The following is a 60,948-nucleotide window of genomic DNA, read 5'->3' as shown; positions in this document are numbered from 1 at the left end:
ACACTTGAGTCTCCAGGGAGAGACTGGGCTGAGGCTTGTTCCCTGCTTTCCTTGATCTGGTGTGGTTTGTTTTGTTCTTTTTAAAAGATTATGATGATGGGATGGCCCCGGCGGCATGCGAGCCAGACAGAGGCTGCCGCCGCCAAAGCAGTGCAGGGTCCCCGGGCGAGCGGCAGAGTCAGGCGGCTGGATGCGGTGGACGGCAGAGTAAATGGACATAAGGCTATATATAAAGCTAGACATTTATTACTTAAAAAGAAAGATATAGACAAACATAAAACAAAGACATGCACACACACACACACACACCAGAGAGAGAGAGAGAGAGAGAGAGAGAGAGAGAGAGAGAGAGAGAGAGAGAGATGGCAGCGAGGGGAGGGTCAAAAGTGGCTGGGATGGGCGTGGTTAGTTCTTAAAGTGATAGCAAAGAATAACATTCCCGGATCCTTTTTATAATAAAAAGTAGAAGGTTAGACATTACAGGTTGAAGGAATTGGGGCGGCGAATTCTCAAGACTGCTTCCAGCTGATTTGTGGGCGTCGTCTTTGGGGGGGTGAGGGAGATCCGAGAGAAGCTGGGTGTTGGTCACATCCTGGCATAATTGGTCTCTGCTCCTGACAGGACAGGTGTCTGTGGCATGGAAATGTCTGGTGTCTCTTGTACCTGGTTAAGGTGTTGGCAGAACAGAGGACAAAGTTAAATTGAGAAAAAAATTTTTAGGACCAGGGAATTGAGGGGTTTGTATCTGACCTGTTCACGTTGGGTTTTTTAATTCGGCTCCCTGGAACTCATAAGAAAAACAGAAGTTTTAGACATATACATTGTATTAAAAACAGAAATTATAATGAAAAATATTTTTATTTGGTTAGACAACCTGGCAAAACCTCTTAGCTATCAGACTGTCAGAGATCTTTGAGAAGGATAAGATTTTACTTGAGTTACTGATTAAACAATGACAGAGAACTTACTTGGTTGGTACCCAGAGTTACTCTTTGGTCCTCCCTGGTCGCTGAAGGTTGCATTTGACCTTTGTTGTTTAGTGTAGAGTCTGTCAGGCTTTTGAAGACCATGTGGACTAAGAAATCTTTAGGAAGACAGGTCTACCTTACCTGCGCAGCTAGACTGTCAATTCCAGTGATTATGTCCACATTTGGAGGTCTCCAGTTTAGGTGATAGGCAGTTTTTGCCCAATGGTCAGCGCTAGGCAGTCGAAGCAAACTGCAGATGGATGCTGGTCAGTGACGTGATCGTCTGTCTTTTGTCTTTTTGGAGGAAACAGAGTGCTTGCTAGGAGCCAACCTGTCTCTTTTGGTTATGAAAAGTTTTTTAAATAATTAAACATTTAAATATCGCATTCCCCAGATCTCTGAGCAGTTGGGGGCTGATTATTAGGTGTAGCTGCAGTATAGAATCTATCTGGAAGATTGGGTTTGAGTTTGACTGTAATAGGTAAGATCCACATTTGTAAAAAGACAGACAGAAAGAAAAAAAAACTGTTTGTAACATTAAGATTAAAAGTACATACCAGTTTATGATTTTGTAGTCTGAAACAAGATGAAATGAACAATCATTATACATAGAGAACAGGAATTAGGCAAAGTGTATGTTTCTGATGGGCCCTATCAGAAAGCACGTCACTATGCAAAACACCTGTAATTACAGCTAAGGAGAGATTTCAGTGAACACTGAGGAGGGGGAGGGGAAAGCGGGACATACATAACAGTGGGAGGGCCTGGTCGCGTGATCTGGCTCTCAGTGAATCTAGCGATAAAGTCACCTGACCCCAATGAACATGGTGTCTGCCATGTGTTGCAAGGGAAAAGTTACAGTTTGTTGTTGAGCTGCCATGCCGAACCATAAGCCGCAGAGGGGAGCAAAAGTCTGGAACCGAAAAAAAAAAAACTGCACCAGGTCACGGCTGGATGGAAAAGCCCACGGCTGTCTGCCATGGGCGATTGCTATCCAGAGTCTGAATCGTGAAAACCTGCGCAACGAACGAGTGCCCAGGACCACGTGAACAAGCGTCCTTGATTCACGGGTGGGGAGCTATGGGCCTAACTGGATAAACCAGAGGCCGGGACCGCTCCTGGAGCGGTGGTACGACGAGAGGAGAGAAAAAGTAAAGAAAAGAAGTGAAAATGAAAAAAGATAGAGAAACTGAGGCCCCGGTCCCCAGACGACGGTCGAATGCACAGCAGGGAATGCAGTGCTAACGCAGGCGGACCAACCCCCGGGGTCGTCCAAACACGATTCCAGCAAAGGAAAGCAACCTTCTGTAGCAGAACGAGGAGCGGCTCACCAAGTGAAGATGGTGTTGGTTGTAACAGGTGGGTCGGTGTTGAGACCTCGGTTTCGATTCAGTCCCGGAAGTTGGTGGTCAGGGTCCCGTGGAACTCTGGCCTTTGGCGGGTGAATCTCTCGAGTCCGCGGCACCAATTTTGTTCTTTTAAAAAGAATATGTTATGATGGCCCGGGCGGCCTGCAAGCCAGGCAGAAGCTGCCGCCGGAGCAGTACAGGTTCTCTGGGCGAGCTGCAGAGTCAGGCAGCTGGATACGGTGAACAGCAGAGTAAATGGACATAAGGCTATACATAAAGCTAGACATTTATTACTTAAAAAAGGGAGATATAGACAAACATAAAACAAAGACACACACACACAAGAGAGAGAGAGAGAGAGAGAGAGAGAGAGAGAGAGAGAGAGAGATGGCAGCGAGGGGAGGGTCAAAAGTGGCTGGGATGGGCGTGGTTAGTTCTTAAAGTGATAGCAAAGAATAACAGTTTGTGCTTCTATCCATCAAAGGTGAGCATAGGACGTAAGAGTGGTAGGAAGGCTTTAGGTCCCAATTACAGTGGTAAAACATTATAACCGAAAGCAACTTGGGGGAAGGGGGTTTGACGTGCTTGCTCCAGTCATGGTCCACCATTTAAGGAAAGTCAGGGCAACAGTTCTGGCAAGGGTAGGCAGGGAAACATGGAGGCAGGAACAGGAGCAGAGAGAAGCAATGATGTTTACTAGCTTGCTCCTCCTGCCTTCCTCGGTTTACTTTCTTTCGCAGCCCAGTGCCACCTGCCCATGGATGGACCTCCCACATCAATCATTAATCAAGAAAAAGCTCCACAGGCCAATCTGATGGAGGCAATTCCTCAGCTGAGATTCCTTCTTCCCAGATATGTTTTCAAGTTGACCAAAACCAACAAAGACACGGTCCCACTCAGAATATGAGTTCACGGAGTGGAGAGGACAGTTATTCTCCAGAAGAAGTCAGGGGTGACCTGGTTCAAAATCATGCCATGCATTTTTGAAAGAGTTAATAAATATGTTAATAAAATATGAATGCAATAATAGACAAGGCCAGAGCGGGACCAGCCCTAAAGCTCTAGAACTTTCTCATTCAAGAGTACTTTGTTAAAGAAGACTAAAACATCTATGGTCTGTTGCCTGGAGCCACCGAAAGCCTACGGCCACATTCTTTGGTAGCCATCAGTTGTTAACCATAAAACACTCGGTGATGCCTACTGGTGCCCAACTCTAATATTCACATAGTCCCTGGTACCAGAAGCCAACAGCCAAGGGGGAAGTGCCTGGCATGCAGCAAAAGCAAAACTCGTTGTAAGTTAGGTGCTATGGGGAATGAGGACGAGGGAATGCTGGGTAACAGTGAGCGTGACTGGGACCCAGGCTAGTCTCCATCCCGTGGGCCGAACACTTTGCAAAGCTTGACAGACAGGGAGGATTCGGAGGGATTCAGAGGAAGATGGCTACAAGAACAAAGAAAAGTGCCGTATTTAAAAGGCCTGGGCTGTCTATGGACTTCTGAGGGGTAAGAGAGGAGCTGGAGAGGAGGTGTCCAGCCACAGTGTCTGTAATCAAGCAGGACCCCCAGACGGGGTTAATAAGTATCTGAGTCTTCACTGGGACTCCGAGGAGAAAGGGGTCTACCAGAACTCCCAGTGATTTGAAGTGCTGAACAGGTCCAGAAGCTGGGACTGAAAGACCCGCCCGATATGGGGAGACTCTCACTCAAGTCTCGGGATAGCAGGACACCCCCCCCCCCCCCCGCCCCCAGTAACTCACGAGAGACCGTCCTTGCTGCAATCACACGAGGTTTAAACGGGAACCAGTGCACTGGGGCCGAGACTCATAATCCACTCAGGGGAAGAGTTCGACCCTGAGTAGCTGGGAGAAGGGGTTTTTAAGGGAAGAAACCACAGCCCAGTAATCAGAAAGGGGTAGGGAGATCCAGTGGCGATCACAAGGGGGCAACTCCCTGTTCCTCAGGGTTATTCAAGTTTATAATCAGCTAGTTCCTGAAACACAGCATCCCAAAAATACCAATGATAACCACAAGGCGGAAACTCCCCGTTTCTCAAGATTATTCTCAAGATTACAATCTAACTTTATCTTCAGCTAGTTCCTGAAACACTGAACCGGCTAATCCTAGATTTCTGATTCTTCCCTCCCTGCTTAGATTTTTGGCTCTATTTTTTCCTGCTAGGGGGATCTGGATTTATCCAGGTCTTTCAGGACTACAGTCCAGATATTCTGAAGTGCAGATGCTCTACCCCGTCCTGGGTTTCCCACACGAGTATCCTTGTGTTTTACTCACAAATCAGGCCTCTGGGGAGATAAGTTGTGGGACTCAGGCAGGCTTGTGTTCACTCTAAGATCAGATCACTGTCGTGGTTTGAATTGTGTTGCCTAAAATCTTTGTTGAGCCCAGGTGTGGCGGGGCATGCCCGTGATCCCAGTACTTAGACTGAGTTCAAAACCACAAAACCCACTGAATCTAATCTAATCTAATCTCTGGTCTCTGTGCAGGCGCTCTTGTTTGGAAGGAGTGCTGTGTGGGTGTGATGAAGTCAAAGTGCACCTGCTGTCCTTGTAAGGAGAGGAGAGCTGTAGCGGAGCTGCAGAGCTGTTGAATACCACAGGAAGATTGGAGACTGGATTAATCCAGTCTCTGAGGTAAATTCCTAGGACTGGTAGCCACCCAGGGAAAGGGAATGAGAAAAGGAACGGAGTCTAGCCTCTCCCTGGATTTCACACTTCTTTTTTTTTTTTTTAAATATTTATTTATTTATTATGTATACAACATTCAGTCTGCGTGTATGCCTGCAGGCCAGAAGAGGGCACCAGACCTCATTACAGATGGTTGTGAGCCACCATGTGGTTACTGGGAATTGAACTCAGGACCTCTGGAAGAGCAGGCAATGCTCCCAACCACTGAGCCATCTCTCCAGCCCCTGGATTTCACACTTCTGCTCTCAAGAAACTAAACTTTCACTGTGGAGGTCACCTAGTTTGTGGTACTTTACTCTGGCAACATGAGACACTTGGTCCTGAGGTGGGTTCCCTTGGGCTGCAGATGGAGCAGTGAAATGGTCCTGGTGTCCACCCCCCACCCCGCAGTTTCTCTGACTTGCTCAGATGTGCAGGGCCCTAGGGAGGCAGCCTGTATGACCACGATATAGTTTTCCCTGAAGTCCTACTCCCCAAATAGGAAGGCTAAGAATTCAACTCAGGAAGGAGGAAGGTAAATGGCATCAACAGTTCATGATGCTAAGAAACGCCCGGGCAGGCAGGGGCGCTCACACACACCGTGCAAATCCCAGTCCTTATATCTGTAGGCAGTGGTGTGGACCAGGCACCCTTAGGTCCTCTTCCTACCAGCCCACCTGCACACGGAGGCCAGGAAGCTGCGGTGCTCTGTGGTGGTGGAATGTGTGGGTGAGCTGGCATGCGGCCTTACTTACCCTAGCTTCTCGAGCAGCTGGGCTCACCAGCCTTGTGCCACCATCCCCAGCATGAGATTCCTCCCAAGATAGGGTTTCTCTGTGTAGAACAGGCTGTCCTGGAACTCACTCTGTAGACCAGGCTGTCCTGGAACTCACTCTGTAGACCAGGCTGGCCTCAAACTCACAGAGATCCTTCTGCCTCTGTCCCCTCGGTGCTGGGATTAAAGGGATGTGCTACATATATATATATATATATATATATATATATATATATATTTATTATGTATACAGTATTATTCTGCATGTATGCCTGCAGGCCAGAAGAGGGCACCAGACATCATTACAGATAGTTGTGAGCCACCATGTGGTTGCTGGGAATTGAACTCAGGACCTTTGGAAGAGCAAGCAGTGCTCTTAACCACTGAGCCATGTGACAGGGTTGGGGGAATGTGGTCAGTACGTAAAATGAATAAAAAAATTAATAAGAAATATATATGGGGCTGGAGAGATGGCTCAGCGGCTCCATTATTTAGTACAGAGACTAGCATGTCACTCAAGATCAGCAAATATTGCTAAAACTAACAAGGGACAATCCACCCCGCAGCAGACAGCCGAGCAGTCCTCCTCAGCGTCGGTAGTGTTCAGCAAACGCTCAGGAATGTCCGCAGGGATGCTGAATAGAACTGAAGACAGTGACACTGGCCTGTTCCCTCCAGCCTACAGAGTTCACTCTGCCCTACAAGCCGTTCTCTCTCACAGCCATCAGCAGCTTCCCAACTGAAGAGCCTCAAGTATTGTTGGGGGCTCAAGAGGAGCAGAGTGGGAGTAGGCTTTGTCTTTCTCTGAGACAAGGTGTCACTGTGTGCAACCCTGGCTGACCAGGAGCTCAGTATTTAGACTAGGCTGGGCTGGAACTCAGAGATCCATCTGCCTGGGTGCTGGGATTAAAGGCATGTGCCACCACGCCTGACCTGTTTCTTGGTTTTGACCAATCGACTAGGTCATATAATCATTTTTTTCTACTGTGCATGTTCCTTCCCATAATGCATCTGATTTTAACCATATGCATGCCAATTATGCATATGCATAAGATGATAAGTAGGAGATTAGCCCTAACAGTTCACTTGAAGGATGAAGTTTGCCTTACTGTGCAAGCACCTGTTACAGAGTTTGTGACCCCTGGGAAAAGATCATAAACTCAATCCAGTTAAAGATTTACTGATCAACTGCTTGCAGGACAAAAAATATCTCTGAGCCAAATTTGAGATTGCTTTAAGAGAGGGATGAGGAAAGGGCTTTTAAAGGGGAAAACCACAAGAAGACCTGCAGTATCTATGCAAGTAAGCAAAAACTGGTCTGTTCTGCCAAGTTAAGCAACCCAACACCATAGGCACACACTTGGAAGGACCTTCAAGGCAATCTTTGCAGTTGTGGTATAGAAGGGTCTTCTTTCCATGTGTTGCTTTCATTGGTTAAATAAAGAAACTGCCTTGGCCTTTTGATAGGACAGCAGCTTAGATAGGCAGAGTAGACAGAACAGAATGCTGGGAAGAAGGGAAGCAAGGCAGACGCCATGGCTCTCCTCTCTGAGATGGACGTAGGTTAGACTCATACTGGTAAGCCACAGTCACATGGTGATATATAGATTATTAGAAATGGGTTAATTAAGATATGAGAGTTAGCCAAGAAGAGGCTAGATATAATGGGTCAGGTAGTGTTTAAATTTGTGTGTTGTTATTTCGGGGTATACGCTAGCTAGCTAGGCAGCCAGGAGCCGGGCAGCGGGAAGCAGCCCACTGCCCCTATTTACAATGCAGTTATCTTGGCCCGAGACCCTGTTCCCCAGGACCCCCAGGCTCCAGCTCATCGGCAACCGCTTCTGTAGTACTTTCCTTTGTTCTTAAAGACTGGGTCTTCAACTAGGTATGGTGGCCATTGCCTTTAATCTCAGCATTTGGGAGGCAAAGGCAGGCAGTTCTCTGAGTTCGAGATCAGTATGGTCTACAGAGTGAGCTCTAGGACAGCCAGGGCTATAAAGAGAAACCCTGTCTTGAAAAACAAACAAAGCCTGGGTCTTACTATGTAGTCCTAGATATTCTGGAATTTGATATGTAGAACAAATTGGCCTTGAATTGAGAGAGTCCCCTGCTTCTGCCTCCTGACTGCTGAGATTAAAAGTGTACATCACCATGCCCAGTCAAGTTTCCTTGCTTTTTCCACAACAAGGTCTCATATAACTATGTTGATCTTTGATACACTTTATAGCTGAAGTTGGCCTTGAACTCCTGGTCTTCTTGCCTCTAGGATTGCAGATGTATGCCGTCATGCCTTGTATATTTTTCCTTTTTGATCAAAATCTTTCCCCAAAAGTATTACTAATCCTATTACTTATAGTTAAGCGAATTGTATGTGTGTGTGTGGGGGGGGTTGTCTTGTTTTTTGTTTCTGTTGTTTTGGTTTTTTGGTTTGTTTGTTTATGAGCCATCCCCATAATGCATCTGACAGGGCATTATGTGTAGTCCTGTGTCTATACATGATGTAGACAGTGTCTCACTGTAGTGCTGGCTGTTCTGGAACTCACTGTAGGACCAGGCTGATCTTGAACTCAGGGACACCTGTGTCTATACCTTCTGAGTGCTGGGAATAAAGGTGTACACCATCAGTTTCAAGACCCTTTTTTATTGTTTTTATTGAGCTATATATTTTCTCTGCTCCCCTCTCTTCCTCTCCCCTCCCCTCCTACCCTCTCCCATGGTCCCCATGCTCCCAATTTACTCAGGAGATCTTGCCTTTTTCTACTTCCCATGTATGTCTCTCTTAGGGTCCTCATTGTTGTCTAGGTTCTCTGGGATTGTGAATTGTAGGCTGGTTTTTTCTTTGCTTCATGTCTAAAAGCCACTTATGAGTGAGTACATATGATATTTGTCTTTCTGGGTCAGGGTTACCTCACTCAATATGATGTTTTCTAGATCCATCCACTTGCCCACAAATTTTGAGATGTCATTATTTTTTTTTTCTGTTGTGAAGTACTCCATTGTGTAAATTGTCACATTTTCCTTATCCATTCTTCAGTCGAGGGGCATTTAGGTTGTTTTCAGGTTCTGGCTATGACAAGCAATGCTGCTATGAACATAGTTGAGCACACGTCCTTGTGGTATGATTGAGCATTCTTTGGGTATATACCTAAAAATGATATTGCTGGTTTCAAGACCCTTTTTGAAAGAATATTTTGCATGAGTATGGGTGTTTTGTCTGCATGTATACCCATGCACCACTAATGTTCCTGGTGTCTACAGAAGCCAGAGAGAGCCTCAGAGCCCCTGGACCTGGAGATTGGAATCATAAGCAAGGCACGAGCAGCCATGCGGGTGCTGGGAATCAAAGCCAGGTCCACCTGGAAGTTTTTAACCACTGAGCCATCTCTCCAGCCCATTGTAACTCTCTTAGCCATTTCTGAGCAACAAGGTTGAGAAGAAATGGCCCTCAGTCTATGACTGCCTAAAGCTTCTTATTAGTTCAGTCTCACTGCTCCATAGGTGCCGACTTCAAAAGCACCAGGCTCACATGATTTAGATCATTTTATTTCTATAGAAATTCGACAGATAACAGGTACCCATCTTCAAAGGAACAGTACAGGAACATTGTAACAGCATATGGACAATCCTGGTTTGTATAACAGTTTCCAATTATATACTCAGGCCTAAAATTAACCAACTAAATGAATCGGATGACGACTGGGGTGAGATGCGTTAAGGTAAGTCGAGGATGAAGAGCTATAATGGAATAAAAGGTATAGTACAGCTTTCTTCTGAAACACACGTTTCTGCTAGAATCACCCCAAGTGTCCACCTCAGCTTTGCCAGCTTTCATAGCTTTTGAGGCAAGGTCTTACTTTGTAGCTCCAGATGGCCTGGAACTCAGTAGGTAGAGCAGGCTGGCCTCGAACTCACAGAACTCTGCCTGCCTCTGCCTCTGGAGTGCTGGGATTAAAGGTGTGCGCCACCACACCCAGTGCCTTCACAACACTTATCTATTCAGGAGTGAATAGATTTGGTAATTATCTAAGGCATGCCAGGTGGTTTTGTTCAGGAACAAAAAGTCCCAGTCTTGTGTATTTTGTCCTGGAGGAAGATAATTAAATGATTGTAGGCCAGACAAAGAGCTATGAATAAACAGTCCAAAGAAGGAAGGGCCAGTGTAAATGGTAACGTCAAGTCAAGCAGAGTCCTTCACACTGTAAACCTGAGTCAGGAGTTTCAGGCCAGCCTGGGCTACTGCAATGTAAGACATGGACTTAGCATATCTAAGTAACAAAAGAGCAGAAGGGGGAGATAGTAGTTATCTTTGTGATTCTCTGCAGAGCCCCTACAGAAGCCATCTGATGGAGGGATTTATCTTAGGTCTCAGTGTAAGAACACATGTCCATCATGGGGAGGGAAGCCTGGGTTGGCCTTGTCTGTGCAGGACTGGATAGATCTAGAAGCAAAGAGGGAAAGGCTTTTCTTTCATCACCAGCTCCACAGCTTCAGACACGGGACCTGTTCTCTCCACAGCTTTCCCAAACCCAGCATCTTCAGGCAGCAAACTTCAGGCTAGTCACAGTCCAGCACTGGACTAGATTGTCGTTTCTGCCACCCTGGGCACTTTCACTTCTGGTTTTCAAACATTCAGTTCCTGTCACATAAGACCTTTTTGTTTTCTGAGGTGATCAAACTACATAGTCCAGGCTGGCTTCAGGACTTTTTGAAGACAGCGTTTCAAGTAGTGAGTCTGGCCCTGGATTCCCTATGAAACTTGAACTGATCATTCAGCCTCCACATGCCGACTGCTGGGATTACGGGTGTTCACCATAGCTGCCAGTTTATATGGTACTGGGGATCAAATCCACAGCTTCGTGAATTCTAGGCAAACATTCTACCAGGCTCTAGTCCCAGCTCCCATAGTATTTTCCTAAGACACTTGTTCATGCTTTGAGATTATGCAACCAGATGCAGGCCCTTTGTGAGGGAGGACCTGGGCAGTAGTACAAGCCTTAGCCACGGCGTCCTCACCCTGATGGTGTTTGGGAAGTGATCGCTTCCCTGAGGAAGGCACTGCAGAACAGGCCTAGTTTCAAAGTCCTTGTCCTCCTAGTGTGACAGAGCATCTGGGGACTTGGGGTCTACGGAGGCATTTGCTCACCAAGGAGTACTTTCCGTGCTATGGGAGGGTTTTGTGGTTTGCTTTTTGAGAAGGGCTTCTCTGTGTAACGCCTTAGCTGTTCTGGAGCTTGATTCGTAAACCAGGTTGGCCTCAAACCCAGAGCTCTGCCTGCCTCTGCTTCTCACCTGCTACTACAGGACCTTTACAATAACGGCACTGGGGTTGCTATGAGGGTCCATGCTGAGTGTGGGATGTGTGTGTTATGTAAAGGGTTCAAAAGGGTACAGGAGAGCCTGACACTTGGCTCAAATTGAAAATACAGCTACAGCTGGGATGTACTTAGCTTGCATTGGTAAATCTTAAGGACAGGGCTATAGCTTTTTTTTTTTTAAAGAGAAGTAGAAAATAAAGGTTGTCTTATAATCATGGGATTAATGAAAGCTAATATATAAATATGGAGAGGCCACCTTATGGAAAGCACTCACCACCCATTCCACAGCTTTTATATTTTATATTTACGTGCACATATCTATGTGAGCATGTGCTTCAGGTATATGTGTGTCCACTGAGGCCAGAGTTGCAGGCAGTTGTACTTCCTATGGCCCAGATACGGTGCCCTTCAGGCCAATCAGCCACCCCACTCAAGCCTGCCTCCATGGTGCTTTGCACTATTTTTTCTTTCAGAACTTCAACATGGACACACAGCTGAAAATAACCCAAATCTGGAGCTAAATAATATTACTGCAAGATAAATAAGCAAACTTTGGCAGGATCAACAGGACAAGGAGGAGAGTTTACCGTTCTTCCTAAATATCTTTATTTACAGGTTTTAAGCGAGTATGTGAAATCTACCCCCAGATGTAGACAAAGCCCAGAGGGACAGGGAGCAGCGTAGGTCTGTTGGAGACGGTGACACCAAGTTCCAGCCCCTCCAGAAAGAGCCCTTGGGAACATGCATGCAATTATTCTAAAACATGGGGCCACTGGCAAGAGACATGGGGTATCTGCCAACTCTGTCTTTGAACTCCTAAAGGATATTTTGTTTCTTTAAACAGGGATACACTTAGCCAAACATGACCTTGAACTTCTGACCCTCCAGCACTAACAGGAATGCTAGATTACAGGTGCATGCCCTCACAGCCAGTTTAGCTTGACGTGGGGACTGAACCACTGTTCCATCCCTGCCAGCCAGATGAACACTGATAAGTCACAGTCCCTGCCCTGCCCTCTGGAACTCTTGGAAACTAGTTTTGAGTACAGTTGCTCAGATGGAAGCAGAGCAACTCAACTTTTCAAAATTGTAGCAATCCTAACTGGCCAGCCACCGCTGATGGTGGTGATACCAGGGAGCCTCCGCTGCTGCTGGCAGATACACTCACACTTCATTCTTCCTTCACCTCTGTTTCTGCAACATTTTGGGGGCAGGAACCTTCCATGAAGCAAGAAACTCAGGGGCACTAGGCACCTGCAGTCCATGGGAGAAAACCTTCCCCTGGGAAGCCTACAGATGGCAGGTACCACACATCTGGTCCAAGAAGAGTCCCTTAGGAGAGGCAGCTTGGGTTCAAGGGGACCCAGAAACCCTATGTGGCCTCATTAGGGACTCTCTGGGTGCTACCCTGCATTCTCCATCTTTACGGACAGACAGCTATGCAGAGACCCCACCAGACCTTCCTGACCATGGTCGCTGAGCTGCTGTCTGCCATAGGCCTTATGGTCCTGACTGGCCTTAGTGTCCTTGGATCTGGGGGAGATAGAAGGGTCACTGGAAAGCTTTCCCCTAGCTGCACCCTTAAGAAGACCTGTGGGTGACTCAAAGCTTGGTGAGCTCTTCTCACCAGCCATGGAAGCAGAGGAGGCTGAGCGGGCATGACTGCCCTGGTGGCGCACCAGCCAGGAGCGACAGGTGAAGCTCTTGCCACACTGGCCGCAGGTAAAGTGCTTCTCCTGAGAGTGGCTGCGCAGGTGCCGTAGGAAACTAGGCTTGTGCGTGAAGCAGGAGCCACACTGGGTGCACTGGAAAGCATGCTCACCAGAGTGCACACTCTGGTGCACTGTCAAATTGGCCAGGCGTGTGAAACGCTTGTCACACTGGGTGCATGGAAATGGTTTCTCACCTGTGTGTGTGCGCCGATGTTCCACCAGTGTGGACAGGCGCCCAAAACGACGGCCACACTGTGCACACGGGAAGGGCCGCTCTCCCGTGTGGGTGCGCTGGTGCTCCAGTAGTGTGGACAGGCGGCCAAAACGCTTCTCACACTCAGCGCATTTGTAAGGCTTCTCCCCAGTGTGTGTGCGGTAGTGCGTGGTAAGCGTTGACTGGTGGACGAAGCTCTTGCCACACTGGACACAGGTGTAGGCACGCTGGGCTGCGGGTGCACGATGGTTCCTGGTGAGCGTGACCCGCTGTGTGGCACTCTGGGGGCACTGGAGACTGGCAAAGGGCTGAGATCCATGGTGTGGGAGCTCATGCTGAGTGCTGAGCTCTTTGACAATGAAGTTCTGGCCGTTCTCAGTGCCCTCAGTAGCTGGCACAGGCTGACTCTGAGAGCCTCGGGGGAGGGAGGCCACCTCTCTCTCTCTGGAAACAGGGAGCAGATCTCCACAGGTAGCCCTCTCAAAGTCCTCCTTGCTGAGTCTCCCTTCAGTTGCCCACGCTGGGTCTGGTAGCACAGACTCTCCTTCCAGGTTCCTTTTCTTGTTACCTAGCCAGGTTTCTGGTGGGAAGAGACAGAGGTGAGTCATTCCTGCCAGGCTCTGGAGCTGGGCCACCGGATCCCCCTGTTCTTTGGTATGGAAGGCCTGAGGCTCACAGGACCCTGTCACTGAAGGCCCTCTCTCTCTGGTCCTAACCTACGTATCTCCCACTTGCCTTCTGCCAGAGGCCCACTGTACCATCTGCATGCCATCCAAATGCCCTTTCGGCTAAGCTGTGTACCTCTGCTTAATGCCTCTTCTCATCGATACTCCAACAGCCTCCCAAGAGCAGCTCCCCAATAGCCCTGATCTGTGCCACCAACCAAGAATGAGAAAGCTCGCCTACCACACCCTGATTCTGATTCTGGTGCACAGACACAACAGGACAACACAGGATACTTGCTCATTGCCACTTCTAGACATGAATACATAAAGCCCCCCTGGAGGTGTTCACAGACCCAGATATACAGCCCATCCCCGGGCTTCACCTGAGCACAGATAGGCACTGGTCTCTCGCAGGCTCTTTTCATAGGCCTCTTCCTCTTGCTTGATCCAGGGAAGAGCACTTGGGGATGGCTCCAGCTGGCCTGGTTCTAAGGAAAAGAACCCCAAAGGCATCAGGTGTCACGGCCTCTTTCCTGTGGTAGTTTCTGTTTAGGACTCTAGTGACCACAAGGAACTCCCAAAAGAATCACAGAGCCCAGGAAAGGCAGAATAAATAAGTACTGGGATTTCTGGTAAGACTAAAATATGGTACGGTAGGGAGTTGGGGGAGCAGAGGTACAAGGCTTCTGAATGACCATGGGCAGCCTTTCATCACAGCCACCGTCTTCCTGTAGGAAAGAATGGCCAGAGCCTGGCTAGGCCACAGATGCCTCCAGAATGCAGACCATACTTTGAGAACACTTTAAGCAGATAAACAACAGGATTAAATAAAGGCTCAGACTTTTCCAGTTACATCATCTCTGATAATTTACCTAACCTCTCTGAAGCTTACTTCATTTACGTATACGAAAAGACAAAGTCTACAAGAGATTTAAATGGATCAATATTTGTAGTCTATATTTATAGTCTCTAAGTATGAACTTTGTTAAATTGGAAATAAATGCATTGTACTAAGAGAAAAGAGCAATTCTTTCCCTCCTGCTAGGTTGTTTGTTTTTTTTTTTCCAAAACAGGGTTTCTCTGTGGCTCTGGCTAGCCTGGAACTTGTTTTATAGACCAGGTTGGGAAGAAAGGTGGGGTGTGCACCACCACACCCGGTTCCTACTAGCTTTTTTTTTGAGACAGGGGTCTCACTATGTAGACCAGGCTGGTCTCTAACTCACAGAGTTCCCCCTGCTTCTGCCTCCTGAGTGCTGGAATGTGGGTTTTATCAGTCTGTCTGGCAGCCTAAGTAACACAATACCCTAGGGTAGGTGTCCTTCAAGGGCCAAGTGACCTCATCAGTCTGTTCCAGTCTCTAAGATCCATATCCACAGCACAGCACATCATGCATGCCCTCCCCCAATAAATAAATGTTAGGAAACTTAAAAGAGGAAATCATTTCAAGCCACAACTATCTAGCTACCAATCACATACTTCAATATTGTTCTAAGTTTGGAGCCGGAAATACAGGGTCAGTTTTCCATTGTTCAGGTGGCACCCATGGTCCAATCATACTGAGAAGATGCTCCCCAACCACAAGTACCCACCTCCCCTACACAGGGTGCTTCCATAATTTTAACCTAACAGATGGAACATTCCGTTTTTAACAGGAAGCACTTCGAACTTTGGAAAACAAAGCCAACAGTAATATACCACCTGGGTAAAGCACTTGCTACCAAGTCTGATGACCTGAGTTTAATTCTTGGAGCCCACATATTAGAAGGAGAAAAGTGATTCCCACAAGTTATCTTCTAACTCACACACACATTGTGAGGTCTCTGAGTATGTGCACCAATAATAAGAACAGCAGCTATGCTGGGAGGGCCTTAGGATGGGGAAGGTAGACAATAAAGAGAGGCTTTTTTAAAACTATTGTACATATGTACATATGTATCTGTGCACATAGTGCAGTGTGCCCAGAGGAGAGAAGGTGCCATCCCCTGGAGCTCACAGATGCCTATATGGGTACAGGGTATATGGGGATAGGGTATATGGGTACAGGGTATATGGGGATAGGGTATATGGGTACAGGGTATATGGGTACAGGGTATATGGGTACAGGGTATATGGGGACAGGGTATATGGGGATAGGGTATATGGGGACAGGGTATATGGGGATAGGGTATATGGGGACAGGGTATATGGGGACAGGGTATATGGGGACAGGGTATATGGGTACAGGGTATATGGGGATAGGGTATATGGGGACAGGGTATATGGGGACAGGGTATATGGGGACAGGGTATATGGGGACAGGGTATATGGGGATAGGGTATATGGGTATAGGTGCTGGAATCATACTCAGAGCCTTTAGATAGCAGCATGTGCTCTTAGCTTCAGAGCACTCTCCAGTCCATGAGAGGCCTTTTAAACTGAGCCTGGTGGTGCACAACTGTAATCCCAGGACTTAGAAGGCAGAGGCAGAATGACAGATACAAGCTCAAGGCTGGTCTATGTAAGTTCTAGGCCAGCCAGATCTAATAGCAAGACCATATCCAGAGACAGAATGTTTGACCTCTGCACTACTGAGCAAAAACATATTCATCTAAGAATGCACTTGCATAATCTAAAGGCTAGAGGCTCACCAACCCCTGCCCAGGTGACCTTCTAACCAGGTTCTAAAACTCCAAGGTGTCCAAATCACTTAAACATGTTGAAACTGTAATGCCCATGCTTACTGACTGAAGATCCTCAAATTAAGCTTTCCTCAGAAATTTGGCAGGAAGAGCTGCCTCTGGAAACTTCTAGAAAATAAAGTGATCTTACACCAAACGACAGTGGAGAAGCTATCAGAGGATGGAGTGACTGCTAAGACAGCAAGGACTATCCAAGGCTAAGCAGTCCTAAGTCCCCTGAGGACACCCATTCACAGCAAAGTTCTGGGCACCTCCGAGGACATACCAGCCAACACACCTTTCATGGGTCCTCAGTGACCCAACAAGTGACCCACCTACTCAGCAAGCCCTTCCTGGCCTTTTACACTCCATTCTCAAGTGCTATTGGCTGATTTCTGTATTCTGGCACTGTACCCTCTCTGTGGTATCCCCACCCCTGCAGGGATCCCCAAAACACTTTAAACCTCAGTGCAACTTGCCAACCAATCAGTGTGTTCTTTCTTAATTTACCTGCCCAGAGAGCGCCCTTCAAATGAGGGCTTTTCTCCTCAAATATAGTAAAAATCTAAAAACAAGGAAAGGGGCTTGAGAGAGGATAATTACAGCAGACCTGGGTTTGGTTCCCAGCACCTACATGGGGACACGCACCACAGACTCTTAACTCCATTTCTAGGGGATCTAACATCACATGTGTACAGTGCCCCCACAGGCACATGCAGACAAGTATGCATGCGCACCCCCCCCACACACACACACCTCCAACATGGAATGGTACCTTTGTTCTGAGCAAACAGGGAATCTATCCCCTTTCAGCAGGAGTGGTCTCTTCTTCTATTGTTTCTTTCATTTGAACTAAGGATTTTTTCACCTTTCAAAAAGCCAGGGTGGTTCACACCTAAAATTCCAGTACTCCAGAGGCTGAGGTAGGAGGCCCAAATTCAAGGTCAGCCAGAGTCACCCAGTAACTTCCAGGCCAGTCTGGGTTAGAGTAAGAGCCTATCAGATAGGAAAAAAGGCTGGAGGTATAACTAACGCAGTGGGAGGGGGCTTCCCATAGCATTCACAAGGTCCCGTCTCCAGCAGCAGGAAAGCAAAGGAAAGCAAAGAGCTTTGTGACCTGCACTCCGCCTCAGTGCTGTTACCGCGGAGAGTGAAAAGTGAGCTCTCACTCTCACTGTTCCTCACCTAGAGAGCCCCAGGCACCGGGCAGAAAGGAAACAGCAAACTAAGACTGGCTCCTTTCCTAAAGAGAACACACCCTGGGGGAAGCAGGGTAAAGACCACAAACGGTATCAGAAGTCTGATGGAGGTGATAAACTCTCTGCCTCACTCTTAACCCTTTCCCACAGCTCCGGGACTGACAGCAAAATTCAGTGGTGGAGTAAGAATAGGTATAGTTACAAACTAGAGCGACAGACAAAGCAGGGGAGGCCTCCACTCCACAAAAACGAATGGGGAGGAACTGGACAGTGAGGAGCAGATTCTAATCTGTGTGTCTCCACTGATGTCTTGGATAAGCAATTTAACCTTTCTGCAATGCTCCAAGATGGTGCAAGAGCTGGGAATGTAGCTACAAAATTCCATATCTAATCAAGTATCACATAAAAACACACTTCAGAAGGTGAGGCTAGAGGACCTAGTGTTTACTGCTAGCCCTCAATTATCACACCTGAGATATCTTTACAAAGCATGCCCACAGGGCTGGAGAGATGGCCCAGTGGTTAGGAGCACTGAATGCTCTTCCGGAGGACTCAGGTTCAATTCTGAGCACATACATGGCAGTTCAGAACCATCTACAGCTTCAGTTCCAGGTAATCTGGCGTCTGCAGACACCAGGCATGCCTAAGACACACACATGCAGGCAAAACCACCCATACATACAAAATAGAAACAGGTCTACACTTAATTCTAAAGATGGGAATTAAAGATATCTTCTAAAGCCTCTAAGACCAATCTGCTCTGGCTCTCAGATCCAATGATCTCAACACATCGAGGAAAAGAATGAAACACATTGGAAGCCCTGGGGACGTCTCTTACCCAGGGTGCCCAGCACCTCACGGCTCTCTTTTGCTGTGTCCTTGCAGAGCTGTTTCTGCCAGTCTTCCGGGCCGACTTCCTGTTGCTCGGGGAAACACTCAGCCACCTCTTCAGTAGTTATAGAAACCTAGAGGAATACAAATCCCCACACCTTTCAGAGAACAGCCAGAAACAGCTCCAAAATTATGGGAACCGCTGACCAGATGCTAGCCTCTGCCCACATTTCCGCAGAAAAGTGTTCTCCCAGCTCCTGTGCACACCTGCATCTTTGGCTGGAAGCTGAGTGGAGACGCTAATTCTTAGATTTCCTCACTCTCGAAAGTCATCCTGGGGCCTTCCCTTCTAGCCCACCTCCGTTCCTCTGTGTCAGCTGCCTATACGGAACACTTTCTACCAGAGGACCTGCCCCCCAGTGGCCACACCAGGCTGAGATGCAGATCAGTGCCTCATCCAGCCCTCATCAGAGAAGCTTCTTCCTGTAATAGGTGAGAACTATCAAAGACCCACAACTGGACAACATGCAGAGGGAGAAACTTGGGAGCATTCAGTCCTAAATGGAGTATTTTCATCAGCCCTCCCTTCAGCACTAAGGGATCTATGTGGAAAAGGAGGAAGAAAGATTGTGGGAGCCTGAGGACAACTCCAGGGCAAGTGTCCTCCAGACACAGCCAGGCCGATGTCCATGTGAACTCGCAGAGATGGATCAAGTCCCACCCTAAACTAAGAAGCTATCTACAGTTAATAGCTGATGGCAAAGGAATGAGCAGTTTTTCCGTGGCGTCTCACTGGGTATATTTAACCACACTTCATGGCAGGTCCCACGTCCAGTAAGTAGTTGGGTAACATAAAACAAATTAAATGGTATTTTTATTGACTTTGCTTCATTTTGCTTTGTTTAGACATGCTTTTGTCTTATTAGTCTTTTTTTGTATACTTTGGTATCTGTCTTTTTTTATTTGTGTGTGTGTGTGTTTTCGAGACAGGGTTTCTCTGCGTAGTTTTGGAACCTGGCCTGGAACTCACTCTACAGACAAGACTGGCCTCAAACTCACAGAAATTTGCCTGCCTCTGCCTCCCAAGTGCTGGGATTAAAGGTGTGCACCACCACTGCCCAGCTATTTTAGTGTGGGTTTTTTTTTTTTGTTCTTTAAAAAAGAGAGAGAAAAGAATGTAAATTTGGGTGGGTAAGGAGATAGGAAGGCTCTGGGAGGAATTAGGGGGAGGGGAAAACATGATCAAAATATATTGTATGAAAACAATTTTCTTTTATTTTTTTTTATTTTTCTCCTTCTGAGACAAGGTTTCTCTGTGTAGCCCTGGCTGTCCTGGCACTCTGCAGACCAGCCTTGTCTTGAACTCCAAGATCCACCTGCCTCTGTCTCTGAGTGTTGGGATTAAAGGTGTGCACCACCAATTGAAAACAATTCTTTTCAATTAAAAAAAAAAAAAGGTGAGGGGAATCATTCTGGAATAAGACAACTGCTGCTGTCCAAACATGTCCTTCCCAACAACTCACTCTACTGCCTAAGCAGACAACTTGCCAATGTCACACTCTCCTGACATTTTAAGAAGCTCTTAAGGTTCACTGTAGTTGACTGGAGGCATCCCTTCACTCTATGAATACCTTGGGGGCTTCATCCTTGTTGCTAGCGGGCAGCCTCAGGACCCAGGAGTTCCGGGTTTGCATCTGGTTCTCCAGGTTCTCCAGCCGCCGCTGCAGCAGCCCGTACTCCTGCAGCAGGGTCCCCAGCACGGCCCACTTGCCCTCCACTTGGCTGCTGAGCTCCATGGCTGTCTTCTCGAAGTCAGCCAGCCTCTTCTCAGCTGACCCTGTCCGTACTTCCAGGCTTTGAAGATGGACAGCCTGGGACTCGGTTTTCTTCTCCACTGCCTGAACAGCAGCCAGGATGGCTAAAAGGGAGATCTCCGCAGAATGGATCTGGGCCTGTTGTTGGAGGTCAGTTCCCACATGCCAGTCCTGTGACCAGAGACAAGGAGATGGGTTGGCTTCCAGAAGAAGGCCAAGAATTGTTCTCAATACAGTAAGATCAGGATCATCTGGAATGGGTTCAGACTCTGGTCAAAGACAAGACACTAGACCCCACAGACCCTTCATGGGAAGAATATTGAATCTAGATTCACTGCAATGGAAAATTAAATAGTGAGCATTCAAATGTATACCAGATTTAATCTTGTTCTGTTGCAGAGTGTTTATTTAACTATGCAAAGATGTACTAAATTTGTTTTACAATAAAAAGATGTTTTATGTTGTCAAATATTTAACTATGTAATGATGTGTTGCTTGCCTGCTTAAGGCACCTGATTGGTCAATAGCAAGGGAGGAGGTATAGGCGGGGCTTCTGGGCAGGGAGAGTAAGTAGGAGGAATTTTGGCTCAGGGGCCAGCCAGACACAGAGGAAGCAGGAAAGTAGGACAGACAGAATGAAAGAAAGATAAAAAGCCCCGAGGCAAAAAGTAGATAAACAGAAACAGGTTAAATTAAGTTAAAAGAGCTAGTGGGATAAGTCTAAACTAAGGCCAAGCATTCATAATTAAGAAGTCTCTGTGTCTTTATTTGGGAGCTGGTTGGCAGCCCAAAGAAAACCCCAACCCTACTACTCTACTTCTACTAACCACCTTTTCGTCTTCTGGAGACACAGCCCAAAACAAGACCACAAAACCTGCATACCCAATGGCAATCTCAGCTCCTCCTCTCCCCACACAGGGTTTCTCAGTATGTCCCTGGCTGTCCTGGAACTCACTCAATAGACCAGGCTGGTCTTGAACTCAGAGATCCGCCTGCCTCTGCCTCCTGAGAGCTGGGATTAAAGGCGTGCACAACCATCACCCAGTACCCTCACCTTCTCTCACAGCAGCTCCCCCCAAAGTGAGGCCCTGCAGTTCTGACCGTGGTGATTCTAATGTTGTGTGAACCCCTGACCTGCCCGAGATACTAGGTGTCTTAGTTAGGGTTTCTGCTGTAGCGATGAAACACCACGGCCAAAAGCAACTCGACCAGAAAATGGGTTCCTTTGCTTCCACTTCCACATCACTGCACATCACTGAAGTCAGGGCAGGGACCTGGAGGCAGGAGTTAGAGCAGAGGTCATCGAGAAGTGTTGTTTAGTGGCTTGTTCCTCATGTTTTTCTCAGCCTAGTTTCTTATAGAACTCAGGACCACCACCCCAGATGTGGCTCACCCACAATAGGCTGGGCCTTTCCACACCACACACTAGCTAAGGAAATGTCCTTCAGGCTTGTCTACAGCCCAATCTTTTGGAGATATTTTCTCAGTTGAGGTTCCCCCCCTCAGACAACTTCAGCTGAGAGTTTGTGTTAAGTTGGACACAAAGCCTCTGTGACTGAGGTACCTCATCAACCAGCCCCTAACAGTCACCACACTGGAAGGCTTGATCTTAGCTGCTAGTAAGGAGGGGCCAGAGAAAGCTGAAAGCCAGCATCTTAGTCAAAAGAAAATAACCCCAAGAATACCCTGTCTAAAGGAGCTAGACAATGCATCAGGTATAACTAATAATAAGACAAAGAGCCAGGAGTTCCTCTGTGGGGCTAGAAGATAAATCCCGGAACAGGCCTCTTCCAGAACTGAATTCTGTGCAGTTTGGGGCTAAGATACACCATTCCTAAGGCTCTGTATTCTCAATTACAAGGACATCATGACTTTCTCTCTCTTAGGTGGTGAAGAATGAAATAAGCTACAGGTATGAAACAGCTCTCAGGTTGCACGGCATTACCTTATACTGTATTACTAATAAACACAAAGGTTCCAGACCACTGACCAGAATTTTTATATATTATAAACCAAAGACTGAAATTTATTAATTTTGTGACACTAAACTCTCTCCAAGACATCTTCCATAAAAAGCCACAGCAAAGTGCCCCACACAGTTGGATACTTGTCGCTGACGCCTATCCTTTCCTCCCTTCTTTTACAGCACCATGGTGCCATCCTGGGGTCTGACCACTGGCCCATAACAAGCTATGACTGGAAGGAGTCTTCACAGATAAGGGTCAAATATCTTCGTTTCTCTGAAGTTACTGCAAAGCTATAGCTAGCAGATGACCTACCTTCAGAGACAGTATCTCAGCAGTTCATCCGCACGAGTTGGAAGCCAATAGGTCAAGCCTGAGCTTAAAACACACCTAACCAACATCTTCTATAACAATGACTCCCCCACCCCAAATGCAGTAGCAAAGTCTTCCTGTGGATTATTGGGAAATAGCAGGCGAGGGTGTATGCATCCACCCTGAATGGAATCGAATTCAGGCCTGAACCCCCGTAAGCAGTACAAGATTATGGCTCCCAGGACCAAAAGGGCTAGCTGGAGGGGCCTTAGCTCAGGAATAGATCTGAGGTGGCCAATAATTGCGAGAGGAGGTGGAGAGATCCCGGAAAAGGAGTTCTGTGGAATTAAACCGTCCACAGCCGGTGCATCGGGCCCAGACATTTCCTGGTTAAGCTCAATTGGCTTATATTATGAATGATCAAAACTCGGACAAGAGACAAGGGCTTTATCCTGTGGGCATAGGAGTCCTAGTCTTCCTCCCCGAGACCCTACCGAGCTCAACCCAATTTCAGGAGGTGATAATATGTGCTCCAGGCAAATTCAGAGACCGTTTCGTATCCCTCCCCCCCAAATAGTCTGTGCGGGCCGCCCTTACCGGAGCAGCGGCCGCCTCGGTCATGGTTGCGCGCGACCCTGCCTCGTCTCAGAGTTGCCGCTGCGATCTTCCGTATCGACGGTCCTTTTGGCCCACACGCTACAGACTCGTCCGGCCGTCCGGGGCAAATAGCCTCGGGACGGAATATACAGAGTCGTGAGCCAGCGGTGTCTCAGCTGCTCCTCCACTGCTCCTGCGGCTGGATCGCAGGCCCCACCCTCCACAAGCAGGCTCCCCATTGGCTAGCCAAGGAGGTCCCGCCTCCTGGCTGCAAAGAGCCCAGACTCCATTGAGGAACCGAATGTGCGGGACGCGTTGTCTCCACCCCGCAGGTGTGAGCACCAGGTGTCCTTTCTCCTATGAACTCCACCTGCGTGGAGTCAAGCGAACCATTGCGGTCATCAGCTCAGACTACCCAGTACAAACTAGGCCATAAGCACGTAGTTACTTATTCAAACGTGTTTATAGTGCACCAATTAGACTAAGATTGCCACCATCATAGTTCTTAGAGCTATATGGGCCAACCATTTCTTTGTTTTAAAAAGTGAGAAAGCCAGAAGACTCTGGGATCAAATATAAACTCTTTCGCTGGGCTCCTTCAACAAGCAACCTTCGTTCAGTTCTTTTTTAACTCAAACACTCTTTAACGTGTACTAAAGAATTCCAGGGCCAAGGCAGGAAGCATGATTGGGCATAATGGCGCAGGCAAGTAAATCCTTCTGCATTCTGGAGGTAGAGGCAGGAAAATCACTCATGCCCAAGGTCAACCAAGGTTACACAGCACCCACTTTCCCCACCCCTAGCATTTGATTTGTACTTTAAACATAGAATATTTGTTTCCGGGGAGCATTTAGCATTAGAAAAGAGGCCCAGGAACCTCAGCCAGGCACCTCCAGAACAGCAGGGATGAGCTCTTGAAGCTGAGGATTATGCTTAGTACAGATATACTGTATACAACCTGTCTGAGCGCTTACTGACAGCTGTTGTCTTGCCTACTTATCCCTGGCCCAGGAATGATGGCAGTGCTACCCTCTGCCTCATCTGTTCAGGGCTTCTGAGAGGCAAGGGTCTGAATGACATCAGAAAATAGCACAGCCAGATGATGGTACCTAGACCTCCTGATTATGCCCAGGTGTTTGAGTGCCAAACAAGAGAGCAAACTACCAGGAGAGCTGGGACCTAGCAGGGTGTGTGGCAGCACCCGACATGGCATGGAAAAGAGGAAAATGAACCTGCCACCCTCAAGATGCTGCGATCTGAGACTGTCACCTCAAACCCCTGGGCTTCAGCTGGTGCTTTTGAAGGGCCCCTCAAGTACCAGCTTGGCTGGAAAGTCTTTCTTTCTAGAAACTGAAGGAACTGACACTTGGAAAAAGAAAGAGGTTCTTCCTGAAGGAGGCTGTCTGGGGAAAAGGGGCACAAGATCAACAAAGAAGAGAAAGGAGACGCAGACTTAAAAGGACAGACAAAACTAGGCATTTATCTAGTTCTTCTTGACAGAGACTGCTCTACGGTGACATCTGCGCTGTTCTGTGAGACAAGGAACATGGGACTCAAGAGGGTGGGAGGATTCCCTCGCTTCACGGCAGGGGCTTCCTGGGCTTGCTCTAGCTTCCCTCAGGGATTTCTGCAGGTCTGTCACAAAGGGTCACACTACCAACCCTGAGACCCGAGAGGAGTGACATTCCGAGCTTCCATTTCCCTCACAACTCCTAGTAAAAGTAGTAAAGGATGTGACTGCCACACGAGGGGAAGGCAGGAGCGTGAGATCACCCTGGGCATTTAACACACCTGAGCACTCTGCTTTCAGAGCAGCAGCCAAGCCACCCAAACAGGTCTACAGTACAAAGCAGACCTCACCCTGTCAGCACCACATGGAGGAGGTAGCAGTAAGGCCCTGCCCCACAGCGGTTTTGGATCTCCAGGAAAAAAATCTCAAAGCAACAAAGTAAAAATAATAATAATAAAAAAATGAGAAATGTAAACTTTCAGAGCCTTTCCTTAGCCATCTGAACTCTCCTTTTTTCTCAAGTAGACTGCAGATTTTCATCGATGCAAACCTTTTCCCCAAGATCTCTCTTGTCCCATCCTGGAAGAGACAAAACTTTCTATTCCTACTGACTGCAGTACCAGCCAAAGGGAAGGAATCTTTCACAAGTCAGGACATAAAGGCACCTATCACACACCTACAGTCACCAAAAGGCTTCTTAATGAATGGAAAACAAAACAATAGAACTCTCCAAAGCCATTCCAGAAAGAGGGACCAATGTCAGTTCAGGCACAAGGGAAAGGCCTGAGAGTGCAGATCCCACCAGGGTACTCAGGAGAGCCAGAGGGTGCCATGGCAGGCTCCTCTGGTCAGCCTTCCTCTTCAGGGCTGGGCTCCCAAGTAGACAGACAAAATGAGGAAACACAGGATAGCCTGGCCTCACGAGTGGGTATGCATGTGGACAGTCAGGTGGTGGTTCCTGTTGAAGGCCCGGCCACACTTGGGGCACTGATAGGGACGTTCACCAGTGTGGATGCGCTGGTGACGAAAGAGGTCCGAGGGCCGGCGGAAGACCTTGCCACAGTAGGGACAGGCAGGCCAGCCCTGCTTGATGCCCGTGTGCTGACGCTGGTGCAGTATCAGGGTCTTCCGCCGCTGGAAGGAGAGCAGGCATTCGCTACAGTGGTAAACCTTAGTTCTTGACCTTTGTCCCATGAAAGCACTGCTTGCCAGGGAACGGTGGCTTGTGGGCTCCTCAGGTAGCCAGCGGATGACAGGACCAGGCACCACCACCTCCCCTGGTTCCAGTGCGGCGTGGCTTTCCCCTGACCCAACAGGCAAATCACTCCCAACCTCCCCGTGTTCCTCCTCTTCTACATGGGTCCGCTGATGGATTGTCAGATTAATTTTCAAGCGGAAGCTCTCCCCGCAGTCAGGGCACGGGAACGCACGCTCCCGTTGTCGTTGTCTAGGACGGATACAGGGCGGCTCCTCCCGAGCCTCTGCGGCCTGGGGCTCCCTAACCAGTACCCTAGGCACTCCCTGGGCATGATGCCGTCTGGGGCCTCTAGTCCTGGGCCTTTTGTGGGCTCTACACATGGATTGGCTCAGGGACTCCAGAAGCTGCTGTTCAGATTCATCCTCGGACTGTGCTTCTGTCTTGATGGTCATGGCACCACCACCTGGCAAAGAAATCATGACTGGTTTCCAAGAGGACCACATGGCTCCCTCACCACCTGATCCAGGTCTTGTTCCAGGTTCAGGCCTCTTCTCCCTTCCCCAGCTTCTGTGAGTGTCAGAGCAGGTTAGGGGGTCCTGGTCACAGACACCATGGGCAGACCTCATGGATTATGTATTCACTTTGTTTGCTGTGTTGTGCTCATTCAAAGAGCAGAGAAGGGAGAAAGTTACAGAAGCCAAGAGGAGACAGAAACCCTATGGAGTCTAGGATTTGATTTTGGAAGACGGATGGGTGGGACTACAGTGGGGAGACACTCCAGCCATGGCAACGGTGCTACCGAGACCCTAAGTGTTGTGATGATAATAGTTACAATAGAGATGGACAAGGAGTCCATGGGCCCCGACTGCTTCCAGGCCATGATTAAGAGGCCTTGTGGCTGTAATCCCAGCACTCAGGAAGCTGAGATGGGAGAATTGCCACAAATTTAAGACAATTCTTGGCTAAACAGTGGTTTTAAAGCCAGTCAGCTATATACACCCCATAAGACCATAAGAGAGAGGGAGACAGAGAGAGAGAGAGACAGAGACAGAGAGAGACCTAGGGGAGGGAACGGGAGTGACTTGCCTGTGTGTCACTCATTCCTAATAAACCCACTGGAGCATCTACTGCCCTATCAGCCTGTGACTCCTCTAAGGGCTCAGCGCAGGTCTCACCTGATGCAAGGGTAGAACTGAGACAGTAAAAGTGAAGGGACAGAGCCATGAAAAGCCCAGGCTGAGGGAGGATAGCGGTCCTCGGGTGCAGAGAGCAAAGGTCGTGTCGTTGAGCCCTATCAGAAAAACATGGACTTCAGGTGCAGCACCTTCACTTAAACCATAGGTCACCGTGCAGTGCCAGATGCTACAGCTGTGAATCTAGAGAGGTCAGCTCACAGGGTTCCTGTGGGCCAGAGCACCACACGAACATCCTTTCTGCAACTAGCAGACCATCGCCTAAGACATGCAGCGTGTCCTCAAGCGGGACTTTGCACTAGGCCAACTGACCACAGGCTGACTGCTACTCCCAAAAGTCCCTTTGAGCTGCTATGAGGCTCTGCCACAGCCACAAGTGTCTCCTTTCACTCACCTGGTCCCACAAACGGCAGGCTGTTTGTGGGAGGAGAGGGTGGAAATTCTCCCTCCGTAGACTCTCCCTTCTGTTTGACGGGTAAAGTGCTGGTGCTGACTGGAATCCCTGTGAGAGGAGAATCAGATGAGGGCACTCCTGACACAAGTATCACAGGAGACAAGGCCATTTCCCCAGCAGGTCCTGGACATGCTTAAGGGCCTGCGAGGAAGAAGAGATCTTCAGGTGTCCATCTGGAGGCCTTCTGAGTAGGAACAGAGCTAGTAAGGCCACAAGCCCAGTCACATGTAGGCCCAGGCTCACAACCTCTCCCTCTACATGCTACCTTCATCAGCCTCAAAATAATAGAAGGTTTGGAAAGGCCCAAGGACAGAGTCCCAGGCCTGTGATGGTCAGACACTACCCTCCTACCTGAGGTCCCATGCTACAAATTCTATGCAAAAGCTTGAGCTTGCTCACTGGAAATGCAGAGAAACCACGATAAGGAAGGCGACAAGGATTGGGAATGAGGCCAGCATCAAGAAGGAAGAATAGGGGAAGGGAAGTAAGCAGAGCTGAGAGCATGAGGACGGGGCCCTCTGCATAAGTCTCAGAAAAGGACCAGCAAGAACTGCCTGTAAAAGAGCAGACACAGGATCCTGGATGAGAGACAGCGTTCTCAACAGGTTTTCAGAACACTGAGAAACTGCAGCATGCCAACCTACTGCCACACTGGAGTTAGGACACTGACTGCCATGTTGGCATTGCAACTGTAGAAGATCCAGCAGGTCCCATTCACACTCCTCCCCTTACTCCAGCCAGACAGGTATGTCCAGGCCCCCACAGTGCTATTTAGACATCTGAGCACCGAAGAGACTAAAGCTACCTCTCCAAGGCCCATCTTAGAGGCTTTGCAGCAGAGTTCAGTACTGCTTGTTTCCTACGCTGAAACGCCAGTGCTGCTGCCCAGCTGTCCTCACTTACCAGTGTCTGTCTCAGGCGGAATAACTCTTGCTTCCTCTTGCAGCGGCTGCTGTTGCTGCTTAGGTGCCTGCCTTTCTTTTGGCTCCTCTAGGGCAGGGCTGGCTGGATTTGGGGCATGCTCTGGACTCAGAGGAATTCCTAGAAACACAAACCAACATCACTGAGAACAATACAGAGGTCTCCTAGACAGGTGGCCAGTGACTCTGGGGCCACACTAAATGCAGTTTCGGATCCTGGGCTTGGAAACCAAAGACAGGATGTGAAAATAGAGTGGCTATGCCTATTGCCCCCACAGATCTAGTTGTAGAACTCTTTTGTGCTGTGTTTTGACACAGGGCCTCTCTACATAGCCCTGGCTACCTTGGAACTCATTATGTAGACCATGCTGACCTCAAACTCAAGAGATCCACCTGCCTCTGCCTCTCTATGCTGGGACTTGAAGTGTGCACTGCCATGCTGAGCTATGTCTAAGCCTCTTTGCCCATAAGAACTCCACCCAACACGTAATCAACTGAGAATGCAAGACAGGAATGACAGCTGGATCAAGAACCTGGCTATCCACTCACATGGTGGCTGATAATGGGATATAACTTCAACACCATAGGTCTAACGTCCTCTTCTGGACTCTGTGGGCACTGCATGCACATGGTATACATATATATAGCAGGTAAAACATCCATACACAAACAGTGAAATAAATGTAAACATAAATAATAAATTTTTTAAAACTTGGCTATTTAAGGCAAGGAGGAAAAATGATGTCCAGCAGACATCAGCGTGGCTTCTGGCTCCCCCCAAACCACCTTCTATAGTGCCAGGGAGTCCACTGGTTCAGCAGAAAGGACACCCTGAAGACATCATCTTTGGAGCTCTGATGTCCTTAAATACTTTTTTTTTTTAAATTTTTATGATTTACTTATCTTTTTATTTTATGTGCATTGGTGTGAAAGTGTCAGATCCCCTGGAACTGGATTTTCAGACAGTTGTGAGCTGCCATGTGGGTGCTGGGAATTGAACCTGGGTCCTCTGGAAGAGCAGTCAGTGCTCTTAACCGCTGAGCCATTTCTCCCGCCCTACTTTTTTTTTTAAAAAAAAAAAAGGGGGGGGGATTGTTTTGTTTGTTTGCTTGCTTGTGTATGGTGTTTTGCCTGCATGCATGTCTGTGTCGGGATGTCAGATCCCTCGAGCTGGAGTTACAAACAGTTATGAGCTGCCATGTGGGTGCTGTTTTCTCTGGAAGAGCTGTCAGGGCACTTAACAGCTGTGCCACCTCTCCAGCCCCCTAAATAGTCTTTCAGGACAACTCCACCTCCACACCTATCCTCTTCATACCCCTGGATCTGCGCATGGTGTTTGCTGTGGCCGGCTTCCCAGAAGAGTTTCCTACAACCTGGTTGTGACTGTGGTTATTAGAGGTTCCACATGAGCCTAAGCCCTCACGAAACAGAGCTGGGGGAAGGATAGTTTCGCTTTTCTTTTCCTCTTGCTTTTGTCTTGTTTGGAAGACAGGGCTCACTATATGGCTCTGGCTGGCCTGGAACACAACATTTGAACTCACAGAGCTACACTTCCCTCTGCCTCTTGACTGCTGGGCACAGCCTTCTTTCCTTCTAAAAAGAAAATGACTAATGAGAGAGTGTGTATGACAGAGAGACAAGCAGATGAGGCGGGGAGGTATGTAGGTCAGAAAGCAACCTGCAGCAGTTGGTTGTCTTCCACTGCAGGTTCTGAGGATGGAACTTATATTATCAGACTCATACACAGCGAGTACCTTTCACCACACTGGTGACCTTTTACCACTGCTGAGCCATCTCAACTGTCCGTCTGTGTTTGTTTTCTGAGACAGGGTCTCAAATGTATTCCAGGGTGGTCTTGAACTCACCATGTGGCTGAGGAGAACATTAAACTTTGGATACGCCAACATCTACATTACTAGTGGTGGGATTCTAGGCATGTACCACCATACCCAACGTTTCTGGTGCTAGGGATCAAACCAGGGCTTCATGTAGGCTAGATAAAACACTGTACCAGGTGAGACGTATACTTTATACTTCCCCCTTCTTCCCCCTGTCTTTCAGGACCAAAACAAAGCAAAATAAAAAACCAAATTATTATGAAAAAGATATACTATGAGCAAAGGGGTTGATGTTTAAAGAGCTGATGGAGTCTATCTGATATGAAATCAGCCAAAGGTTCCTACCATGGACCCACATGTGCTGAGGACAGCTGGAAACAGACACATTTGGATGAGAAATTCACAATCACAGAGAGAGGAGGCTCTATCTCTACGAGTTTGGTTTTTCATGAACACAGGGTGCAGGGAACAAGGACAATGTGTGAGACACACAAAAGCAACCTAAGCAGGGCCTCTCCACTGCCTCTGCCAGCACTTCTCTTCCAGGGGAACCGAGAACCCAGCTACTGTGTCAAGAGAAGTGGATCTGTAACTGACAACACTGCTCCCAAGTCTCTTTCACATTCCAGGGAGCTGTGCTGGACACTGGTGGGTCACACCGCTCACAGACATTATACATGCAACAGTCACTAGGTCTTAAAATTGCTACTTCCATAACAAACCCAGTGACAGCTGCTTCAGCTAGGTGTGGTGCTCACACCTTCAATCCAAGCACTCAGGAGGCTGAGACAGGAGGATTGCTATGAGTTAAAGGCCAGTCTGGGCTACATATTAAATCACAAGTCAATTTGGGCTATGGTGTGAGACCCTAACTGAAAAGCAAACAAGGCCAGCAATTGGTCAGCAAGTAAAAGCCCTTTGTTGCCAAGCCTGGGACTCACATGGTGGCAGGAGAAAACTAACTCCTTCAAATATTTTCCTGACCTGCATACATACACAGGCACATAAAAGAATATAACTTTTTTAAAAAAGCAAATAACAGCAACAAGAAGCCAGTGTGGTGTCACACGCCTGCAATGTCAGCACTTGGAAAGCTGAGGCAGAAGGACCGCCAAGGTGGGTACAAAATGAGCCCCAAGCAAGCCTGGGGTACAGAATGAGACCCTGTCTCAAAAAGCAATATAGAATGTCTACAAGGGCCAGTGAGATGCTTCAGCAGGTAAAGGCTTTTACTGCCTAGTCTGATGACCTCAGTTCCTTCTTGGGACTCATGTAGTAGTGGAAGGAGAGAACCAACTCTGGAAAGTTTTCCTCTGACTTCCACACGTGGGCACTGTGATACAGATCTGCATCTCTCCATGCACACAGTTAAGTCAGGTGAGGCGGCACACTTCTGCAGTCCCAGCACTTAGGAGGAGGGAGGGAACCAGGAGTCAAAGATCATCTTTTGATGACATACTGAGTTTGAGGCCAACCTGAGCTACATGGGACCTTGTCACAAAACACAAAACAGCAACAACAAAAAGACAGCTGCTTCACTGGCAGATGACAGAATATAGTGCTGAAGTCATATATTTGGTTCCTTATAGCAACTATAAACAGAAACGGTGTTTGTCCTACTAAACCATGGAAAGCACCACAAGACACTGGTTCAGAAGAGTGAAGCCCCAAGACAGACAAAGGGAAATATGGAAGAATATGAAACCCTGGCTGTTAAAGTGCCATAGGACACTGAGTTTCTTTATTGTTATATGGAGTCCTGAGTGTTAGATACTTTCCCCTCATGGAATTAAAAGGCACCCAAGTGCATGACTGTGAGTGGGAAAGGGGGAGGGCAGAAACCAGGTGCTGGCAGCACTTATACAGAAACTCACAACTGTAACTCCAACATCAGGGGATCCCAAAACCCTCTGCCAGCATCTCTGGGCACCAGACATGCAAGTGTTATACAGATATACACCCATACACATAAATAATATTAAAAAATAAATAGCTAAGCAGTGGTGGCGCACGCCTTTAATCCCAGCATTCAGGAGGCAGAAGCAGGCAGAGGTGAGTTTGAGGCCAGCCTGGTCTACAGAGTGAGTGCCAGGACAGTCAGGACTGTTACACAGGGAAACCCTGTCTCAAAAAACCAAAATAACGAAGAGGGAACTACAAAGGGAATTCCGGGACAGAAAAACCTGAAACAGAGAAACCCTGTCTCGATGAATGAATGAATGAATGAATGAAAGAAAAATAGGTTTTGGCAACAGTTGCACAAATCTGTGACTATACTAAAAAAAACCACAGAAATTAGATTAGCTGGGCATGAAGATTGGCATGTAATTTTAACACTTGGTAGGAAGCAAGAGAACCAGGTCAAGGTCATCCTTAGCTACATACCAAGTTTGAGAGCACTGCTTGCTACATGCCTTAGTAAACAAACAAACAAACAAACAATCCTCCAAACATGGTGCTACAAAGAATAGTAAATGACATATGTAAACATCTATGTATACATGCGTATTTGTGGTACTGAGGTTGACCAAAAGCCTTGCACACATTAGGCAAAAGTTCTGACTTGAAGCTATAGCCCCAGGCTTACTTTCACTTTTTAAAATATTTAACTTCTTAAGTCTTTTTAAATTTTTACTTCTTATTTATTACTGGTGTAAGAGTGTGTGTGAGCGCGAGCACAGCCATGCCATCACGTGAGAAGGATGTGCAGTTAGAGGACTACTTTTTGGGAGTTAGTTCTCGCTTTTCAACATGGGTTCTGAAAATTGAACTTGGGTCATCATACCTTTAAGCAAACCCTCTTACCTGCTAAGCCATCTTACCAGCCCTAATTTCATCTTTTTGTTGTTGTTTTTTTGGTTTTTGAGACAGGGTATCTCTGTGTAGCCTTCGCTGTCCTGGAACTCACTCTGTAAAAGAGGCTGGCCTTGAACTCAGAGATTCTCCTGCCTCTGCCTCCCAGGTGCAGGGATTAAAGGTGTGTGCCACCACTACAACTACTTTTTAATTTTGAGATAAGATCTCATTAAATTGCCCAGGCTGGCCCTGAACTCATTCTGTAGACTAAGCAGGCTTTGATCTATGAGTCTTCTGTCATCCAGAACAGCATGGATTACAGACCTGTTCTATAGATCACATTTTATTTGGTAGAGGTTTTTTGTTTTTTAGTTTTGTCTTTTTGAGACAGGGTCATACACCCTATGTTAGCCTTAAACTCAAACTCCTGATTCTTCCTGGCTATTTGGCATTTTAGAGATTACAATCCTCCCACCTCAGCCCCTGAGATGTTAGGATTATACTTTAATAGGCGAATTGTATGGTACATACGTTACACCTCAGTAAAAACTGTTGAAAATATGGGAGGAATTTATGGGGAGTTTCATAGATTTAAAAGACATAAACCCAGTGCAGCATTTGAACTTTAAGTAATTAAAATTAGGATCTAAATTCCTACTGAAAATAAGGACCAGGTATTAGATGATTTCTGCGTATGGGATGATGATATTGTGGTTAGGTCTAGGAAAAGGGAGACGGGTGGCAAAATCTCCATCACTGACTTTTTTGTTTTGTTTTTTGTTGTGGTAGTTTTGGACACAGGGTCGCATCCTGCAGCAGGTTTGCTTAGAACTCACTGCTGAAGCTCAGTGATGACCATTTGGTGGTCACTGTCCTATTCTACTTTGGCTTATGTCTAAATATTTTATTTATTTATTTATTTATTTATTTCATTGCCTAATATGGTAGCAGAGGCCTTTAATTTCAGCACTGGAGAGGCAGAGACAGTGCTGTGAGTTTAAGGCCAGCCTGATCTACACAATGAGTTCCAGGACAGCCAGGACTATATAATAACAAGACCCCATTTTAAAAAACCAAAAATGTGTGCGTGTGTACACTGCATGCATGCCTCCTGCCCAGAAGAGAGCACCAGATTCCCTAAAACTACAGTTACAGACAACTATAAGTTGCCATGTGGGTGCTAGGAATTGGACCCAGATCCTCTGCAAGAGCAGTGAGTGTTCTTAATCACTGAGCTTCCCCAGCACTCAGGAGTCAGTAACATACCCTTTGGAGCCACTGTCAAACACTGGCCATGGAGGACGGGCCCAGCCTTGTCCCCAAAGGGCTGTCCCAGTGAGAAGCACCACGGCAGCAGTGCTCTCCTGATAACGGCAGAGCCGAGCAACAGTGACAGCAGACAGACATGGACAGCTCTGAAGGTGGCACAAGGCAGTGGGGAGGCCACCATGCTCTACCATAACTGAGCATCAGTGCACTTAGGAGAAGCCTATTGTATCCTGGATCTCATAACCATACCTTCAGTGCCGGCGCCACCCACACAGAGGCAGAATCCTTATAGCTCTGAGGAGAAGCCTTCTGCTTACTCCTGCTCAGAGTAGCCCTGAGATGGCCCAGTGCACCTGGGAAGGTAGTTTGCTGCTCACCCTGCCCAGGTGCTCCCAGTACTTACCAGTGTTTGGATTCCTTGGGCATGCTGCCTCCTCCTCACTCCCCGTCTGGCCCCAGGGGCCTGCAGAACAAGGCTCTTCTCCCCTCTCTATCCGGGTGAGGATGCTGGGTTTGGAGATGGCATAGTCTGCACACAGAACGGGGAGGGGTGGGGAAAGGTCTCGGTCTCACTGCCTAAAGGGAAGGCAAAGACTGCAGGAAGCCGTCCTTAGATGGAAGCCGAGGTGTTCCCTTGCAGCCTTACCCAGGGACACCAGCGTCTCATAGTTGTCCCTCATCACGCGCTTGTAGAGCTCCTTCTGCCAGTCCTCCAGCTTGCCCCACTCCAGCTCAGAGAAATACACAGCCACATCATCAAAGGTCATAGGCACCTGAAACCAGGGTCATACTTGTTCACCCACACATTTACAGGCATGCGTCCCCAGGCTCCCCAACTCAGGGCATCCAAAGGCTACCTTGGGGACCTCGCCCTTGCTGCCAGGGGGAAGCCGCAAGATCAAGAAGTTCCTGTTGCGCATGAGGCTCTCCATGTCCTCCATCCGCCGCTGCAGCAGCCCATGCTCCTGCAGCAGGGTCCCCAGCACGGCCCACTTGCCCTCCAGCTGGTTGCTGAACTCCACAGTTGTCTTCTCACAGTCAGCCAGCTTCTTCTCGGCTGTCCCCGAGCGTCCTTCCAATGTCAGCAGGCGGGCCAGGCAAGAATCCACTTTCTTCTCCAAGGCCTGAACGGCCGCCACCACAGTCCACAGTGTGATCTCCGTGGAGTAGAGGTACGAGCTCTTCTCTGCATCTGGCTGGGGCTAAGAAGAGGGGTGGGAGGCCTCTTATTACACATCTGCTTGTACCTCTGAGAAATCTGCTCAAGAAACAAAAGGATCATATAATCAAAATATCCACATCTTAAACCAGGCGTGATGGTACACATCTACAATCTCAACATTTACAAACTGAGGCAGCCTCAAGTTCAAGGACAGCCTTATCTAGACACTTCCAAGCTAGCCTAGGCTAAAGAGTTGAGACCAGCCAGGTGTGGAGGCACACGTCTTTAATCCCAGCTCTTGGGAATCAAAAGCAGGTGGATCTTTGTGAGTTCAAAGCCAGCCTGGTGTGGTCTGCCTGGCAAATTCCAGACCACCTAGAACTGCACAGGATACCAAACACTGTCTTAAAAAAAAAAAAAAAAGCATTTCCCCCATCTACCTGCAGCTTGACATTTAAAGATTCACACAACCTGAAATAAAAATAAAATATTTAGAAAAAAAAAACTTTTATCTGTTTAAACATGTTCACACTTTTCCTGTCATTATTTCCTCCATGATGCAATGATTAGCCTTTCTATTGTACTGGAAATCTAGAGGTGACATACCGTAATTTTGGAGTCTATGAGTGGATTATATGCAAACACTATGTCAGGAACTTGAGCATCCCTTATCTACTGGGGGAGAGTTGTAGTTGTTGCAATGTGATAGGTAGTGTTGAGATCTATCCTGTTGGCAAGTTTAAGGGGATATTAGGTGCTGCAAGACAGGTGAGGATAGGGCAGGTGGAATGATCTGGAAGACATCACCTGGACAGGTCCTACCCACTCCCATAAAGCCCATTTTCTCTTCCTTGTAAGCAGGGAACCCAGAAAGACACGCGGCAAACTAAAGGGAAGGAGAGGTTCCCTTCAAAAAGTTCCAGAAAACTAAGGTTTCAGAAACTTGTCTGAGATGTATTGGTAATAGTAGATAATACTTACAGAGAGATTTTTTACAGGCAAAAGTTCTAGCATGTTCTCTGACGTGGCCAAACTACCCTTCTAAAACTGCTCAACTTGCAGTGATTCTCAACCTTCCTGGTGCTGCGACCCTTTAGTATAGTTCCTCATGTTGCGGTGACCAGCAACCATAAAATCATTTTCTTGCTACTTCGTAACTGCCACGAATCGTAAATATTTGATATGCAATGCCAAAGGGTTGCGACCCACAAGTTGAGAACCACCGAAGTAATCTTTAAAGAAACAAACGAAAAAGGTCACAAAATTCAGAAGCCTGTTGCAAACAGGGTTCAAATTGTTTCCTAAGTAAAAGTAGAGTTGCTAGTTATTTTAACGGAGGTCTCATTCTAAGGTGTTAGCCTGAGACCTAAGCTCAGCCTCTATCTGCCTGCCCCTCTGCAACCTCGGCCTTGCGGATGCGGTGGGTAGGCCACACCGGGCCCTCCTCGGCCGAAGGCCTCAGAATAAACAACGGGCAGGGGCTCTCAGCTGTGTCATCTGCAGGGTTCTTCGAGGCCTTCAGGAGGCATCTGAGCGCCCGGCCTAGCCGGGTTCCGGGGGGCCAGGTCGCGGTCACCGGTCTTAGGGCGCAGCCCACCGGGCCTGGTGTTTGGGCCGCCCGCCGCTGGGTGCAGGCCCGTGGCCTCGGTGTCCACCGGGCCGGTATCTCCATGACCCCCGCGGGCTGGGGGGGTCGGGTAGGGTAGGGAGGGGGGCGCTCTGGGCCTGCTGTGCCGAGACCCTCTCACGCGGCGGCCACCGGCCGGGGCGCTTACCCGGGCGGGCGCCGCTTCAGCCATGGCTACCGTGTCCTCGCCGGGGTGCGCTCCTCTGCCGACAGGTCGGACCACGCGCGGGCTGAGGTTCTCCGCCGACAGGTTGGGCCAAGCGCAGGCTGCGCGTCGCTGACGAACAGGAGCCGCCCAGCGTCGGAACTGCTTGCCTGGCGGCCGCAAACTCCAACAATCCCGAGCCACGTGCCCCGCTGGCCCTTTAACGGAGCCGCGGGGGAGGCCGCGGCCGGGCGCGCACAGCGCCCCCTGCCGTCCGAAGGGGCGCACCCGGGAGCGCACCACCCCGCGGCCGCTAGCCCGCGACGCCGAGCCTGGCACGGGACGCCTGGCAGCTGGCCTCGACAGGAATTCAGGGAAGACGCCCGGGAGGGAAATGCTCAGGAAATTCCCAGACTACACGCTCGGGCAGAACACACCCATCCCAAGAGTTTTCAGAGTCCCTTTTCTAGGGTCTGTAACCTAGAGAGGAGAACCTAGGAGAAAAGATAAAGGTTCCTAAACCCTCCTGTTTTTTCAGAACAATTGGGAATCCCTAAGGGAAAAGATTAAAAAAAAAAAAAATTGCAAGCCTGAGACGGGGATCCATCTCAGTGGTAGTGGTAGAGTGCTTGCCTGGCTTGCGCCAGAATCCAAGGGAGGTGCTTCCGGGGTATCCTTCTCTCACGCACCCACATTTGAGGTTCTCAGCCTCTGGGATTTATGAGTATCACCTGCACAACCCGGGCAGAGCCCCTTTTTCCAGCCCTCTCTGCCACACCCAGTCTGCCCAGTCTGGACTAGCATGTGCCATCAGCATGGCATCCTGTAACCCTTGGCTCCAGGCTGATGATCCGGCTCTTCCAGGCAGGGGAGGTCAAATGACCCAATGGACAGGACAGCTACTGTGTTCACGTGTATGGCTCTCTAACCTGTTCATGTCCTGAGCTATCCTGAACAAACTATTCCATTTAAGACCAATATCCTTCTGAAACTAGAAACCCTTACTCAGGAAGCCCAGAATTAACCTTGGCATATGAAGTAAAACTTGCTTTTCTTGGTTTCCTGCATTTTTCACTCATGCTATGGTCTTTATCCAATAAACCAATGAACTTCCCGCTGGCGTTTTTTTTTTATTTTATTTTGGGGTTTGTTTTGGTGTCTGTATGTATTTAAAATATTTTAAAAATAATTCTAAAATAATCAGTTCGGAGGCTGGCAGACGGTGCACTGTGTACAGTGCATTGGCGGAACTTGCTGACCCAAATGATACAAACCTAATGACCTAAGTTCATCCTCCAGGGCTCACACAGAAGTAGAAGGGGAGAACTGACTTCTACTGACCTAAATACACTGTAAATAAAACTTTTTTAAAAAATTGGTTGCAGCCAGGCAGTGGTGGCACACGCCTTTAATCCCAGCTCTTGGGAAGCAGAGGCAAGTGGATCTCTGTCAGTTCGAGGTGAGCCTGGTTTACAAGAGCTAGTTCCAGGACAGGCTCCAAAGCTACAGAGAACCCCTGTCTTGAAAAACAAAACAAAAATTAATTGCATGCTGGGCATGGTTGTACACACCTTTAATCCCAGCACTTGGGAGGCAGAGGCAGGCAGCAGGTTTCTGAGTTCAAGGTCAGCCTGGTCTACATAGTTCCGTGATAGCAAAGGCTACAGAGAAATCCTGTCTTGAAAAACCAAATCAAGCAAACAACTTCATATTCCTTGTAACCTCAGCACTTGGGAAGCTGGGGCAGGGAATGAGAGCACCAGGTCTGCTTGAATTACATAGCGAAACCCTGTCTCAAAAACAACAAAAAATACCACCCTTTTCTATCAGTTTGGGGGTGCACACTGTAATACTGTGTTAGTCTAGGGAAATCTGTAAAAATGTCCAGTGTCAGAAACTAGATTTTAACAGCAAACAAACCACAGCCAATGTGTTCTGCTCACTGATGAATCCTGAATGTTAAAACTGCCTACATAACAAGTTCCCATCATTTATTTGCTCTCAAAAGAAATGGATGAGGAAAAGTAAGATGGTTTAAGGGAGAAATGGTGCTTGCTGCCAAGTCTGTCACCTGGAGTCTGATCACATGGTAGGAGAGAACTCTTAAGTTGTCTTCTGAGCTCCTGTGTGCCACGGCATACGTGTGCTGATGCAGGCAAATTTTTCTGTCCCACCGACCACCCCAAATCACGACATGGTCACTTATTAATTATTCAAGCTCGGCCAATAGCTTAGACTTGTTTCTAACTAGCTCTTAAAACTCAGATCAACCCATTTCTTTTAATCTACGTTCCTTTATGTGGCCCAGTTATCTTTATTTTGTAATGTCCATGTGGCTTTCTCTGTGTCTGGCTGGTGACTCTGCCTTCTTCCCAGGATTTTCTCTGCCCCCCCCCAATCCTACTATTGGCCATTTAACTCATTAAACCAATCAAGTGACATATTTTCAGCGTGAAGGACTATTCCACAACATGCTCACACAAACGAGTGCAAAAATGAATGAGGCAAGCTCTCTCAAAAGGAGCTTAGACACCAAAAAGGCCAAAAAGGCTGATTCAGGACAGGAATAATGCAACTGCAGCACAACTGGCATGGCAGGTAAGGCAGGCTGTAGAAGCCTTCAGCACTAGAGTTTGCTTTTAATCAGCAGCTGGGGACGCCACGGCAAGACCGAAGAAAGCCCATGTCCAACAGCTCCACAGTGTCATGTGGTGGTGAGACTAGCTAGGCTAACTAGAGCCAGGTGTGAGTGAGCATTATGTTCACCGTGTGAATAGGAAGGAGAGGCATGCCAGCTTAGTTGGGCATGTGACACTGCGGCCCTATGTCTTACATGCAACTGAACCAGTTCACTTCCCAGAACCTTCTTCTCCACGCCTCCCAGAGTAGCCTTTCAATGTGTGACAGTTGAAACGGGCAAGTAAGTTGTGTCATTTAGAACAGCGCCTACGGAGCCTGGTATGCTGGCTCCCACCTGAAATACCAGCTTTCAGGAGGCTGAGGGTGGGAGGATTGCTGTGAATTCAAGCCTAGGCTACATAGCAAGTTCCATGACAGCTGGGGGGAAAAAAGGAACACTTTCTGAATTTGACTCTTGAAAACTCATACTCGTGGGAGGGAACCAACTCCTACAAGTTGTCCTATGACCATCACACACAGAGACATGCATGCACCCACATACATGCAAATGTTAAGAGATCTAAAATAAAAAACAATGCCTACTGATGGTTACATAATGTTGTGTGTTCTGAAAGTGGTGGTGCACACCCTTAGTTCCAGCGCTGGGAAAGCAGAGGCAGGTGAAACTCTTGAATTCAAGGCTAGCATAGTCTACAAAGTGAGTTCCAGGACAACCAGGGCTACACAGAAATCCTGTCTTAAAAAAACAAAACGAACAAAAAGTATGTTTTGTGTACACATGGACCCATGAGGTGTTTTCCCCAATGCCCTGCTTTGTGTAGACACCTGTGTTCCACCGCTCAGCTTTCAGACACCTCCATGTCCTCTTCCTGTTCTTGTGTGTTGAACAAAACTACATGCCATGAACTATATACCCCAAGTTACTCATTTTGTTTTGAATGAAGATTCAGCTTCTGTCTTTTGGATATAGGTCTCCAATGATGGGCATTGCCGAGTATTAACAGCACCAATGAAGGCTAACTCTAGACTAGGGACTGCTGCTCGGGTGGGGAAGCAGGAATCCGAACTGTTTTTTTAATCTAATATATATATATATATATATATATATGTGAAATTATCTATTATACATTAAGACAATCTTGCTGCTGTAATGCAAAACCATGGTGACTGGAGGTGCTATTGAGTTTTCTCCAATGTGAAGGAGGTCCTTCTGTTAAATTCAAAGTCCTACCCAAGCTCAACTGGGAAGGAGGGAGCCTTTGCCTCTGCAGTCCCTCCCATCTTGAGAAACTATGTGCCTTTTAAAACAAGTTCCTTCATGTGTTGGATACTACAGTATCCGTCCCTGGGTGAGGAGGGGTCTCTGAAGCCTTCTTTGTGACCTGGCCTTTAAAAAAGGAAAATTCTATGGGCTGAGCAGGGATAGCACAGGCCTTTAATCCCCATACTCTGGAGGCAGAGGCAAGCAGATCTCTGTGAGTTCCAGGCCAGCCTGGTCTATAGAGTGAGTTCCAGAACTGCTGAGGCTATTACAAAGTGAAACCCTGTCCCGAAAAAAAAAAAAAATCCTACTGTATTTCTAATGGAGTTTTCATGAGTTTTCTGATTTTGTTACTATCTAAGCTTCACTTCCTAAACTTTCAGTACTTTAATGAAAATTTTAAACTAGAGGCATTATTTAGGTGCTGTTTGTAGACATTCTACCCAATGCACACCCAGCCATCTCTGAGAAAATGACACTGACCATCGTACCTACAGCATCTCTTGGGTTCTGAAGCTTAGCTCTCTGCTGACCGTGACTTCCTGGCTTTTCCTTTGTCTCTTCTCACCTCCAGCTGTCCTGTGTAGTGAGATTTGGTGGGATAAAGTATGCTTTTGTCCCTACCTCCTGTAACATATGGGTTTCAAGTTTTACTACTGCAATAAAAGTGCTATACGCTGGCATTAAAAAAAAAAAATGCTGTTCAGCACGGTGGTACTTGAGAAATGGTGACGGGAAAACCAGGAGTTTAAGCGCGGCTTCAGCCTCACGGGAAGCTCAGAGCCAACTTGGGCCATATGAAACCCCACCTCAAAAAACAAAAACATTCTTTAATGCAAATCCCACCAGACAGTATTAGTACACATCTTTAATTCCAGCACTTGGGAGGCGGAAACAGAAGGCAGGTCTCTGAGTTCGAGGACACCCTGTTGTACAGAGAAGGTACCAGAATAGCCAGGGCTATACTGTCTTGAAAAACAGAAACACAACAAAAATGTCTCAACCCAGAGGTGTAGGATGGAGTCTGAGGCTGCATTACCTTCAAGCTCCTAGCAGGTACAGACACCATACTCTTGGGAACAGGGAAACAGAACCTAACCTTGACATTAAAGTGTAAAACTGTGGAAGCAACAGTATCCCTGATCCAGTGTCTGAGCTCTGAGGCAAGATGGTCACAGGGTCAGGCTAGGCTTCCTGGTGAGGACCTCTCCTCATTTGACTCCTGGTGACAAGTCTTGACACACAGAAAACATTCCCTGTGATTTTTTTTTTTAAATACAAGTAACAAGGTTTATTCCAGACATAGTAAAACATCCAAGGATACATTCACATATGACCAAGGAACCCACTCTCACCTCCCTCCCCAAATGACAGTGGGGCAGGTACTCAACACTCCTGAGACGAGCATCTGTGCTTTTTCTCCATCTCTGGGACAGACATTGGAGGGTCTAATCTGAACAACCTCAAGTGACACCTGGTGTAGGAATCAAGCTCTGCCGTCTACTCCCTGCCCCCAGAGCTACAGAAACACAGCAAAGCCAGGGGCAAAAATGGGTAGAATAAGTGCCACCAAACACCCAGAACTGAACTCGCAGCTTCTTCAAAGAAGTCTTTACTCCCAGCAGGGGCTTCAGGGGCTTCTTCTTGGCCCACCTGAGAAAACTAGTCCCATCTGAGTGCACTCTGCAACCCACTGAGGGAACCCAGCAGTGTGTCTTGGCTCTCTGGCCTATGTTAAGTGTGGGTGGGCTAAAAGAGCCCATAAACTATTCCCTCCTGGAGGGTAGGCTCAGTTCCCACGTTAGGAACAATGTCTACAACTCTTGAAATTTATAAAAAAAGTTTTGAGCTATATTTTAAAAAAATCAACAAGAATCTAACTCCAAAAAGAGGTCTTCAGAACAGCCTAAGCAGCTCCTTTACATTACTTATACTAGTTTTTAACAAGGAGGCTAAAAAAGGAAGGGAAGTAGAGGGTAATACTCCCCGGAACTCTCCACATACCTCTGTGGCCCCAATCAACTGTGGGAAGACGTGTGAAATGCTAGGTGGGCCCTGGAACTGGCTCCCAGTTCCTGTGGGTGACAGTGCACCAGAAAGGAGAAAACCAAGGACCTGAGGGGCTAAAGAAACAGTAAACCCAGTGGCAGGGCCAAGATGGCAGAGGCTGGGACACAGATCTCTCCTGTGTCTCAGACTAGCCGTTGTGCTTAGCCAAGGGGGGGGGGGCAAAGAAGAAATAATTTCCCTCAGGAAGAAGTCAGCCTAACTTTGTAGTGTCTCTGCGGGGGACTCACGCCACCCCCCTCCACCCCCGCACGGTGAGGGGCGGGCAACCTTAAAGCAGGCCATTGGGCCTTCCATGCTCCGGAGCCAGCCCACCCCGCTCCCGCTGGTGAATTTTCTGGTGCTGCAGGAGGTGCTGCTTCTGGACAAAGCTCTTCTCACACTCGGGGCAGCTGTAGGGCCGCTCGCCGGTGTGGATGCGCTGGTGCCGCACCAGGTCAGATGGGTGGCTGAAACTCTTGCCACAGTACCCACAGATGAGAGAACTCCGACTTTTCCTCCACGGGATGTGGCCGGGCAGAGCGACTAAGCTGTTAGGTGAGAATCTCTCCTGGACATGAGGGCTGGCGCTGGGGCCCTCCTGCTGGTGGCAGCGCTGGTGGGTCACCAGGCTGACCTTGCAGCTGAAGCTCCTGTGGCACACATCACACTGATGCAGCTTCGACTTTTTGGCCTGTGGTTTCAGTCGTGGCCTGGGCCTGAGGCTCTCCTCTGGTTCTGAGGCCGAGTAAGACTCTCTGCCCATGTGGCTCTGCATATGTGCAGTCAGCTGCTGCTTGTAGCGGAAGCTGATCTGGCATTCAGAACACTTGTATGGACTGGTGTCCCTTTTCACCTTCAGGCTCTGTTCACACTCCTGACCCAACGGTACCTGCCTCTGAGACTTCTGTTTTCGGGGGCAGTCCAATTTTCTACCAGGGGCAGGATTTCTACTGTCCTCAACAGACTCAGGGTTAGAGTCCCCAGGGCCTGATTCCAAGAGGGCAGAATCTCCTGGACTATTCCAGAACACAGCCTGCTCCACGCCAAAGAAAGCCTGCTGTTCAGCAGCACTGGAAAACATGCTGGGCAGACTTGCAGGGTCCTCCTGTTTAACCATGGCCCTATCTGCTGCAAGGAAAAAGACCAACAAAAGATTATATTCCAGTACTTTTGGTGCGTCCAGAACCAAATGCTTGGGGACTTCAGAAGACTCAAAACAAAGCTTCTTAGGATGACTGAATTCGGACAATCCGGAGGAGGATCTGAACATCTTACTCTTAGACAACAATGTTATTATACTTCTCCAAACTTATCTATAACTGGTGCTTAAACTCTATGAAAAATGACAAAATACACTGTGACCACTTGGTTCAAAAGTCTTAAAATAACAAATTTGAAGCTGGGCCTGGTGATACACGCCTGTAACCTCAGCTACTCAGAAAGATGAGTCAAGAGAGTCACAAGTTAACAGACTGCTTAGGCTGCAGGACAAGTTAAAGACCAGTGTGGGCAACTAAGTGAGACCGTATCTAAATTTTGTTTTGTTTTGTTTTTCGAAAACATGGTTTCTCTGTGTAACAACTCTGGCTGTCCTGGAACTTGCTCTGTAGACCAGGCTGACCTCAAACTCCCTATCTCAAAATTTTAAAAGGGTTTTTTTAAAAAGGGGCTGAAGATGAAGCCTCGCCGCAGATGCTTGCCTAGCATGTGCAAGGCCCTGTGTTCAACACTGAATAGTTTGAAAATCACACAACTAGGAGCACGCGGGATGACTCCGGTAAGAGCAGCAGCTGTTCCTGCAGAAGACTCAAGTCCAGTTCCCAGTACCCACATGGTGGCCACAACCATCAGGAACTCCAGTTTCAAGAGATGTGATACCTTCTACACTTCAAGCATGAAGTACACAGGCAAACAGAAAAAACACCATGCACATAAACTAGCAAAATAAAATAAAATTATCTTGTTCTTCCTGGATGTCCTGCTCAAACGCCTCTCCTCATTTCTTTCTCCCTTGGTCCTGTGATTTCTTGCCCACTCTCCACTGTTCACTCCTATTCTGTTCAGCCTATTAGGTATATTATTTATAGGGCACGAAAAAGCATGCTATACAGTCTGCACTACTCCAAAGGCTGACAGGAGTTAAGAACCATCTAGAACAGTTCTAGTCAAAATATGGTGGCTCACACTGTAATCCTACTCAGGAGGTAGAATCAGGAGGATCATGAGTTCAAAGTCAGCCTGAGCAGCAGAGTAAGTCCAGGCTATCGTGGACTACATAGTAAGACTTGTCTCAAAAACAGGCAGAGGCCAGAGAGATGGCCTGCTAAACTAGAGCTCTTGTTCCCAACACCCACACCAGTGGTTCCCAATCATCCATAACTCCAGCTCATGAAGGTCCTACCCCGTCTTCTGTGCTCCATGCATACCCCACACACATCATACAGTCACACACACACATGCATACATATAAATAAAAATGAAAAAAAAGACTTTAGGGGCTGGAGAGATGGCTCAGTGGTTAAGAGCACTGACTGCTTTTCCAGAGGACCTGGGTTCAATTCCCAGCACCCACATGGCAGCTAACAACTGTCTGAAGACCCAGTTGCAGGGGATTCACACCAATGTACATAAAATAAAGTTAAGTAAACCATAAAAAGTATTTAAAAAAAAAAGACTTTAAAAACAAACAAGCTGGGTGGTGGAAGCTCCTAGAATCAGGAAGGCAGATGCAGGTAAATCTGTTGAGTTTGAGGCCAGTCTGGTCTACAAAGGAGTTCCAGGACAGCCAGGCCTACACAGAGAAACCCTATCTAGAAAAAAATAAAATAAACAAAAACACAACAATAAACACAACAAAACCAAACAGGAGTCCACAACCTGCACGTGCCAGATGAAATTACTGGCACTATTTGGCAGTCAGCTGTGGGCACGCTCCCTATAAGCTATAGGAACCCGAAGGGCAGAGATGGAGGAAGAAGACAGACAAATACTCTAGAACTACTCACCCAGGTGGGTACCTTCTTCTACCAAGTCACCCACCATCTCTGCACCCAATTCCACTTCTTCTTCTGGCTGGCCAAGGACCTCTGGGTTGGAAAAGATACAGTGTGAGTCCAAAGAGTAAAACTTGCAGCATGCTGGTCAGACGCCACTGAGCAAACGACCAATGCTAGGGAATCAATACTAACAGTTAAAAAGACCCAGCTAAGGTCACTGCCGTTTCTCCCCAGACATTTCTGGCCTATGGAAATTTCAAGATGCCATTGTTTTGAACGACTGGGTAATACCAGTCTGTTGTGTAAATGTACCACACTTTCTTTATCCATTCTTTAGTTGAGGAACATCTTGATTGTTTCTGGTTTCTGGCTATTATGAATAATGCTGCTATGAACAGAGTTGAGCAAGTGTCCTTGTGGTATGATGGAGCATCCTTTGGTATATGCCCGAGAGTAGTACAGTTGGGTCTTGAGGAAGATCAATCCCCAATTTTCTGAGAAACTGCCATATTGATTTCTAAAGTGGCTAAGTTTGCACTCCTACCAGCAATGGAGGCATGTTCTCGCTGCTTTGCATCCTTGCCAGCATGAGCCGACCCTAGTTCTGCTGGTCCCTCACTAGGGCCCCTAGCTCATATGCCAGTGTCCACATAGCACCGTCACCTCTGCCCACACAGCTCAAGTTTTTCCAAGAATTCCTTCCACAGTGCCTAATTTCATCCCTCTGGCCTCCTTGCTGAGGCAATTCCAGGGAAGGCAGGCTCTGTGACGCAGGAAAACAGCCTCAACAGAGTACATAACCCATTTGGGGTAACATGGTCACCTCTTTGACCCACTTTGACTTTTCTCACCCTCATGGATCTGGTCCAGTCAGTGGCCTCCTTGGTATTTCTCCAAGGACCCACATTTAAAAAGCATTTATCTAACAAGAAAAGAATACATTTGTTATACAGCATGTATTAGTAATATTTTATACAAAACACTTCCAGTCTACCAAACATACACAGAGACCACAGTGGCTGGTAATGATGCTGGCTAATTAATTGCCAAGAAAATGGGTTTTGTCAGCCTATACTGTATATCTCAATACAAGTGGAGACCAGAAAGAAACTTGTGGAATTTAACTGTGTAAAAATATGCTACATTTATTTAACTATGTAAAGATGTTGAAAGAGACCGCTTGTTGGTTCCCTGGCTGCTCAGCCCCAAAATAATCACACAGAAACTATATTATTTAAATCACTGCTTGGCCCATTAGCTTTAGCTTCTTATTTGCTAACTCTTACATCTTAATTTAACCCATCTCCATTAATCTGTGCATCACCATGAGGTCGTGGCCTACCAGCAAAGTTTCAGCACATCGGTCTCCTGCGGCTCCATGGCTTTTCTCCAACCCTGCCCTTCTTTCTCCCAGCATTCAGTTTAGTTTTCCCCACCTAGTTCAGTTCTACCCTATCAGGCCAAGCCAGCTTCTTTATTAACCAATGATATTTACAGCATTCAGAGGGGAATCCCACATCACCTCCCCCTTCATAAAGATGTGCTATATTTGACTATGCTGCACTTGTTTAATTATGTAAAGATGTGTTGCTGTTTCACTTTGCCTGCCTAAGGCACCTGACTGGTCTAATAAAAAGCCGAATGGCCAATAGAAAGGCAGGAAAGAGATAAGTGGGGTTGGTGGGCAGACAGAATAAGTAGGAGGAAGAATCTAGGCTCAGCTCAAGAGAACAAAGAGAGAGGAGGAGAGGAGAGAGGGAAGAAGAGAGGACGGATGTCCAGGACAAGTTAGGCAGCTGCCAACCAGATATGGAAAAAGCAGGGAAAGCAGGCCATACAGAAAGAAGGTAAAAGCCTTGAGGCAAAACACAGATGAAAATACAAGTTAAATTAAGTTGTAAGAGCGTGGTGGTGGCGCACACCTTTAATCCCGCACTTGGGAGGCAGAGGCAGGCGGATCTCTGTGAATTTGAGGCCAGCCTGGTCTACAAGAGCTAGTTCCAGGACAGGCTCTAAAGTTACAGAGAAACCCTGTCCGGGGGGTGAGGGGAAGAAGAGCTAGTGGAACAAGCATAACATAAAGACAAGCATTCATAATTGCTAGTAAATTTCTGTATCATGATTTGGGAGCTGGTTGGTGGTCCAAAAGAAAACCTGTTACAGCCGCTTTAAGGAGTCAGTTTGTCTCCTTCCATCGTGGAATTGAATGCAGGCTATCAGGCTTTATAGCAAGCACTTCTACCCACTGAGCCACCTCAGCAAGACCAACCTGATCTCCAGAGTGAGCTCCAGGACAGCCAGGCCACATAAACAAACAAACAAACAACAAAACAATGGTTTATTATATTTGCAGTGGTTTGAAGGAGAATGGTTCCATAGAATCATATGTTTGAAAATTTTGTTGCCAGTTGGTGGAACTGTTTGGTAAAAGTTGGGTGTAGCCTTGTTAGAGGAGGCAAGTCGGTGGGGGGAAGAGGGGACAGGGCTTTAAGGTTTCAAAAGACTGAAGCCAGCTTGAGTTAGTTTTCCCTGCATCTTGCAATTCAAGATAGGAGCTCTCAGGGCTGTTTCAGTCGCTTGCTACCTCCTATCTCTGCTTGACCATCAAAGACTCTAACTAACCCTCTGAAACCATAAGTCCCAAATAAGTTTTTTCCCCTATAAGTTGCCTTGGTCAGTGTCTTATACAGTAATAGAAAAGTAACTAATACTTCATAGCTATGTAGTAAATGCCCATACTTCAGCAATAATATCATCATAAATAACTTCAAGAAGCTATTGAGTTACCACAGAAAAGAAATACAAAAGGCTCAACCCAGAGACCTTCTCAAGTCTGCAGGTGAGAGGACCTCAAGACTCATTCCTCCTCCCAGCACAGAATCAGCGGGCAAGAGCCAGGCAGAGTCCTGGGTGCAATCAGGAGGGCTCTGAGAGAATTCAGGGAGAAAACTGCCACTCACTCAGAGAGACCAGAGTCTCATAGTTGCTCTCCATGACATTCCTGTAGAGCTCCTTCTGCCAGTCCTCCAGGTTCTCCCACTCCTGCTCCGAGAAACAGACCTCATCATTCTCAAGGGATTCGGACACCTGCAATTGTAAGCCACAAGAAATACGCACTGTGACTCATATGAGTGCGAGCCAGCGATTTAACATCTTGACTAATCTAGGGCTGAGCTCCCCTTCTTTCCTAACTGGTGTAGGAAGGCCCAGTCCACTGTAGGTGGGGCCACCCCGGGGCAGATTCTACCTTGGGGGTCTCCCCTTTGCTGCCTGGGGGAAGCCGCAGGACCCAGAAGTTCCTGTTGCGCAGCAGGTTCTCCACGTTCTCCAGCCGCCGCTGCAGCAGCCCGTACTCCTGCACCAGGGTTCCCAGCACGGCCCACTTGCCCTCCAGCTGGTTGCTGAACTCTACAGCTGTCTTCTCAAAGTCAGCCAGCTTCTTCTCGGCTGTCCCTGCTCGTCCCTCAAGACTCTGCAGTCGGGCAGCCTGGGATTCCATCTTCTTCTCCACAGCTTGAATAGCAGCCACCACTGTCCAAAGTGAGATTTCTGTGGTCTGAAAATATGGGTTTTTCTCTGTTGTTTGTGAAGGTTGTGTGGCGGGAGCTAACGGTGTGGAACGCCGTTTCCTCCTGTGCTGTAGGATTGAGGATATGAAGCCAGTGAGACAAGGTCACTTCCAAATATCAAATAAAGAAAGCAAGACCAAGACCAGACTCCTAGCTAGCTTCCTTAAAACAAACAAACAAATCCAAACATACTTTTTTATTCTGAGATTGTGCTGGCTCGTTTTATATGAACCTGAAATAAGCTTGAGTCACTGGAGAGCAGGGAGCCTATATGGAGAAAATGCCTCCATAAGATCAGGGTGCAGGCAAGCCTGTAGGGTATTTTCCTAATTAGGGACTGGTATAGGAAAGCCCAGTCCATGGTAGGTGGGGCTACCCCTGGGCAGGTGATCCTGGGTTCTATAAGAAAGCAGGCTGAACAAGCCATGGAGAGCAGGCCAGTGAGTGAGCAGCACCCCTCCATGGTCTCTGCTTCAGTTTCTGCCTCCAGGTTCCTGCCCTGACTTCCTTCAGTGATGAACAGTGATATGGAAGTGTAAGCCAAGTAAGCCCTTTCTTTCCTCCCCACCGTGCTTTTTGGTTATGGTGTTTCATCACAGCAATAGAAATCTTAAGAAAGATACTGAAAATTTCATGTGGGGCCGGGTATGCAGCTGTTGATATCATGCTCACCTAGCATGCACAAAGCCCTGACCTCGATCTGAAGCACCACATAAACCACGGTATGCCTGTAATACCTGTACTTGAAAAGGAGGCAGTAGAGTTAAAAATTCAAGGCCAGCATAGGCTATAAGAAGCCCTCAAACAAGTCTCTCAAACATAAAAATTATAACAAAAAGGAGGGAAGAAAGAAAAAGTTACATATATTATATATCTACATATAATTTTGAAAAATATCAGAAAAATAGATAAAATATCATCATACAGTTAAGCTTTTCCCTCAGGTTGTCCTCTGCCCTCCACACTCATGTGTGCACACATACCCAGACACACACACACACACACACACACACACACACACACAGAGAGAGAGAGAGAGAGAGAGAGAGAGAGAGAGAGAAAGAAAATAAATACATGTAAAGAACAATTTTTAAAGCCATTGTTGGGCTGGTGAGATTGTTCAGCAGATAAAGGTCGAAAGTTTGATGTCTGGGATCCACATAGTGGAAGCAGAGAACTGACTCCCGCAGCCAGCAGCTGACAACCAACCACAGGGGTGAAATGGTACATTCACTACCCACGAAATGAACAAACAGAAACAGGCCAGGCCTGTTGGCACATGCCTTTAATCACAGCACAGGGGGATCTTCAAGAGTTTAAGTCTATCCTGGTCTACATAGTGAGTCCCGGGTCAGCCAGGAAGACTCACAAAAAATTCAGTACTAATAGTCAACATTTACCTACTAATCTGTAAGGACATTCTCGACCATAAACCAAGTTCTTTTCCCTTTCAGTCTATTTCCTCCATCTTTTGTTCTCTTCTATGGGTTAATTTTTCTGTCACTTTATCAGTATTGTGACCTTATTAACTCTAGCTGCACAGTAATTATTGACACGTACTCAGACAAATCCCATCTCTATTTCACAGCAGTACCTTGGCTTCTTTTGGCACTGATATTATTCTACAAACAAGAAGAGTTTCACAAAGGTATCTTCAGAAACTGTTTGGAAACGTATCAAATTCCACAGATAAGTTTGAGACACAACATTTTTAGGAAAAAAATGTTTGATCCATACATAGAATATTTTACTGCATTTGAAGGAATTTTTAAACATGTTCAATATTTTAACATATTCCCTAACTTTCTAATACAGACAACTCTTGCTATGCATAAAGCCATCCCAAAATTTAGTGACTTAAAGACACATCTACTTTGCTCACAAATCTGAAATCAAAGCAGAGAAAGCCTCATGTCTATGCTCCCTCTCTGTCAGTGGGGTAGTCAAAGGCAAGCAGACAAGTGAAGAATCCTAAATGCATGCAAAGGTAGATGGACCCAACTATTCAACAGCCCCCAACCCAAAGACTAAGACCACATCTAACCCTAACCCAGACTTAAGTGAACATACTTCCAGTTCTAATATGTATCTCTTCCTTTGCAGTTTTTTATTTTATGAATGTTTGGTCTGCATGTACCTATGTACATATGTGGCTGGACCAGTGAAGGAAAGAAGAGAACATTATTAGATCCTCTAGAACTGGAGTTTCTGATGGTTTTGAGTTACTATATAGGTGCTGGGAACTGAACTCCGCAAGAGTTAACAAGTGCTCTAAACCATGGAGCCATCTTTCCAGGCCCTCTCTCCCTTCCTTCTTTCATCTATACTGTATCATTATACAAAGATATTACATGCTGGTAGAAAATGGATAAAACAGCAAGGCAGTGGTGGTGCACACCTTTAATCCCAGCACTTAGGAGACAGAGCCGGCAGATCCCTGTGAGTTTGAAGCCAGCCTGGCCTACAGAGTGAGTTTCAGGACAGTCATGGCTACACAAAGAACCCCTGTCTCGAATAATAAATAAGTAAATAAATATAAATAAAATCAAAATTAAATAAATATTAATAATGATTTGAACATATGCCTTTCCCTAGTTCTCTACCCTCTTCCCATTTGGGGAAAAGTTTTCCTTTTTTTGAGACGAGATCTTCTATATACCTCTGGATGGCCTGGAACACATACTACAGATCACACAGGCATAGAACTCATATCCACCTGTTGCTACCTCCCAAATGCTGGGATTAAAGGCGTGAGTCATCATGATCAACTAAACTAAAAAAATTTAAAAACTCATTTTCTTGGTCATACTAGTTGCACTTCAAGGCTCAACACAGTCCATGTAACCAGACTACGGCAATGAGTGGAGCAGCGAGCCTCCATCCCTGCAGGAGTGCTGCTGGGTGTACCACATCCTTACTATTTCTTTCTGCTAGATAAAATACTAGATTGTATTTGAATAATCTAAATGATAGTGAATTTTGTCAATTTTCAAATATATCTGAAGCTATGTAATTAGTCTTAAACTACTTTAAAGATGTCATTTCAAGATAGAAATTTTAATCCTTTTTTATTATTAGTGCAGGAGGATTTCTGATCTCTGGCAGTGATACACTTCTAAGTTGTTTCTTTTAATTAGTATTATTCTGTCAAACTGCTCTCATATCCTTTTATACTTAACTATTTGTACTGACTTACCTTTTGGATTGTTCCAAAATGAAGGTTGAATATTTCCCATCTTCATAATCTTTGCCTCTTAATTCAATTATATTTATTGTAACTGACTTTTTACTTTTTTAGCAATTATGAAAAGTATATTTAAAAAGATCACTGACTTTTGATCTCTTCTTCCTAACTTCTACATCAATGATGTCGTGTAGTTTAATTATTTGTCATTAATTGCTCAATAAATTACTGTCTTATTCAGTCAGGCATTTAATCCCAGCATTTGAGAGGCAAAGCCAAGGGGATCTCTGTGAGTTCAAAGCCAGCCTGGTCTACATATCAAATTCCTAGAGAGTCACAGCTACCTACATTGTGAAACCCTGACCAAAAAAAAAGTTTACTCTTTGCCCCAGTGTTGCCCTCAAGTCCCATCTTTAGTTTTTTTTCCCCAAAGTCTCTTGATTTCATAAATTTTTATCAAATACAATTGTTCAGGAAACGCTCTCAAAGTTGGCTTCACAACTCTGCTCATATTTTAAGAGTTCATGCTTTCTACTTTTGGGTTATAAAAATTAATATGCTTTTCTTTAATTATCACATAAAATGGTGGGCTTATGATTTATTATACATTTCAAATATCATTTACATAGGGTTTTCTTCCTCAGCATTTTTTATTTTCAGTTGTTATTATCAGGACATGACTTTGGCTTAGCAGTACAGAATCCTCACCTGAAGAGATGTCTGGGGATACAAACATGTTCAAGAACAGTTTAAATAAATTCCACAATGTCCACACTGTAAGTTCAAGCCTAGCTGGGATTCTGGTGGACCTTTACTGCTTCGTCTCAAGGTCTGTAGTGGAATGGCGAGCAATGGAGTCCACCCCATGCCAGGGCTCATCGTCTACAGAAAAACCCTCTCAAGACTGCGTCTGGGTCTTAAGGGAGCCAGATGCAGAAACGCTGCCAACACTAGTTCCCATGTCAGTGCTAACTCCTTGAAAGTAAACCCTGATAAATCTTTCAGTGCACTCCAAACTAGTTCTTACCCATTTCCTAGACAAGCCATAGTCAATTCTAGGCAAGGCAAAGTTTTCAACACACATTTCCTTTGTTTTTTCTTTCACAAAGAGATATCTCGGGATCCCAAAGTTTCTGAGCCCAAAATGCTGCAGTAAAATTCAACTCAAAAACAAAGGAGTACAAGGGCGATTCTCCTGACACTATCTAGGAGTCTGGGTAAAGAGATAGCCTAGGGGTCTGGACCGGGTTTGTCTTCTCTGTCAGTTAAAAAACTAAAACCAAGAAAAATCTTAAGCTCCACAAGTAGCATCAGAAAAATTTCAAATGCTACTGACAGAATCCGCAGCTGAAGAAAAGTATTGATTGGGGGCAAGAAAACGTGTGCAACAGACACCCAGAGAAAAGGAGTTTTCTGAGCCAGTCCATCAGAAGAGATGGGAGACAAAATCCTATAAAGCCTTCGATTTAGGCTGCCAGTCTTATGTCAAGTAAGGAGGCTGAGGAAGATCTTGGAAATTTGCCACCTTTATTATCTAACCATGGTCCCCTCTCCCTGTTTGCCTAGCAGGGAGTCTGTCTAACCAGCACTAGGGTTGCAGAGGCAATTCAAAGCTAGCGTGGTCTACATAGCTAGTCCCAGGCAGCCGGGACTACAGGTCAAGACCTTATTTTGAAAGATTAAAAATAAATTAGACAAGAAAAAGGCTTGTGTTTGTAATCGCTGCACTTGGGAGTCAGAGGTGGGAGTTTAAGGTCATCTCGGATAGGCTAGGCTGAGGCGCATGTGACTGTGCCTCAAAACACAACCACCACCAATCAAAAGCGAGCATAATGGCTCACACCTGTAATCCTACCACTGGGGAGACCGAGTAGGAAAGACTGTCACCAGCTCCAGATCAGCCTGTACTACAGAGTAAGGCTCTGTCTCAACAACAAAAAGCCAGTTAAGTTCCGTTTATCCTGTTCTTTTCCTAAGTTAGCCGCTATTGTGCCAAAGTATAAGATCGGAGCCATAAAAAAAAATCAGAAATTTCTTTAACAACGAATCCAACATTCTCAATTCAAGTTAAGGAGACAAAGGCCTAGAGTGATGAGCACAGGCTGCCGAAAGAGGTGAGCGCTGAGATATTCCTCAAACCAATTTTCAGTGTCTTCCCATTCCCTGAATAGCTGCAAGAGGGGGAAAGCAGATAATACTGTGCACCTACTGTTAGTACACCTGTCCCCAAGGAGAGGTGGCCCCGCCCGGTTTCAACCTGTAGCTGCAAACTCAGTACAGAAATCTACGACAGAACATGGCACCCGGACCAAAACCCACTGGTCGAAGAGAAGCCCTAAGTCCCGGAGTCTCCCGCAGCTGAGCTCAAAGGCAACGAGCGGAACTCAGGGTTTTAAACCGCGCCATCACTCCAACTCGGAAAACGAGTCCCTAGTTGGCACGAAGCAGGAAAATATGTGGGCGCAATCACAAACAATTCAACAAGCTTCGCAGAAGTTTCTACGGGAAGACGCAGAGGGCCAAGGCTCCAAGCCCGGCGCAGAAGGCTCCAGGGAGCGAGCGGGCGGAGGCTGAGGGTCGTCGGGAGGGAGGGCGGCATCCGCCGGCGCCAACGGCCGCGGAGGGAACCAAGCCCGCGACCGAGCTCCGCAAGCCCCGCCCCGGGCGCTGTCTCCCCCGGCGCCCTCGCCGCCCGGCCGGCGCGCCTTACCCGAGCAGGCGCCGACTCCGCCATGGTCGCAGTCGCCCCACAACACCGACTGGCGGGAGAGTGCTCCGGCTGTGTGCCACTCCGCCAAACGCCCGGACTTCGGGAAGCCGCTGCCGCCGCCGTGTTGATACAAGGTGCATTCTGGGAACGTCCCCCTCCTCCCCGAGCCAAGAAGAGCTGCAGCCGCTGCTCCCGCCGCGCGCTGTTTCTATTGCGCCACAGTGCGCCGGGAAGGTGAACAGCACCTCGGAACCCCAGTCTTTCGGTGTGGTTTATAAACGCAAGAGCTCGCAAAATCAAGAGCATTTTTTTGAATTTAAGGTAAGCCCTGCACACCGCGAAATACTTTAAGAGATTCAGATGTGTGAAAGTTCAAAAAAAAAAAAAAGATATGTGGGAAGGACAGGGACTGTAGAAAGGGTAATGGAGTGGGGTGGATGCGATTGCAATACATTCTGTACATGAACGTAATTGTCAAAAATAACAATATTTTTTTTATAAAAATACTTTTTAAATGAGTAAATTCACACTTTTTCTCTGAGGGAAGACCTTGAAGAAAAGGTATTCTCAAAGGTAAGTGATTTCATTCCAAACACTCACAGGTTACTTGGGTTTTTTGAAATTAGAAACATGGGGCCTGGAGAGACAGTTCAGAGGTGAAGAGCACTGGCTGCTCTTTCAGATGTCCTGCATTTAATTCCCAGCAATCGCATGGTGGCTCACAACCACCTGTAATGAGATCTGGTGCCCTCTTCTGGCATACATATTATACATAATAATTTTTTTTTTTAAAAAAAAGGGAACTAGAGGTAACCAGGTGTGTTGCAGAATTCCAGGTAGCCTTAATCACAAATAACTACCCCTAGTCCTCATGCCATGGTAAGTGTTAGAGACAATATGGTGTGCGTTCTGGCTTGGAAACATCTGGCTGAATTATCATCAGCTATATAGCGAGTTTCAGAAATACCAAAAGAGACATTGACTCCAAACAACCCCCCCAACATCTGGCCGAATTAACCCCAGAACTCCGCCAGACATAAGTCATTGTCCCAAATGTGTAGTCACTTTGAATCCCGGAAACAGCAGAATGTTGAATCTGACCATCTCTCAGATAAGGGCAGTTGTCCATAAGTGTGAAGCAGAGGTAACCATTTGTAGGAGCCAGACAGATCCTCTCAAGCAATTCAATGGCAGCAATAAGGACTTCTTCCTACCACTTTGCAAAACCAGAACTGGGGCAGCAATCACTAGACCATATATTGACCAGGACTGCTTAACCATGCATGCTTTCTTGTCCTTCGTTCTGATTCTATATAAGCCAAAACATCCCAAAGATAGATTTAAGGTCTCTGGACTCCTGATTCTCTTCTCTGCTTTTCACCTTATCTCTTTAAAAATCTACTTATTTGTGTGTGTATGTATGTATGTATGTATGTGTGGTACATGTCTTTAATCTCAACACTCGGGAGGCAGAGGCAGGTGGATGTCTGTGAGTTCCAGATCAGCCATAGCTACATGGTGACACCCAGCCTCAAACATTTAATTATTTTTTTAAGGCACAAAGCCTGGAGAGCTACCTGGTTCAGTTCCCCAGTACCCACACGGTGGCTCACAACCACCTGAACTCCAGTTCTTGGGATCTGACACCCTCTCGTGGCCTCCGAGGGCTTCTACATACACGAGGCACACACATACTCACGTAGGCACACAAATATACACATAGAAATAAGTATTTAGATGGTGTGGTGTGTGCTCTCTCTGTATTTGCTACCTTTATCTTCCCACTGGGCATGTAAAGCAATCCATGCAAAGTGTTTGTGAACACTCTATGCCTGGCATGGAGCAAGCACTCAGTAACAAAATTTCTGGCTTCTGTTTTGCTTCTGTATTTGCAAGAGCAAAGCCTTGTACTGAAAGGAGCTCACCAAGAAGCTGTCACTTTGTTGAGTCTCTCTCAGAAACTACATTTGTCCCTTCCTTTTGACACTCAGATGTTGACACATGCCTCTGGAAAAATCTTTCCCTGTGGCTCCCAATCACTACACCCGGTGCTGCTGCTATTAGAGGAATAAGTTAGGATTTGTGTCTTCTCAGCAATTCATATGTAGAGTATGAGCGCTCAGAACCAAGAGTGATGCTGACAGTATCTATAACAGAAAGGTCTTTGCAACACAAACAAAAATTCGTTTTCTTTTTCTGAAGAATAGTTTATTGACTATACTGCAAGAGAGCAGCCACCTGGGCAGTAACTATGATAATCTGCAGTCACAAATACCACTTTAGTGGTGGTAGTGTTGGTGGCCTTGAACTCCTAATCCTACTTCCTCAGCCTCTTGAGGGTTGGGAATCACAAGTATGTACCATAAAAATAATTCAATTTTAAGTTTAAAACGATATTTTAAAAATATTTCTAGCCCATAAATTTTCTATTTTGTGTATGGTTTGTAGCATATATACAATATACATAACACATACATGTAAGCATATATAGGTACCTATACCTATGCCTAGACTTTTTTTTTTTAATTTTGAGACAGCATCTCTCTACATAGCCCAGGCTATCCTGTAGACCAGGCTGGCCTTGAATTTACAGAGATCCACTTGCTTTTTCCTCCTGAGTGTTTAGATTAAAGGTGTACATCACCACTCCCAGCATAGACTTTTGGGGGCGGGGTGTTTCAAGATAGAGTTCCTTGTAGCCTTGGCTGTCCTGGAACTCACTCTGTAGACCAGGCTGGCCTTAAACTCAGAGATCTGCCCGCCTCTGCCTCCTGAGTGCTGGGACTGAAGGCGTGCATCATCACTGCCCAGTCTACATTTTTTTTTTAATTCAAGAAGGTTTATAGATAATGGCCATAATCCTACTCCATCGAAACCTGTCCTGTTCAGTCACCTCTGCTATCTTGCTAGTCTCCACAGAACAAGGACCAAGATTTTCCAGGTCAGTAAATATTAGACTGAACATACCTTGGCTCAGGGTACCTCCATTGCTGTGTGTATGCTAGGGAACCCTGTTTATATCACCAGCCCGGCATGCCTCTCTTCCCCTGGCACAGAATTTCCCTCCCTGTAAGGAACGACTCCTTACAGGTGTTACTTGTTGTTGTTGTTTCCCTTTATTTCTTTCCCCAACCCCAGAAAGGAGAATCATTCACATCTTTTAAAAGTGCGCCCCCCCCCCATGAGCTATATCCCAGCTTTTTTTTTCCTTTCATTGTTTTAGTCTTTAGAGACAGGGTTTTTCTGTAGCCCTGGCTGTTCTGGAACTCACTCTGTAGACCAGGATGGCCTGGCACTGAGAGATCCACTTGTCACGGCCTCCCAAGTGCTGGGATTAAAGGCCTGAGCCACCACTGCCCTCCCCCCACTTTTTATGAGATATATGTCACAAGACCCAGGCTGGCCTTGAACTCATTCTTTAGTGCTGACCAGCCTCAATGGCCTTAGAATGGCCTTGAATTTAGAATTCTCCTTTGTCAGCCTCCAGTGCGGCTGGGATCGCAAGACCTTGGCCCCCAGGGCAAATCACCACTGCCATCTTCTTAGGGTGGCATCTCTAGCCTGACCAGCGACGGAAGGGCAAGCACTTGACTTAGCTGGGCCCCATCATAGCATCCTAGCCTTCAGGCAACCGTCATCGAGGCAGGATGGGTTTGTGCCGTGACCTGGACCAAGGAAAGCTCTTCCTTTCCAGGGACAAACTACAACCACACCGGCTTAGAAAGTCTTATCTCTCATTTTTTGAGGAAGCTGCTTTGGAAGGGAGACTGAACACAGAGAAAGGAGCAGAGATCAGAGGTGATTTTCTCTGTATCCTAGGTTGGTTCGACTGCACCTCTGAGTCTGTGAATGTTGTGGTTTTTTGCTCTTTTGGGGGGCCTGCGACCCAGCTCCCAAATCACACGGAGGCTTAGTCTTATTTATAATCACCTGGCTTTAGCTTGGCTTGTCTCTTGCCAACTTAACTTAAATTATCCAGACTATCTTTCGCTTCTGGGCTTTTCCTCTTCTTACTTCTGCATACCTTACTTTCACTCTTACCCCAGGGCTAGCTGGGTGGGCGACCTCCTCCCCTGGTCCTCTCATAGCTTCTCCTCATCCTCACTTCTCCTTCTGTTTATCCCCTCTGCCTGCCTCACTGTTGGCCGTTCAGCTCTCTATTAGCCCATCAGGTGTTTTAGACAGGCACAGTAACACAGCTTCACAGAGTTAAACAAATGCCACATAAACAAAAGTCACACAGCTTAAAATAATATTCCCCAGCAGTGAATGATTCCAGGTTCTTTCCAGAAGTTTCTACATTCTTGGGGGGTCAGCCAGCTTCTGTTGATCATAATTAGAAGTATTTGGACTAATAAAAGTATTATGGGGGACCATAGGGATGGCTCAGCAGTATGGAGCCCTAGTTCGTCCAGTGGTGGTGGCGCACGCTTTTAATCCCAGCACTTGGGAGACAAGAGGTGGTTGGATCTCTGTGAGTTCGAGGCCAGCCTGGTCTACAAGAGCTAGTTCCAGGACAGGGTCCAAAGCTACAGAGAAACCCTGCCTTGAAAAACCAAACCAAACCAAACACACACACACCAAAACAAAACAAAAGAGCACTGGTTCTTCGAGAGGACTGGGACATCCACATGGTTGCTCACAGCAGTCATTCTAGTTCCAAGGGCCCGACTCTGTTCTGGCTTCTGTAGGCTCCAAGCACATATGTGGTGCACAGACATATATGCAGGTGAAACACCTACACAGTCATATTTTTTTCTATCTAAGGACAATAGGGAGCTGGGGACTCTCCCTGAGCCGAAGTAAACAAACATCTACTCCCTCTTTAGAGAGCACAGACAACAAACCAAAGTAGGATTCCAGCTTAGGGAACCAATGCATTTATTGAATGTATTTACAGAGCACGGTTTGGGCGGGGGGGTATTTACAGGGCTATGGGTGACTCTGAAACAGCTGCTCCACTGGAAAGTCACACTCCAGCACGGACAATAGTTTCCTTACAGCTGCGTGGATGGAGTCTCCCGTCAGTCAGCCTACACTCGCATGTGCTCTGGTCTTCCCGCCGCTGGGAGGTGCAGGAGGGAGCTGCTGGGATCTCACACTCCCTGCTCTTTTCCTACGAGGGAATGGCAATGGCCAACAAGCCAGATCTGGTTTCTCGTAAGCAGTCACAGCTGCTCTGATGAAGACGATGACTCTGACACTTGGGGGTGGACAGTGCTCTATGACACTGGGATGCCAGTGTCAGTATTACATGAAGCTGGGCATGGTGGTTGTGTATGTGTTGTAAACCCAGCAGGGATGGGGGTGAGGTGTTGAGGCAAGATTTTTCTTCTCTGTTTTGAAACAGAATCTTGCTAGATAGCCTAGGA

The 60,948-nt window shown here is 47.0% G+C and overlaps 3 protein-coding genes and 2 long non-coding RNA genes across 7 annotated transcripts; 1 reads left to right on the top strand and 4 right to left on the bottom strand.

Annotated features, from left to right (window-relative positions):
• Positions 1-230: 230 nt before the first annotated feature.
• LOC148117906 (uncharacterized) lies at positions 231-4,481 on the bottom strand. The gene is made up of 2 exons (XR_015736657.1): positions 4,077-4,481; positions 231-2,443 (listed from the first exon to the last, which is right to left on the bottom strand). It is a non-coding gene; the product is annotated as an uncharacterized LOC148117906 (long non-coding RNA).
• Positions 4,482-9,302: 4,821 nt separating this feature from the next.
• LOC146889559 (zinc finger protein 398-like) lies at positions 9,303-23,367 on the bottom strand. Its single transcript, XM_085683994.2, has 5 exons — positions 23,056-23,367; positions 20,000-20,353; positions 18,376-18,502; positions 14,065-14,169; positions 9,303-13,596 (listed from the first exon to the last, which is right to left on the bottom strand). The coding sequence occupies exons 1-5, from the start codon at positions 23,077-23,079 to the stop codon at positions 12,494-12,496; spliced, it is 1,713 nt and encodes a 570-aa protein (XP_085540120.2). The 5' UTR covers positions 23,080-23,367; the 3' UTR covers positions 9,303-12,493.
• Positions 18,511-20,277, top strand: LOC148117905 (uncharacterized). Its single transcript, XR_015736686.1, has 2 exons — positions 18,511-19,202; positions 20,222-20,277. It is a non-coding gene; the product is annotated as an uncharacterized LOC148117905 (long non-coding RNA).
• Positions 23,368-25,242: 1,875 nt separating the features above from the next.
• Positions 25,243-37,402, bottom strand: Znf783 (zinc finger protein 783). The gene is made up of 7 exons (XM_085683995.2): positions 37,171-37,402; positions 35,091-35,435; positions 34,880-35,006; positions 34,637-34,762; positions 28,314-28,451; positions 27,351-27,458; positions 25,243-26,226 (listed from the first exon to the last, which is right to left on the bottom strand). The coding sequence occupies exons 1-7, from the start codon at positions 37,192-37,194 to the stop codon at positions 25,484-25,486; spliced, it is 1,611 nt and encodes a 536-aa protein (XP_085540121.2). The 5' UTR covers positions 37,195-37,402; the 3' UTR covers positions 25,243-25,483.
• Positions 37,403-41,921: 4,519 nt separating this feature from the next.
• On the bottom strand, positions 41,922-55,732 carry LOC146889557 (zinc finger protein 212-like). 3 transcript variants are annotated; one of them, XM_085683996.2, is made up of 5 exons: positions 55,577-55,732; positions 49,361-49,750; positions 49,074-49,200; positions 46,123-46,203; positions 41,922-44,245 (listed from the first exon to the last, which is right to left on the bottom strand). In XM_085683996.2, the coding sequence occupies exons 1-5, from the start codon at positions 55,598-55,600 to the stop codon at positions 43,407-43,409; spliced, it is 1,461 nt and encodes a 486-aa protein (XP_085540122.2). In that variant the 5' UTR covers positions 55,601-55,732; the 3' UTR covers positions 41,922-43,406. The 3 variants fall into 3 exon arrangements, with proteins under 3 accessions (XP_085540122.2, XP_085540123.2, XP_085540124.1); XM_085683997.2 differs by having other exon boundaries at positions 41,922-44,242; XM_085683998.2 differs by lacking the exon at positions 55,577-55,732 and adding an exon at positions 53,575-55,037.
• Positions 55,733-60,948: the final 5,216 nt, after the last annotated feature.

Source organism: Myodes glareolus, chromosome 25, assembly GCF_982192425.1.
Source record: "Myodes glareolus chromosome 25, mMyoGla1.1, whole genome shotgun sequence".
NCBI classification, from domain to species: Eukaryota; Metazoa; Chordata; class Mammalia; order Rodentia; family Cricetidae; genus Myodes; species Myodes glareolus.
This window is presented reverse-complemented; position numbering and strand designations above follow the sequence as displayed.

Excerpts from the sequence above, each read along its gene's own strand:
- LOC146889557 (XM_085683996.2), bottom strand. The coding sequence starts at position 55,600 with ATGGCGGAGTCGGCGCCTGCTCGG. Across the intron at positions 49,751-55,576 it reads CGGAGTCGGCGCCTGCTCGG|CACAGGAGGAAACGGCGTTC; the intron begins GTAAGGCGCGCC and ends TCAATCCTACAG. Across the intron at positions 46,204-49,073 it reads TGAGACTCTGGTCTCTCTGA|AGGTCCTTGGCCAGCCAGAA; the intron begins GTGAGTGGCAGT and ends TTTCCAACCCAG.
- Znf783 (XM_085683995.2), bottom strand. The coding sequence starts at position 37,194 with ATGGCTGAAGCGGCGCCCGCCCGG. Across the intron at positions 27,459-28,313 it reads TCCGCCTGAGACAGACACTG|GGATTCCAGTCAGCACCAGC; the intron begins GTAAGTGAGGAC and ends CTCCTCTCACAG. Across the intron at positions 26,227-27,350 it reads CCTGCCGTTTGTGGGACCAG|GTGGTGGTGCCATGACCATC; the intron begins GTGAGTGAAAGG and ends TTTCTTTGCCAG.
- LOC146889559 (XM_085683994.2), bottom strand. The coding sequence starts at position 23,079 with ATGACCGAGGCGGCCGCTGCTCCG. Across the intron at positions 14,170-18,375 it reads TGAGGTGCTGGGCACCCTGG|AACCAGGCCAGCTGGAGCCA; the intron begins GTAAGAGACGTC and ends TCTTTTCCTTAG. Across the intron at positions 13,597-14,064 it reads CAGTGCCTATCTGTGCTCAG|AAACCTGGCTAGGTAACAAG; the intron begins GTGAAGCCCGGG and ends TCTTCCCACCAG.